This window comes from Neltuma alba, unplaced genomic scaffold, assembly GCF_004799145.2.
Source record: "Neltuma alba isolate B1F8T4 unplaced genomic scaffold, ASM479914v2 tig00012791_pilon, whole genome shotgun sequence".
Classification (NCBI taxonomy): domain Eukaryota; kingdom Viridiplantae; phylum Streptophyta; class Magnoliopsida; order Fabales; family Fabaceae; genus Neltuma; species Neltuma alba.
The window spans coordinates 6,003-78,091 of NW_021637192.1; the positions used below are offsets into that span (position 1 = coordinate 6,003).

General features: G+C 32.6%; 4 protein-coding genes across 4 annotated transcripts; all 4 read right to left on the reverse strand.

Moving 5' to 3' along the window:
• Positions 1-11,168: 11,168 nt before the first annotated feature.
• Positions 11,169-14,754, reverse strand: LOC114730957 (TMV resistance protein N-like). The gene is made up of 5 exons (XM_028918072.1): positions 14,546-14,754; positions 13,962-14,444; positions 12,741-13,824; positions 11,216-11,310; positions 11,169-11,187 (listed from the first exon to the last, which is right to left on the reverse strand). Exons 1-5 carry the CDS (start codon positions 14,650-14,652, stop codon positions 11,169-11,171), a joined length of 1,788 nt encoding a protein of 595 aa, XP_028773905.1. The 5' UTR covers positions 14,653-14,754.
• A 12,750-nt stretch (positions 14,755-27,504) lies between these two features.
• Positions 27,505-36,635, reverse strand: LOC114730958 (TMV resistance protein N-like; the record flags this gene model as incomplete). The annotated part of the gene is made up of 5 exons (XM_028918073.1): positions 36,405-36,635; positions 29,461-29,549; positions 29,121-29,171; positions 28,525-29,019; positions 27,505-28,372 (listed from the first exon to the last, which is right to left on the reverse strand). Coding segments are annotated over exons 1-5 (1,734 nt in total), but the record flags the coding sequence as incomplete, so codon positions are not given.
• A 7,177-nt stretch (positions 36,636-43,812) lies between these two features.
• Positions 43,813-46,797, reverse strand: LOC114730959 (uncharacterized). Its single transcript, XM_028918074.1, has 4 exons — positions 46,566-46,797; positions 46,436-46,484; positions 44,089-45,907; positions 43,813-43,875 (listed from the first exon to the last, which is right to left on the reverse strand). The coding sequence occupies exons 1-4, from the start codon at positions 46,795-46,797 to the stop codon at positions 43,813-43,815; spliced, it is 2,163 nt and encodes a 720-aa protein (XP_028773907.1).
• Positions 46,798-51,903: 5,106 nt separating this feature from the next.
• Positions 51,904-56,039, reverse strand: LOC114730960 (disease resistance-like protein DSC1). Its single transcript, XM_028918075.1, has 3 exons — positions 54,924-56,039; positions 52,911-53,204; positions 51,904-52,167 (listed from the first exon to the last, which is right to left on the reverse strand). Exons 1-3 carry the CDS (start codon positions 56,037-56,039, stop codon positions 51,904-51,906), a joined length of 1,674 nt encoding a protein of 557 aa, XP_028773908.1.
• Between the last annotated feature and the right edge of the window lie 16,050 nt (positions 56,040-72,089).

The window sequence follows — 72,089 nt, forward strand, 5'->3', positions numbered from 1 at the left end:
TCTAAGAGAGTCATAGTATGTCCTTGAAAAAAGTTCGTTATTTTAATGATTGATCAATATAAAAAAGGGCTAATCCATAAAGAAATTAAAAAAATGATAAAGCAAAAACCGATACAGGTAACTATAAAACCTTTCTTCGTGTATAAAATTCTATCATAAGGCTCTCTAAATAGATTATGTTTGGGCTTTGGAAGTTAATAATGAATTAATCACCGTTTGCTATATGGTTGGCCCATTAGCCTATATTCTAAAATTAAGGTGAGCAGACTATGCAAGTAACATATATTTTTGTTTGGGTAAAACTTATTTATTACATAATATAGCTTTTACTTGAACATTTTTTGTGTTTTGCTTGCTTCAGTTAGTCTTATCTCTATTATTTTTCATAAAAAAATGGATAATGATAAAAAATAAAAAAAAAAGCAACATGGGATCCTTACACGACTAAAATTTTTTTTGCTGAGCAAATATTGAAAAATAATGACAAGGAACATCATATACAAGACTTGGCTGGAACAATATTGAAAAGACATTTAAGGAAAGGAGTGGAAAAAATTATGATAAGAAACAACTGAAGAATAGATTTGACATATTGAGAAAAGAATGAAAGTTGTGGGAATCACTAATGTCTGGAGAGATTGGCATAGGTTATAATATAGCCACAAATAGGGTGTTGGCATCCGATAAGTGGTGGCTACAAAAATTATTGGTAACTATTTGCATTGTGCGAGTTTTAATTTTGAATATCAGTTTAGACATCGCTTGATTCTGCCTAATTATATGAATGTAGATGAACCCCAATGTCAAGAAATTTAGGCATCACGGGTTAATGTTTGCATCAGACTTGATGAAAATATTCAAAGATGTTATGGCTTCGAGAGGCTATATGTATGCACCATTAGCCTCACAGCCTCAGTCAGCACCTACTGCGCGGACTGACATAGAAGACGAGGAGAATGTTTGTAGAGTCATGCTGGACCAAGAGGAAAGGTCAGGGGATAGTGAAGACGAAAATTTTGACATTAGGCCAACAGCTAGTGCAGGGCTAACAAATGACTTGGTCGGTTGTAACTAGAACAACCTCTCGAGTAGTGGACCAGGTGGTTTAGGAAGTTACGGAAAGAGGAAGAGGGGTGAGATGTTTGATGTGAACAAGAAAAAAAAAGTTACTGCCTCTACTAAAATTGCTGATAGCCTCAGCGTTATAACAGCTACTTCTAAGCAGTAAGTAGCAATATTGAACGATGATCCCCATTCAATTGACAAGGTTCTGGCACACCTAGCTGACATTGAAGAGCTAAATGATGACAATGAACTATATTATGCATGTGCTAAAATGCTTACGCAGTTGATGTAGGCTAGGCAAGCTTATATGGCACTTATCAATAATAAACGCAAGTTGTTGAGGTGGTTGATACTGGCAGCACAAGACCCAGACACATACAAGAGACCTGCAGTTTAGGACTTACTAATTTTACTGTTGCTATTGTACTTTTTAACTTGAACTAAATTTTGTTTTAATGTAAATTGATATAGCCTGTTGTAGGAACTTAGTTAATGAGTATGTAATATATTTATGATAATTTTGACTTGTCATTTATGTATTTTGTTTATCTATTTACAGTATGAAAAATATTGAGTTACTAGTTATAATGGTTACATTTTCTTCTGACCACAGTTATAGGGTTCAGTATAAAATAACCAATTGAAATGATGACTGATTGTGGAATGAAGATACATTGTCGAATTGGAATAATGATTCATGGTGGAATGAAGGGAATATAGATGACCATTCAACACGGTTATCCATTATAAATAATGAATTAACACAATATGAAGCAACAAGTGCATTGGTGGGTTATTATTGTCAAATGTACATGTTTAAACAGTCCTGCAAAACTAGTAAGCAGACAGGAAATTTATAGGTGCAGGGCATTTTCGCGGGTCACGATGATTGATGTCATGAAATGTTTAAAGTGGATAAATGTGTTTTCTACCTCCTATGTGCTAAATTGGAGGAACATGATTTACGCAAATCTAAGTACATAGAAATTAAAGAAATGGTTGCAATGTTTTTAAACATGGTTGTATATGGACAATGCAATAGAATGATTTAGGAATGATTTCAACATTCAAGGGAAACTGTAAGTGGACAGTTTCATAATATACTGCAAGCTTGGCTTAATCTATCGAGGAAGCTTATTTGACTTGTAGATCCTACATTTTGTGAAACTCATAGAAAAAATGAGAATAATCCATGTTATTGTCAATTTTTTAAAGACGCAATCGAAGCAATTGATGGCATTAATATATTGTGTGTCATCCCTATTGCAAAACGAGACAAATTTATTGGCAGAAAGGGAATTCCAACACAAAATGTCAAGGCTGTATGTGATTGGGATACATGTTTCCCTTTTGTGTTGGCAGGTAGGGGGGATCTGCACATGATGCTCGTGTATTTGACAATGCTATTACAAATTCATATCTAAATTTCCCTCATCCACCTCGAGGTATACATTTATAAGCTTCAATTAAGCTAATTTTTAATTATTTTATATTTTAATTAATTTCACAATGTCACAAATTGTTTCATGAATCATCAGGAAAATATTACTTGGTTGATGCGGGATATCCAACACCAAATGGATATCTAGGTCTATACAGATCTAAGTATTACCGCCTTCCAGACTTCCGACAACAAGTTGGATTCCAAAATAGTAACAAAGCCTTCAATTATTATCATTCCAATTTAAGGTGCACAATAGAAAGAACATTTAGTGTTTAGAAGAATAGATTTCAGATCTTACAAAATATGCATAGTTATGAGTTCCAAACAAAGTGTAGATAGTTTATGCAAAAATGGCCATTCATAACCTTATAAGAAAACATTCAAGTTCCGGCACCCTTTTCGTAGAAGATGAAAATGGTAATATAGTTGGCAAACTTGATCAAGCTAAAACTGGTCAACCATCATCTTGAAATGTAACATCACAATCTTCATCGCAAATGAATCGCGTTCGTGATACAATCAAAGACCCAATTATCCCTAGCCTATTAGTTAATTAATTATGTAATATTATTTCATTTTATCTTGTCACAATACAATGAATTGGAGTTTAAAAAATTTTTATCCATTGAAATTATGTTTGACTTTTTATTCACAATAATTTTTTATGATTTCTCTAATGTTTTAAAATTTAATTCACTCATTAAATTTCACTTCTTCATATTAAATTAATTTAAATTTATTGTATTATGTAAATTTACTTTTTTTTAATCATGTTTCACTTTATATTTACAATAAATTTTTATGATTTCTCTAATGTTTTAAAATTTAATTCACTCATTAAATTTTACTTCTTCATATTAAATTAATTTAAATTCGTTGTATTATGTAAATTTATTTATTTTTTATCATGTTTGATTATTTATTAAAACTCATACCTATTTTGGTAATTTTACAAACAAACTTACTTTTATTTGATCATAATCCAAATAACCTTTTATCTAATCTAACTTTTATAAACTAACTTTTTTAAGTTCCAATCCAAATACAATTCACCTTACCCAATTTAACTATTATCCAATCTTGCTTTTCTAAAACTCAGATCGAAAATAAGTTACTTTTTTCACCGTCAATCTAAATGGACCCTTAGTCTCCTTCTCGGCCATTTCACCTTTTAAATGATCAAGGCACGTTTTATTGAGAATAATTTTGTATATAAAGGACAACTTGATTAGAAAGGTAAACGAGGGCAATCCTTTCAAAGTTCATGCCGGCCGCAACAGCTAACTATAGCGTGGAAATTTCTTAAAAAATACTACTTCCGGTTTTTAATATAAGATCTAGTTGACTAATTTATAGAGATTAAGAAAATTAACTAAATTAGTTATTTGTAATAAATAAGTATTATCTTTTTTAAAATACCCTGACTAATCATATGTATTAGCTAAAAATATCATTTGATGAAACTTTTAACATGTGCAATTACTATAATGATTATTTTAAAAAAATAGATAAATATGAGAGATAGAGTGGATTATGATCTTATATTTAGGATTAAATTAAAAATCAAATTAGTTTTTATATTAAGAACAGTATGTAATACAAGAACAAGGTTTCATACTACTATCTTCTTCTACGAAATATCTATATAACTTCAGCATATATAAACTGCGACTAAGGCACACATGCCATAGCGAACCTACACAATTATTGGTGACATTTAAAGTAATTTATTTATCTATTAAAGTGTAACCTTGTTTGCAGGTTATACAAATATTCACACGTGTTTGCCCTTTCTTTATCGACCAACTCATGTAGTCCAAATAAAGATTATTAATACCGATCTCACTCATCAGCATTGGCAATTGAGTTTTAAGTCTTTCAGATTGATTCCACATGATCTCCTTCTTGACCGTAGAATAAGTCCTTACATTATTATATCGAATAAAGTAATTTATGGCTTACTTAAATGACCAACTTGTATCTTTGTCTTTCTTTAATCATGGACTTAGGCAATGCCAATAATACAGCTTTAATTGTTATCAAGAGACGCGGTTTATATAGTTTATATATAAAGAAACCAGTTAGTTTCCTTCTTCTCTCCCCTTTGTTTTCATCTCGTTGCTGATCGTAATGCTATTTGATTGCTGAATTTGAAGACTGAAGCAGGAAATTTGCATCTATCCCATGGATTTAACCATTTCTTTAACGCTCATGGAAGGTTTCTTGATCTTATTGGCTATAGCAACGAATAAAGTTATCAGATTTATCTCTCCTTCATCACTTCATGTTAACCATCCTGCTGCTGTTAAAGAGAAGTAATTAATTACTGCCTCTAAAAACCCCATATGCTTTATCTTCTTGCTCGATTAACTAATTAATTATCCATTTCTCATTTCTGTATCCGTAGTTTCAAAGGTGATGCTGTTTCAGTTTCAAAGGTTTCTCCTCCTCCTCTTCCTCCTCATATTGCTGCTGCTCTTCCTACCACCAAGTATGATGTATTTCTTAGGTTTAGAGGGGAAGATACTCGTCACAATTTTGCAAGTTATCTCTATGAAGCACTTTGTAAAGCAAACATTCAAACTTTTATGGATCACAAACTCCACAAAGGAGAAGATATCTCACCGGTTCTTCTAAGGACCATAGATGAATCAGAGATGCCTGTCATTATTTTCTCTGCAGATTATGCTTCTTCAACTGGGTGTCTAGATAAGCTTGTTCACACGCTAGAACGCAAGAAAAAATTTGGAAGGATTGTGAGCCTATTTTATACAAAATTGATCCATCAAATGTTCACAATCAAAGTGGGAGATTTGGAGATGGATTTGCTAAACTGAAGCAAAGATTTAAAGACAACCCAAACAAATTATAGAAGTGGAAAAATGCTTTGATCCAATCTGCAAGCCTCTCTAGATGGGATTCCAAGAATATCAGGTACCTTCTAAGGTAGATCATGTGCCTTGAGAGTGCGTGTGTGTGTGTATGCATATGGAAAACAAAAAACAAAAAACAGAGCTTTGTTCATGAACTGACAGTGTTTTAAAATTTGCTCATCCATGCTAATTTCACAAGTCTACCAAATTGCCCTAGCATTTTTGATTTATACTTGATTTTTCTGTCTATTAAACATGCATTTTTCTAAAAAAGAATGAATTTGTGCTAGGCCAGAGACCAAACTCATTAAAAAAATTGTCAAAGGTATCTTGAGCAAACTGAACTACTGTGCATTGACATCATGTCATCTTGAAGGACTTGTGGCCATTAATCATCAAATTGAGAAAATTCAAGAACTCCTGATACATGCTCGGATTGTGGGAATATGGAGCACGGGTGGTATAGGTAAGACTACACTTGCCAAAGTTGTGTTTTGCAATTTGAAAGCACAATTTGAAGCTTCCTCCTTTGTTGGAAATGTAAGAGAACAACTAGCAAGGTTTGGGCTGAACAAATTAATGGAAGAATGCCTTGAAGAATTATTAAAAGAGGAGGGTCTTCACATCTATAACATGAAATCCACTTTTGTGAAATGTAGGCTCCAACGAAAAAAGATTCTTTTGATACTTGATGATGTGGACAATTTATTAACAGCTGGAGATTTAATCAAATTGTGTGATTGGTTTGGAGAAGGAAGTAGAATTGTTGTTACATCAAGGGATATGCACGTTCTTAAGAATGCTTCTGTATCTGTAACATATCATGTTCAGAAATTAGAGTTCTGTCATACTCTAAATCTCTTCAATTTGAAAGCATTTCAGCAAAATGATCCATTTAAAAGTTATTTGGAGTTATCAAATTTGTTTGTTGGTTATTGTCAAGGAAACACGTTAACACTCTTGTAGGGTTGGGTTGCTTTATGTACAATAGAACAAAATAGCAGTGGGAAAATGCATTGGAAAAACTAAAACAAGCTCCACAAAAGGACTTTTTATAGTGCTCAAATTGAGTTTTGATGGTCTTGATGAGAAGTAAAAGAATGTGTTTCTTGACTTGGCACATTTATTGAGTGAAATAAGTTATAAGATTTCTTTAAACTTTATAAGAAGCTTCTATGACTTTTCTATGCATATTAAGATAAGTGTTCTCAAAGAAAGATCTCTATTTTTGATGAATCAATTTGGTGGAATTGAGATGCATGATCTTGTAAGAGAAATAGGTCAAGAAATTTGTAGATAGCAATTAATCATTGATCCTGAAAGACCTATTCGGATGCGGAAACACAACCTTTCATATTACCTCGCTTTTATAATTGAATTTTATATTAAAAATTGCACAAAAAAATACTTATATATTTAATGAAAATTCTTGTGATTTATTTAAAATGGGAAAAATAAATTTTTAAAATAAATATTTTATAAGATTATGTTAGATAATAAAAAAAGTTTCTAAGACTCCAGGTTTAAATGAAATTTATAAAAATTTTCATATATTGACTTTCTCAAATATTAGTATTTTTCTTCTTCTCTGATTTCTAGTTTTATATTTTATATTTTTTTATATATTTCTTAAAAGTAAGAAAGAGAAATATTTTCAACGGTTTTTGTCCGATTGCATTTCAAAGCCTATTAAAACAATGTTGCACGCAGCCACTTAGTTGAGCCACAATGCACGAAGCCCAGGAATCCTATCTGCAGGCGATCTATTATTTATGATGGCTTGTGAAAAGTGACTCAAGTGTGGAGCCAATACAGAGCCATTTTGAGAGTGGCTTGGTGGAAGAGTTTGTGTATATATATATATATTGATGATAGCTATCATTGTGCTTCCACTAATATAGAGAAGTTATAAAAGTAAGAGATAAGAAAATTTGATTGAAATCTTTCAACCCTACTTCATTTCATAAAAAATCAAACTTATTAAAATTTCGACTCTCCCATTATCATTCAACCAGACAAAGTTAATGAATAAAAACATGTGGTTTTTGCTGTAAAAAAAAATAATGACGTTTCATGAAGTGAACAATTTATTGTAATAAAATATGAGTTATGATAATACATTATGTTATAGTTTAATTTAGTACAATTTATTTTATGCAAGCAGACTATACATGTTTTTGAAGTACAAGTTAGAGGATACGTTATGTACGGTAAATAATGAATAATCCCAAGGAAATTGCTTCGTAATAGAAAATCATTTCTCCACTTATTTATAAATAAGTTATACAAGGTACGCTTGCAGAAAGTAACGAATGATAGAACAATTACTGACGCTATAAAAAAACAGCTCGTTACTGATGGAATTAGTGATAGAAAATTATTTCATGGCTAATTTCCAATAGATTATCGACGAAAATTCTGTCACTAAATTTAGCAATGGATTAGTAACGGAATTTTTCTATCACTAATATTAGTTATGGATTAGCAACGGAATTTCTGTTCGTCGCTAAATTCCGTCGCTAAATTCCATCGCTAATCCGTCAAAAAATCCGTCACTAAATATTTAGTGATGGAATTTTTTTCCGTCGGAAATTTTCGTCACTTTGTTTGTTACAAAAGTTTTCCTCACGAATTTTATCGCTAATCAGTCACTAATTTTAAATTTTATTATTTTAGATTGTAATCTTACAACAATTTATATAACAACATAATTAAGAATATAATGATTTAAATATATTTTTAATTATAAAATAATAATTAAAAAATATAATAAGAATGTTAATAACTTTCTTATACAAACTGATATAAAAAAGAAATAATTTTCTTATATGTACAATATATTGAAAGATATAATAAATGATAGAAATTCAAAACCAAACTAATATTGAAGTGAATTTTGAATTTCAATCATTAAATAATAAAATTTAATCGTGATATAATTAATATCCATGATATGGATTGATTTTGGTCTTCTATGCAATATATAAAGAATTTTAAGAAAATAAATCACACAGGATACATATAGAAGTAGGAGAATATTGTTTATCATAATCCATTCAAATCATTTAATTTTTAATATAAAATGATTTATTAGATTTTATTATAGTAGCTATTTTTTGAATAACTAGAATTTTTTTACTAATTATAAATATTTATCATCAAATATATAAAACATATATAGATAATATAATATAATGTAATACAATACATATATAATTAAATCAGATATCTTATCAATGTTAATTAAAATATAAATTTAAAATTTATTTATAAAAAAATTACTTATGATTTAAAATTCAAAATTAGTGTCATTGGAAATTGAAATTATATTAAAAATATTTTTAAAAAAATAAAACATTATAACATAAGTAGTAAAACAAGTGTTTAAAAATTATTTTGTCGTTAAAATAGTTATGATTAAAATTATCATATAGTTTTTTTAAGTTTTTAATAATATATATGTGTATATAATTGTTTGTGTAAAAGAATATTATATAATAAGTCAACAGGTTTATTGCAGTTCAACTGTTAAAGCTGCACATGTGCACAAAAGAGGTTCCGGGTTCCAGCCATAGGGAAGTCACTTTGAAGAGGAATTATGTGGTGGCGACACACATTGCAGGCAGAGTCAGGTGGTAAGCAGAATTAGTAACAGAAAATTCCATCGCTAATCAGTGGCTAATTAGTGACGTCGCTAATTGCATGTTTTTTTTTTTTTGTAGTGTGAAAAGAACCACTAAGACTAATAATTGCTAGAGTATTTTCTAAAGTTGTGAGGAAACACTCAATAAATCACACTTCAAAAAATATATATATCTTTAATGTCATATAATGTGAAGGGAAAATTATCATTATATCTCAAGCGAGAAAACCAAGTATAAATAGATTTTTTTTTGGGAAAAAAAAGTGTAAATAATCACAATGCCAATCAACCACATTGATCAACTTGGAATGATTGCCTGATGGCCGATCAAACAAATATATTTTATTTTAATGTAGTTACAATTTAAATATTATAACATTTTAACATTTACAAGTTGAGCTTAGTAAGGAAATTGTTTGTCGCGCTAGTTATTATACTCACATCACATGGAGAGCAACACACAACGGGTGCAGTTATTGTGAAGCGAAAATAAGATTAACAATTTTTATGTTATCAAGTTATGAGGAAGCCCTCCGTACACGAATTACATATTTAAAAAACAGAAAAATTAATATTTCATAGAAACATAATATTAATATGTAATAAAAAAAATAAATGAGACTGATAATTTTATGACCTGAAAAATTTAAATGATAATTAATATCATCACCAGTACATCTCAAGGGTAAGAACTAAGTCATAATCATAGACATAATTATTTGACTGGCAGTCACTGTTGAAAAGAAGAAAATAAGGATGTTCTGACGTCCTCTTCAAGTAGTTATAAAAGACTTTGAAAGAATGATGAGGTAAAGGGGATAGTGGGGAAGAGAGTTGTACTCCTAAGAGAGGCTGAATCCTCGTTTTGCAATCTTCATTAAGTGATTTGAGGAATATTGAAACTTGAGGGATGCTGCTGCAACCTGCATTATTGTTCCCAATACTATCACCCTCTTTTAATGTCAGTCGAATCAATAGTGACCAGCAAGGGATGGTGTTGGGAATAAGTAGTGTTGTTAATAATGTATCGTCCATCCTACTATCAGCCTCATCAGCCTCTTCTTGTTCATCTTCCATTAATAATAATGTCATCTCTACTGCTTGATCACCTTTACTACTCATTTCTCTTTCATTCTCACTAATCATTTCTCTATCATCCTCATCCTCTTCTTCATCATCTTCCGCACCCCTTTTGCCTCTAGCACCCCTCACTGACACTTCAATATGAGAGTAGTAACTCTCGCAGTAAAAATGATCAACATCATAGGTATGATGCTGGTTGAAATCATGACCAAACTCAACTGGACTCTCTAACCATTCAACTCTCTTTACAAATGGAAGTAAAGTCGTCAAACTTTGTATTCCAATCCCCATGAATTCTGCCATCTCTTTTAATGGCATTGTCACATGCTTAAATCCAACGCCACACATCATCTTGTCGCACACCATCACCTTCATTGTCACTTTATTGAATGACAAATCGTCAAGATCCCAATAATTGTGCATAATCACTAACCCTGATGGACTTCTCCCTTTCATATTGCCCCCAACATTTATTTGCATCGGCCCACAACTACCATCTACAAATAAACTGACTTCTTGTTTCGGGACAGTTGAAGAATGGATTTGACCCAAATTCATGCAATCAAAAAGAACTATATCTTCAATCATAGGGGCTTGAGACAAATCTAGGAATGCCCTGAGATTCTTTGAATTCCGTAGATCTATTTTCTTTAGATTTGGAAATTGCTGGGGGAAAAAACAAGCAGTAGTGTTAAATAAATTACATAACTACGCGCACGTACAATTTACTCAACAATTTTTCTCATGCCCATTACAAGAACAGTTGGACTCCCCGTAGATAGTACAATTACTACTAGCATCAATTTAAAGATAGTAATAAGCAAACATTTGCGTTGTGAATTACTTTAGTCAATGTTTCTTAGAATCACAACAACAAAAAATTATGACATATGAGAAACTATACGTACCTGATCCCAAAGCTGTTGGATATTACTGTCAGGCAAATTAAGTTTAATGAGATTCTCAGCACAAAATTGTAACGGCACAGACGGCAGTGGATATTCTTCCCAACTAAGAAACCTTAATTCTTTAGAAAGATAATCCAACGGTTCACAAATATTCAACTTTGAAGGTTTTCCCTGATCTGACTTGTAAACTTGAAGGGACATTAAATAGCGCATTCTTCGAAAATGACTAGCCATCAATGTGATGCTTTCTATCTTGCTTGCATCCAACGACATGCATCGAATTGCCTCAATGGCCTGGTAATAATATCAAATTGAGGGAAACACAATTATCATTACCTAAAAAAATGACCATAAATACCATAGAACAATTAAATATATCAACTTTTATCCAAATTAACACCGCTATATCCATTTTATTCAAAATTCCTTACAATTCATGTTTTTCCCGTAATATATGAATTTCTCAAGAATCATAAGTATGCAGACACACGGATGCGTATACCTATATGCATGTGCAAATATTTAGAATATAACTATAAAAGCAAAAAATTATTATTTTTATTTTCCCATTGTACTCCAAATAACGGTAAATTATGCTCACAAAAGCGTACGCATGTATCAGTTAATGAAAATTTTTTATACACTAATTTTATCTTTTAAAACAACGCGTCACGAAAGACCCAGCTAATTTTAAATTATAATTCTTCTGAATATTACTAATTGTTATTGCAATCCTGTTTATCTTCTTCATGTCTAATCATGAGCATTGAATTGCCTCAGTCGCCTACTGATGAGATTATGGGGGAAAAATGGGTAATGTGCAAAAGGTGATCAAATAATAAATAGAACAATTAAATATATTTCTTTTAGGAATTTCTTCTTTTTTTTTGATAGCTTCTTTTAGGAATTTCTAAATGAGTATACCTTTGTGCACTTTATTCAAACAACTCATTTATCTTACAATAAATAAATTGGACAAAACAAATACACGCAGGCTCGCGGGGACAACCAAACGAACATGCTTAAATTCTTAAGACTAGAGTATATAGAACCGCCCGGTATATACAAATTATGTTTAAATTTCATAATTTGTACCTTTTTGCAATATTACTAAATTTTTATCAAGAAAATGCGCGAGCATGCATGTGCAGTGTGTAAGTATACACGCAATCACTTTCATACAACATCAATTTTTGCTACTGCTATCAATTAATATAACAAATGTCAATTTTCGTGGATAATTCTATAATTTATCAAGGATCGTTCACGCTCTAAATTTAAAAATACGTCTTACATCATCCTAATCATATTCTATGTCAGAACTAATAGAAAGTTTAAAAGTTTAAGCTTAAAATTACACCTAATATATTTAGGACCAAATTCAATAATATATTTTTATGACCAAATTCAATATAACATCTAGCGTAGTGAATATATTTAATATAAAACCCAATATATTTTGAAATTTTTTTTGAAATTTTTAATTATAAAAAAAATTTGAAGTTTAAAAAATCACACCTAATAAAAAGACTTTGCTTTGCTCTAACGAATTTTAGTCAAAGAAAGAATTTTTTTTTTTAAAAAAAAAGGTCTATTTGGGCAGATATTGAAACTTATCGAAGAATTTAATGCATAAACAAATAAATTTAAGAAAATACATCACAAGGAAAAGAAATATTAACTACTAAGAAAATAAAGAATATAACTAAAACGTAAACTATTACCTGGTCATTGTGGAAAAAGTAATAAATGTCCTCATGCCTCCATAGTCGAACATGTGTTTTACGACCAGAGAGTAATTGTTGGCTTGAAATTTCAAGGCCCATTTCCCTCAGAAGATCATGCATCTCAATGAAATCATTATGATCATTAAATGAAATGAGAGACTTTTCTCTTAGAACACTTATCTCAATATGCATAGAAGAACAATATAATTGTCTCAATAGGTTCAAAGAAATATGAACTCCTTGCCTGATTAAGAATGCCAGGTCAAGAAACATATTTTGCTGTTTGTCATCAAGTCCATCGAAACTCAACCTCAGAACATCAACAATGTCCTTGGGTGGAGCTTGACTTAGTTTTTCCAAAGCACTTTCCCACTCTTCTTTTTGCCTGCCATAAAGGAAGCAACCCAGCACTACTAGGGCTAACGGGTTTCCGTGACAATATTTCACTACTGATTTTGATAACTCCATGTAACCTTTAGATGGCTCATCTCGCTTGAATGCTTTCAAATTGAAGAGATGAAAAGCATCTTCAAAATCCAAATCCGGAACATGATATGTTGAGAATGTCGCAGAAGCATTCTTCAGCACTTGCATGTCCCTTGATGTGATAATAATTCTACTTCCTTCTCCAAACCAATCAAGTACCCTAGTTAAATCTACCGCTACTGTTGAATTGTCCACATCATCAAGTATAAGAAGAATTTTTTTTCTCTGAAGCCTATTTTTCACAAAAGTGGATTTTATGTCATAGATGCTAATATCCTCATCTTTTAATAATTCTTTAAGGCAATTCTTCTGCAGCTCATCCAAACTAATTCTTTTTAATTGCTCTTTGACATTTTCAATAAACGAGAAAGCATCAAATTGAGCTTTTAACTCCTGAAGTATAGCTTTAGCAAGTGTGGTCTTACCAGCACCGCCCATACCCCATATTCCCACAATACGGGTCTCAATTAGAAGCCTTTGAATGTTTCTAACATGTCCAGCAATGCCAATGAGTCCTTCAAGATGAGATGATGACGCATAGTTCAACTTTCTCAAAATATCCTTGACAATCTCTTCAATAAGTTTGAATTCAGGTCTAGCATAAATGTTAAAAAAAAAAACGCATAAATGCCCAAAACCAACAAATAAAAACAACAATAATTTGCTAGAATTCTAAAAATTAATTGAATAAATCCCCAATACCAACAACGAAAGGAACATTTTTGAAGCTACCTGGTACTGTGGGAATCCCATCCGGAGAGATTTGTAGATTGGATTAAAACATTTCTCCACTTTTGCAATTCTTCTGGGTTGTCTTTAAATCTTTGCTTCAATGCATCAAATCCTTTTCCAAAATACCCATTTTGTTTGCGTATGCTTGAAGGATCTACGTTATAGAAAACAGGTATCACAACTCTTCCAAATTTACGCTTGCATTCTAATATGTGAACAAGCTCGTCTAGACACCAAGTTGAAGAAGCATAATTCTCAGAGAAAATAATCACAGATATTTCTGATTCCTCTATTGTTCTTAGAAGAATCGGTGAGATTGATTCTCCTTTTCGAAGTTCATGATCCATAAAAGTGTGAATGCCCGCATTTCGAAGTCCTTTGTAAAGATAACTTGCAAAATTGTGGCGAGTGTCTTCTCCTCTAAAGCTAAGGAACACATCATACTTGGTAGCAGGACGAGTTAAAATAATATCATCTTCAGAGCTACAGAAAGAAACAAACAGTGAACAGATATTGCGTTATGTGTAGGAGCAAATCAAACAATAAAATAAAGAGTGCGAGGTTATTTAGAAGAAGGTAGCTACCTAGTAGCGATAGCAACAGGTTGGTTACCATTACGCGAACGAGAGATGAGTCTGATGGCTTTGGAAATTGATACTCCCAATAGGATCAATAAAGCTTTTTGGAGCATTGAAGCAATGGTTGTGATAGAAGTTTCTAGCTTCAGCCTTCAGCAAGTAAGGTAGCTAGGGACAAGATTATCAACACTAGAAAACAGAAGAAATTAACAAATTTTTTTTTGCAATATTTGGCCTGTGTAAAGAAAACACCGACAATTTTAGGGAAATGCTTGCAAAACGGTATATTTTAACAGGACGAAGCAAGTGAAAGAGAAAAAGAAAAGAATTAATGGACAGTATTAGCCCGGTGGATGTCAGCTTAATTAGCTCACAAGGTCTAAAACATGTTAGTTTCGAGCTTAATTTGCAGACGTTCTCCTCTTCAATCAAGTTCTTCAAACAAATTTAACGAATAATTAATAATTGAATGTAATGAAGTTTTCTAGGATTAACACAGACACTAGGGAAAGCACTGGTAAAGCTGGAGATGGGTGGGATCAAGCAAGTGGATTATAAAAAAAAGAGAATATGCCCTGTTGGTTTATAGTGATGCCTTTTTTAAGCATAACAACAAAATGGAGAGTGATTAGAATGAAAGAAAGAACATGCACTTTGCCTTTAATTTTATAATATAATAAATAAATCAACTGTTTACTTCATTTTAAAAAAATTGAATAAAATAAATGAAGACTTAGGTCAATAGATCTACGACTGCAAAGCAGTTAGGGAGGAGAATCAATCAACAGCTAGTACTGGGAGAAGAAAAAAGAAAATCTTTTGCAGAATTTTTCTGCGAAAATTCCCTCGGGGGTGATGCAGGGAAAACAGTAGAAGGATAATGGATCTATGCGATAAAGTGAGTAAAAGAGAAGAAATGAACCTGGATGGATGTGGAGGGAAGCGAAAGAAATAGCTCTCACAAAATGGCAGCTTCAGAACTCGCAAACTTTGCTTTCTCTTGAAACAAGCTTTTCAGTTCAGATTCAGAGATCACCAAATGCCTCACTCACATGTATTTGTCTCCGTGTTTCAGAGGCTCTTATTCCGGTTTCCGGGAAGCTCGCGTGTTGATGGTTTGGCTCTTGATTAACATGATATAAAGATCAAACAAAACTACTTAGCAAGTGGGAACAAGTTGCGGAACGATCAATATATAGCAACTCGATGAGAGTAACGATTGATGCTAAAATGAAGAGCATATATTTATGGATGGAATAATAGTGCGAAAGAAAGAGTCCATCGTGGGGCCAACTTACCAGTCCAGTCCACACTCCACATAGCAACTTTACTGATTTGTTTTTTTTTTTTTTTACCAACAACTTGATTTATTTTAAAAGAAGCAGAGCCACAGTGAGTAAAAGTACACGCGTTGAAGGCGTATTAGCCAGGCCGTGTGTTAATGGTTTTTTCTTTCAAAGGAAGTTGGACGGAATAAATTCATATGCATTGATATTTTTTGTTTGTTTTCTGTCGGGAAAAAAAAAGGGTAAAAATTCCAGGAAAATACTGGTAAAACTGGAGATCAGTGGGATTAAGAAAATGGATCCCGAGAAAAGAGAATACGCCCTGCTGGTTGCCTTTTTCACGCATAACAATGAAATGGGGAGCGATTAAGGTGAACGAAAGAAGCACTTCGCTTTTTCAAATGAAATAAATAAATCAGTCGTTTACTTCATTAAGAAAAATATGAATAAATAAATGAAGAGCTTAATCAATAGATCAAGTGCGTGCATATCTTTGAAGGTTTTAGGACTTTTTTTTTTTTTTCAGAAGTTGAAGTGCAAAAGAAATTCAAATTTTTAAGTTTTATTAGATGGATGACAGTAAGGGAGCTAAGGAGGAGATTGAATCAGCAGCACTAGGAAAAGAAATAAACAATAGATCTTTTGCAGGCAGAAGAATAGAAGGATGATGGATTCATGGGACAGAGCAATTAAAAGAGAAGAAAGAACCTGAATGTGGAGGGAAGCGCCAAAGAAATAGCTCATAAGCAAAGCTCGGTCTCAAAAATGGCAGCTTTCAGAATTTGCAGATCAGAGTTGCTTTCTCTTCAAACAAGTTGTTCAGATACAGCGATCAACAAATGCCTCGATTCCTACCATATTTATGTCTTGGTTCAGCCTTCCTGGTCAACCAGCCAAGTCATCCCGCGTTTGTCGCTTTTCTCTCTCCCCTTCTTTTTCCCTCCTCTCCTTTTCCAGTCAAGTGGGACGAAGTTGGGACGAAGTTGCGGGGCTTTATGAAATAGGAGGGGAGTATACGAGAGGAGGGAGTTTTTTTGAAGTAGCTTATGGACTGTTGGGATAATAGGTCTGTTTGGTTTGGGTTAGTAGTAGAAAAAATAATTTATTTTTAATCTGATTTTTAAAAAAAGTAAGATTGAGTAAAAGTTAAATTGAGTAAGATAAATTGTGTTTGGAATAGAGTTTTAAAAAGTTAGTTTGCAAAAATTAGATTGAGTAAAAGATTATTTAGATTATGAATGAATAAAAATAAGTTTGTTTATAAAATTATCAAAATAGGTATGAGTTTTAATAAATAATAAAACAAATTTACATAATATAATAAATTTAAATTAATTTAATATAAAAAAGTAAAATTTAATGGGGGAAGGCTGAGTCAGCAAGCCAAGTCGTGTCGCGTTTGTCATTTTTGCGGATTGCGGTGTTGCTTCCTTGTATCATCCTTTGGCCATTTGCTTGTTCGGCGGGTGAGCGTGTGTCTCCTTTTCTCTTTTCTTTTCTTTTTCTCTTTATAACTACTTCGAAACTGGGACGAAGTAGCGAGAAAACTAAACTTTACTTATTTATTTCATGTTTTTTTTTAATCAACAACAACTTTATTTATTTTACAACTAGTTATAGGAAATGAAAGTAAGCGCGTTAAAGTTGCTTTAATGGTTTTGGTGCTTTAATTTCTTTATTATTTCTTCTACAAAGAAATTTCCAAGCTCTTGCTCTTGGGGCCGACATAGCGTTACGTTCTTTATGCGCACAGCACTGTTTGACAATCATACAAATGCATATTTTCGAGGTTCTGATATCCCACCGCCTTCCAATTTTTATTGTAATACCCCAACCTTCTTATTCTCTGTCCCGTATTAAATGTAAGGAGTACATATCTAATTTTAATTTTAACAGATTAAAAAAAATTAGTTCAGATAATTATTTGTGAAAAAATATTCTTAATATATGCAATCCACATGTAAATTTTTCTAAAATAGCTTTTATACAATTGTAGTAATTTCGTATTCCACACCTTAGAATAAGAACATGTGGAATGCTTATATTGTTTCTCTTATTTTTGCTATGTTTTAACATATTAATAGAGTTATAATTCTTCTGTTGCAAACTAGTATTGCCATGTAACACCCAAAAAGAAAAAAGAAAAAAAAACTGCGCACACAAAAATCACTTCAAAAGAAAGAAGTAGAGATAGAATTGTAGCAAATTTTCTTCTTTTTTTGTGTGTGTAAAGAAGTTAAAAGGATTTACACAAAACAGAGGGAGCATTATTTACTAACATCTCTTTCTTCTTTGAGAGCTCTCGAGGTACTGGGGATGATTGTTTCCTTTGGTGCTTAATTTAATGGTGTTCTTTGAAAATGTATCTTTTTGGCAAAAAAGTTCCTTTTTTGTCGCATATTTATGGGCTTTGATATGGCCAAGAAACAGAGTAAACCACACTCATTGATGATTTTGCCGGTTGAGTTAAAACAAAGCCTTTGTGCTTTGGATTTGAAGTAGCTTATTTTTAGAATAGATTTTGGATTAGTACTAGAAAAAATAGCTTATTTTTAATATGATTTTTTTAAAAAAATAAGATTGAATAAAAGTTAAATTGAATAAGGTGAATTGTGTTTGAAATGGAGTTTTTAAAAATTAGTTTGTAAAAATTAGATTAGGTAAAAGATTATTTGGATTATGATTGAATAAAAATAAGTTTGTTTGTAAAATTACCAAAATAGACATGAGTTTTAATAAATAATAAAACATGATAAAAAAAATTTACATAATACAATAAATTTAAATTAATTTAACATAAAAAAGTAAAATTTAATGGTGGAAGGCTGAGTCAACACGCCAAGTCGTGTCCCGTTTGTCACTTTTGCGGATTGCGGTGTTGCTTCCTTGTATCATCATTTGGCCATTTGCTTGTTCGGAGGGTGAGGGTGTGTCTCCTTTTCTCTTTCGTTTTTTTTTTTTTTTGCCCCTCTTTATAAATATTTCGAAACTGGGACGAAGTTGCGAGACAACTAAACTTTGCTTATTTATTTCATGTTTTTTTTATCAACAACAACTTTTATAAAAATGCATATTTTGGAGGCTCTAATATCCCACCTCCTTCCAATTTTTATTGTAATACCCCAACCTTCTTAGTCTCTGTCCCGTATTAAATGTAAGGAGTACATATCTAATTTTAATTTTAAGAGATTAAAAAAAATTAGCTCAGATAATTATTTGTGAAAAAATATTCTTAATATATGCAATCCATATGTAAACTTTTCTAAAATAGCTTTCATATAATTGTAGTAATTTCGTATTCCACACCTTAGAATAAGAACATGTGGAATGCTTATATTGTTTCTCTTATTTTTGCTCTGTTTTAACGTATTAATAGAGTTATAATTCTTCTGTTGCAAACTACTATTGCCATGTAACACCCCAAAAAACAAAAGAAAAAAAAACTGCGCGCACAAAAATCACTTCAAAAGAAAGAAGTAGAGATGGAATTGCAGCAAATTTTCTTTCTTTTTTTTTTTCTTTTTTTTTTGTCTTAAAGACGTCAAAAGGATTTACACAAAACAGAGGGAGCATTATTTACCAACATCCTTTTCTTCTTTGAGAGCTCTCGAGGTACTGGGGATGATTGTTTGCTTTGGTGCTTTAATGGTGTTCTTTGAAAATGTATCTTTTTGGCAAAAAGATTTCTTTTTGTCGCATAATTATGGGCTTTGATATGGCCAAGAAACAGAGTAAACCACACTCTTTGATGATTTTGCTAGGTGAGTGATAAAGCCCAATTTTTATATATTTTATCCCACAATAATTTAGGATTTAAATGATAATTTTGAGTTTAAATGAACTTTTTGTGCATTATCGGATTAATCGGTTGATTTTTGGATTTTGCATAAAAATTGAGATTTTGGACTAAAAATATAAATATTTTGTGATTTCCTATTTTTGACTTGGAATTAATTTTTCTATTTCTTTAGAAACAAGTCTCATATTTTTAAAAAGATTATTTTTAGAAAGCTTTGCAATTTCTTGTCTAATTTTTATGCATATGTGATATTTAATTTTTGATTATATTTGGATATAATCTACATTAATGGATGCACTTAAATTCTTGTAGGTCAAGAAAGAGTATATAGGAAATCCAATGGTGCAAGATTGTTTCTTGGAATCTAAGCACAATCTAATAGCTAATATCAAGTGAGTCAATTAATTACTAATGGACTTGAGTTTTGGATCCAAGAGAATTTCCTTTTCTCTCATTAAAATAATCCCTCCAGCCTATGCCTAGATTACTCTTTCCTTCTCCATTCACACGGACGGAAGAACTCAACGCCTACTCCATCTCTTACCCATAAAATATTCATTGTTCTCCATCCCTCCAGTCACGCCACTTCTCAGTTATCCACCCAACATCACTATCACTTTCACCATTCATTGCGTCACACAACCATGAATTGCACTAAGGAGCCTGGAGGAGGAGACAGTTAATGGAAGCTTAAGCTTATTAAGGAGGCAACTTGGGAGGAGCATGGAGGAGACTTGAGCCTTGGGCTAACACTTGAAGACCACAAGGGAGTGATGTTCCATTTATCTTTTTAATTCAAGGACTTGAGATTATTTAGTTTTAAATAATTTTGAGTTATATTTTTGTGAGACAATTTAGTTCTAGATTGTCATTTTTATCCTTGGATTGGATTAATATTTGGATTTTGTTTGTATTGAGACACTTGTTGGAATTTATGTTTAGAACCTTTGCATTGTTAATTGAGTTTTCATTATGAGTTTAATTATCAATGTGGTTTGAATTGCAAAATTTGAGTTCTTTTGCCTCTTAATTGTTTAATTAAGTTGGTTAATTGTCTAATTGTTTAATTGGATAATTTCAAACATAATTTTCAGAATTAATTGAATTATCTTCATTGGTTTTAATAGGCTTAATTAACCAACCTTATACTGTTATGAGTTCTCTAATGGTTTAAGGGTTTTTGAAGTTAAGGGTTTTCTTTATTTCAAGTAGGTAGTTAAGTTTATTAATTCCACTCTCTTATCATCTCCTTTCGGTCTAATTACCTGATTAAGGTTATGAAGGTTGAATTCATGCGAATCCTAAGTTGTCCCCTCTACCTCACCGAAGAGAAACTTCTTAACTTTTACTTGCTAATTCTCTTTGCTTTCTGATTAATTTTCTTTATTCATTATTTTTATTTTCCTTCAAAAAACCCCCCAAAAATTGCATTGCATTCATTTAGTTTGATTTAATTTTCATATAGATTTTAGGACATTTGCATTTTACATTTAGAATTAGAATTTTGCATTTTAGTTTAGGTCCAATTTATTGCATTTTTTTTATCACCTGAATTTTTACCTAAAGAAACCCATAAATTGCTCATTGGAAGTAATAACCTAGGTCGATCCTAAATTACAAATTAATTGGGACCTAGTTTAATTGAGTGCTTTTACGACAGAGGCATCATCAAAGGGGTACCTTTGTGTTTTTCTCCATGTTGAATCGTGTAGACAAAAGCAAGTCATTTTGGTATGTACCATGTGATATTTTAAAAGGAAGCCATTCAAGTGTTTTCATCATGGATTTTAAGTCTTCATACTCTCAATGCTTGGCATTTTGTTATCAATTATTATTTCAATATCCTTTTTACCTGTTCTGTTTGTTTGTGCTTAGCAACATAGAGAAATATTTATTTCTAACATGACGGTTATGAATTCGAATTTGTTCAGGAAACTCATATTGATAGCGATCTCGAACTTCTTGATGACTTAGAATTTTGTCAACAATTACTAAAAGAGTTTTTCGAGACAATCCTACATCATCTGACAAGTAATAATTGTCTTGTTTTTGGCTGAACAAGCATTATTTATATATTGTATTTATATTTTTACTTCTGATGATGTCGTTGGAATATTAGACAGGTCAGGACATCATCTTTTGTTTAACTTATAATGTATTTTGGCAAGTATGAGCAAATTACACTTGATATTTAGCATGAAAGGTTTCCTAGAACGATTAAAGAATTAGTAGTGATTTATTATTTTTTTCCGTCTAAATAGTTTTGATCAAATTTTTTGACCCTAGAATTAGCGCGAGCTCCTTTCCTAGAAATCATAGCGTTAACCTTATGCCATGCAAGCCGAAGTCACATTTTTATTTTCCACTGTTGTGAATCATACAGAGAAAGCACTTTATGCTTTGAAGAAGATGCAACCAAAGAAAAGGAAACTTGTCAATCGTCGGGCCTCAAAAAGTCACAAGATAAGGTTAGTTGATGAAGATGGCATTTCCTTGTTTATATACATATATATTGCTAAATTCTCCAAAACTGAAAAGAGATTTTTGACTAATTTGCTGTTTATATTGTGTAATGCAACATTGAAGGTATAATGTTCATGAAAATGTCGTAAACTTCATGGCTCCTAAGTTCATGAATCTTCCACCTATGGTTCCTAAACTTTTTGGAGATTTGTTCGGGTTAAAGTCACAGGAATTATCTAGTGGGACAGCATAATCATGCACTTGGAAAACAGATAATGACATCAAGTGTTGTGTAGTAACTTGTCATAATATATTTGTACTCATCTAATCAACATTATATTGTTTATTGAGGAACTTTATTTTTCTCCTTAAAAGGCAAAAATTTAGTGTAGTGGTGAGGATTGGTAGTTTACAGAAGGTTTTAGTTTCAAATCTTCTATGTTCTTAACGTATTTAGCTTTCGTGGACAACATATATTTCCATGAGCAATCTGTCCAAGTGCGGCATAGTTATCCATTACGTTCATATTGAATAGCAATTCCATTATGTGGGATGATGCAGACTTAGATAAATCTTATTTAAGTTGCATACATTAATAGCAAGTGATTATTTTCCCCCACTTTTTTACATGCTTTATACTTTAAGTTTACATCAAATTTTATTTTAATTTCTTGAGTTTTTAAAGTGTACTTTTATTTTCTTAATTTTAACATCTTAAATTTAAGATCAAACTAAAATTTGATGCAGATTTAAAGGACTACGCATATATGTTATACTTTTTTTTATTAAATCTCTATGTAACTAGGATAAATTCAGTAATTTAGTGAAGAGATTGGTGTTATTACCTATGCCATGAACTTGGAAAGATTTATCAACCTTGTAAGTAAAATCAATGTAAACAGGAACTTTCGTCAATTAACTGCTAGTCCTAGTGCTACTTGTACCACATTTCCAAAACTTAATAACTATTTCAAATATGATTAATAAATCACACCTAACATATATGCATGCCCCAAACAATTTTAGTCATATTTAAAGAAAGGATTTTTTTTTTATGGTCGAGTCTAACTAAAAAAATTTCAACATGCAAACAAATAAAACTAAGGAACTTCAAGTTAAATATTGAGACTAACTGAAAATTTTAACGAATAAACAAATATTAAGGGCATAAAATATAGAATAATTTTTTTTAAAAAAAACTATTACCTTGTCGTTGTCAAAAAATGATAGGTATCACTGTGCGTCCATTAACAGAGAGAAGTTATAAGAGTAAGAGATAAGAAGCATTAATTAAAATCTTTCAACCCTACTTCATTTTCATAAAAAATCAAGCTTATTAAATTTTTCACTCTCCCATTATCATTCAACCAGACAAATTAATGAATAAAGACACGTGGTTTTGCTGGAAAAAAATAATGACGTTTCATTAAGTAAACAACTTATTGTAATAAAATATGAGTTATGGTAATACTTTATGTTATAGTTTAATTTAGTAAAATATATGTTATGCAAGCAGGCTATACATGTTTTTGAAGTACAAGTTGGAGGATACTCTATGTATAGTAAATAATGAATAATCCCAACGAAATTGCTTTGCAATAGAAAATTATTTCTCCACTTGTTTTTAAATAAGTTATACAATGTACACGAGCACAAAGTAACAAATGATAGAACAATTATTGAAAAGAAACGTTAAGATTAATAATTTCTCGAGTGTTTTCTAAAGTTGTGAGGAAGGGCTCAATAAATCACAATTCAATATATATATTTATATATATCTTTGATTTCATATAATATGAAGGGAAAATTATGAAGGGAAAATTACTGCTAGATCTCAAGTGAGAAAACCAAGTATAAATAAATTCTTTTTTGAAAAAAATTGTAAATGACCACAATGGCAATTAACCACGTTGATCAACTTGGAATGATTGACGGTGGCTGATCAAACAAATATCTTTTATTTTATTGTAGTTTACAATTTAAATATCATAACATTTTAACATTTACAAGTTGAGCTAATTCATAAGTAATCGTTCTACTTTCTCATAATAAAATTGCTTAGTAAGGAAATTGTTTGTCACGCTAGTTATTATACTCACATCACATGGAGAATAACACACACAACAGGTGCAGTTATTGTGAAGCGAAAATAAGATTAACAAGTTTTATGTGATTAAGTTATGAGGAAGCCCTCCGTACATGAATTACATATTAAAAAAACAGAAAAATTAATATTTCATAAAAAAATAATATTAATATGTAATTAAAAAAATGAGACTGATAATTTTATGACCTGAAAAATTTAAATGATAATTAATATCATCACTAGTCCTTCATAAAGCGAACAACTAAGTCATTACCACAAAAATAATTATTTAACCCGTATTCACTGCTGAAAAGAAGAAAATGAGGATGTTGGGGCATCAGCGTCTTCTCCAAGTAGTTATAAAAGACTGTGAAAGAATGATGAGACAAAGGGGATAGTGGGGAAGAGAGTTGTACTGCTAAGAGAGGCTGAATCCTCCTTCCGCAATCTTCATTAAGTGATTTGAGGAATATTGAAACTTGAGGGATGCTACTGCAACCTGCATTATTATTTCCAATACTATCACCCTCTTTTAATGTCAGTCGAATCAATAGTGACCAGCGAGAGATGGTGTTGGGAATAAGTAGTGTTGTTAAGAATGTATCGTCCATCCTACTATCATCCTCATTGGCCTCTTCTTGTTCATCTTCCATTAATAATAATGTCATCTCTACTACTTGATCACCTTTACTACTTATTTCTCTTTCATTCTCACTAATCATTTCTCTATCATCCTCATCCTCTTCTTTATCATCTTCCACACACCCTTTGCCTCTATCACCCCTCACCCTCACAGTAATACTAAAGTAGTCTTTTTGTTGTAATGATGATCAACATGATAGGTATGATGTTGGTTGAAATCATGCCCAAACTCAATTAGACCCTCCAACCATTCAACTATCCTCACAAATGGAAGTAAAGTCGCCAAACTTTGTATTCCCATTCTCATGAATTCTGTCGTCTCTTTCAATGGCATTGTCACATGCTCAAATCCAACACCACACATCATCTTGCCACATACTATCATCTTCATTGTCACTTTATTGAATGTCAAATCGACAAGATCTAAATAATTGTGCATAATCACTAAACCTGATGAACTTCTCCCTTTCATACTGCCCCCGACATTTATTTGCATCGGCCCACGATCTTCTATAAATAAATTGACATTCTGTTTCGGGACAGTCGAAGAATGGATTTGACCCAAATTGATGCAACCATTAAGATATATAGTTTCAATATTAGGGGCTTGAGACAAATCTGGGAGTACCTTGAGATTTTTTGAATCCCATAGATTTATTTTCTTTAGATTTGGAAATTGCTGGGGGAAAAAAAACAAAGTAATAGTGTTAAATAAATTACATAACTACACGCATGTACAATTTACTCAACAATTTTTTTCATGCCCATTACAAGAACAGTTGGACTCTCCGCAGATAGTACAATTACTACTACCATCAATTTAAAGATAGTAATAAAGCAAACATTTGCATTGTGAATTACTTTAGTCAATGTTTCTTAGAATCACAACAAAAAAAAATTATGACATATGAGAAACTATACGTACCTGATCCCAAAGCTGTTGGATATTACTGTTAGGCAAATTAAGTTCAATGAGATTTTTAGCACAAAATTGTAATGGCACAGATGGTAGTGGATATTCTTCCCAACTAAGAAACCTTAATTCTTTAGAAAGATAATCCAATGGCTCACAAATATTCAACTTTGAAGGCTTTCCTCGATCTGACTTGCAAACTTGAAGGGACATTAAATAATGCATTCTTCGAAAATGGCTAGCCATCAATGTGATGCTTTCTATCTTGCTTGCATCCAACAACATGCATCGAATTGCCTCAATCGCCTGGTGATAATATCAAATTGAGGGAAACAAAATTATCATTACCTAAAAAAATGACCATAAATACTATAGAACAATTAAATATATCAACTGTTATCCAAATTAACACCTCTATATTCATTTTATTCAAAATTCCTTACAATTCATGTTTTTCCCTTAATATATGAATTTCTCAACAATAATAAATAAACAGACACACTGTTGCATATACCTATATGCATGTGCAGATATTTAGAATATAACTATAAAAGCGAAATTTTTTTTTTTTAATTTTCCCATTGAACATCAAATAAGGGTAAATTATGCTCAACACGCGTATGCATATATCACTTAGTGAAAGTTCTTTGTACACTAATTTTATCTTTTAAAATAACGCATCACGAAAGTCCTAAAAAATTTTAAATTATAATTCTTCTGAATATTACTAATTGTTATTGCAATCCTGTTTATCTTCTTCATGTCTAATGATGAGCATTGAATTCCTTCAGCCGCCTACTGATGAAATTATGGGAAAAAAATCGGTAATATGTAAAAGGTGATCAAATAATAAATAGGACAATTAAATATATTTCTTTTAGGAATTTCTAAATGTATATAAAACCGCCTGGCATATATAAAACTCTTTAAAAAAAATTTACGTTTAAATTTCATAATTTGTCCCTTTTTGCAATATTACTGAATTTTTATCAAGAAAATGCGTGAGTATGCATGTGCAGTGCGTAAGTATACACGCAATCACTTTCATACTACATCAATCTTTGCTACTGCTATTAATTAATATAAAAAATGTCAATCTTCGTGGATAATTTTATAATTTATTGAAGATCATTCATGCTCTAAATTTAAAAATACGTCTTACATCATCCTAATCATATTTTATCTAAGAACTAATAGAAAGTTTAAAAGTTTAAGCTTAAAATTACACCTAATATATTTAGGACCAAATTCAATATAACACCTAGCGTAGTTAATATATTTAATATAAGACCCAATATATTTTTAAAATTTTTAAATATAAAACTAAAACTTTAAGCTTAAAAAAATCACACCTAATAAAAAGACTTTGCTTTGCTCCAACCAATTTTAGTCAAAGAAAGGAGTTTTCTTTTAGAAAAAAAAGGGGTCTATTTGGGCAAATATTAAAACTTATCGAAGAATTTAATGAATAAACAAATAACTTTAAGAAAATACATCACAAGAAAAAGAAATATTAACTATTAAGAGAATAAAGAATATAACTAAAAAATGAAGTATTACCTGGTCATTGTGGAAAAAGTGATAAATGTCCTCGTGCCTCCATAGTCGAACAGGGGTTTTACGACCAGAGAATAATTGTTGGCTTGAAATTTCAAGGCCTATTTCCCTCACAAGATCATGCATTCCAATGACATCATTATGATTATTAAATGAAATGAGGGACTTTTCTCTTAGAACACTTATCTCAATATGCATAGAAGAGCAATATAATTGTCTCATTAGGTTCATAGAAATACGAACTCCTTGCTTGATTAAGAATGCTAGGTCAAGAAACACATTCTGCTGTTTGTCATCAAGTCCATCGAAACTCAACTTCAGAACATCAACAATGTCCTTGGGTGGAGCTTGATTTAGTTTTTCCAAAGCACTTTCCCACTCTTCTTTTTGTCTGCCATAGAGGAAGCAACCCAGCACTACTAGGGCTAATGGGTTTCCGTGACAATATTCCACTACTGATTTTGATAACTCCATGTAACCTTTAGATGGCTCATCTCGCTTGAATGCTTTCAAATTGAAGAGATGAAAAGCATCTTCAAAATCCAAATCCGGAACATGATATGTTGAAAATGCCGCAGAAGCATTCTTCAGCACTTGCATGTCCCTTGATGTGATAATAATTCTACTTCCTTCTCCAAACCAATCAAGTACCTTGGTTAAATCTACCGCTACTATTGAATTGTCCACATCATCAAGTATAAGAAGAATTTTTTTGTTCTGAAGCCTATTTTTCACAAAAGTGGATTTTATTTCATAGATGCTAATATCCTCATCTTTTAATAATTCTTTGAGGCAATTCTTCTGCAACTCATCCAAACTAATTCTTTTTAATTGCTCTTTGACATTTTCAATAAAGGAGAAAGCATCAAATTGAGCTTTCAACTCTTGAAATATGGCTTTAGCAATTGTGGTCTTACCAGCACCGCCCATACCCCATATTCCCACAATGCGAGCCTCACTCAGAAGCCTTTGAATGTTTTTAATATGTCGAGCAATGCCAATGAGTCCTTCAAGATGAGATGATGACGCATAGCTCAACTTCCTCAAAATATCCTTGACAATCTCTTCAATAAGTTTGAATTCAGGTCTAGCACAAATGTCAATCAAAAGAAAATGCATATTTAATAGGAGAAAATAGGAATAGAGAAATAAAAATAACAACAATAATTTGCTGGGATTCTAAAAATTAATTAAATAAATCCCCCGAACCAACAACAAAAGGAACATTTTTGAAGCTACCTGGTGCTGTGAGAATCCCATCCAGAGAGACCTGTGGATTGGAATAAAGCATTTCTCCACTTTTGCAATTTTTGTTGGTTGTCTTTAAATCTTTGCTTCAATACATCAAATCCTCTTCCAAAATTCCCATTTTGTTTGCGTACGTCTGAGGGATCTACATCATAGAAAATAGGTATTGCAACCCTTCCAAATTTACGCTTGCATTCTAATATATGAACAAGCTCATCCACACACCAAGTTGAAGAAGCATAATTCTCAGAGAAAATAATTACAGATATTTCTGATTCCTCTATAGTTCTTAGAAGAACCGGTGAGATTGGTTCTCCTTTTCGAAGTTCATGATCCATAAAAGTGTGAATGCCCGCATTTCGAAGTCCTTTGTAAAGATTACTTGCAAAATTGTGGCGAGTGTCTTCTCCTCTAAAGCTAAGGAACACATCATAGTTGGTAGCACGAGGAGAAACCGTTTGAGTTAAAATAATATCGTCTTCAAAGCTACAGGAAGAAACAAACAGTGAACAGATATTGCGTTATGTGTTGGAGAAAATCAAACAATCAAATAAAGAGTGCGAGGTTATTTAGAAGAAGGTAGCTACCTGGCATCAATAGCAACAGGTTGGTTACCATTACGCGAACAAGAGATGAGTCTGATAGTTTTGGAAATTAATACTCCCAATAGGATCAATAAAGCTTTTTGGAGCATTGAAGCAATGGTTGTGATAGCAGTTTCTAGCTTCAGCTTTCAGCAAGAGAGGTAGCTAGGGACGATATTATAAACACTAGAAGAAAGAAGAAATTAACAAATTTTTTTTTGCAGTATTTGTCCCGTGAGAAGAAAACACCGAAAATTTTAGGGAAATGCTTGCAAAACAGTATATTTTAATAGGATGAAGCAAGTGGAAGAGAAAAAGAAAAGAATTAATGGACCGTACTAACCTGGCGGATGTCAGCTTAATTAGCTCACAGCATCTAAAACATCTCAGTTTCGAGCTTAATTTGCAGACGTCTTCCTCTTCAATCAAGTTCTTCAAACAAATTTAATGAATAATTAATAATTGAATATAATGAATTTTTTTAGGATTAACACAGACACAAGGGAAAGTACTAGTAAAACTGGATATCGGGTGGGATTAAGCAAATGGATCATGAGAAAAGAGAATACGCCCTGCTGATTGCCTTTTTCACGCATAACAACGAAATGGAGAGTGATTAAGGTGAATGAAAGAAACACTTCACTTTTTCAAATAAAATAAATAAATCAGTCACTTACTTCATTAAGAAAAATATGAATAAATAAATGAAGAGCTAGATCAATAGATCAAGTGCGTCCATATCTTTGAAGGTTTTAGGACTTTGTTTTTCCAGAAGTTGAAGTATAAAGGAAATTCAAATGTTAGTTTTATTAGATGTACGACAGTAAGGGAGCTAAGGAGGAGATCGAATCAACAGCACTAGGAGAAGAAATAAAACAACAAATCTTTTGCCGGCAGAAGAATAGAAGGATGATGGATTCATGGGACAAACCAACTCAAAGAGAAGAAAGAACCTGGATGTGGAGGGAAGCGCCAAAGAAATAGCTCATAAGCAAAGCTTGGTCTCAAAAATGGCAGCTTCAGAATTTGTAGATCAGAATTTATCTCAGCCTTCCTAGTCAACAAGTCAAGTTGTGCCGTGTTTGTCACTCCTATGGATTGCGGTGTTGCTTCTTTGTATCATCATTCGGCCATTTGCTTGTTCGTGGGTTTCCTTTCTTTTTCTCTTTATAAATATTTCGAAAGTGGGACGAAGTTGCGAGACAACTAAACTTTACTTATTTATTTTATGTTTTTTTTAATCACCAACAACTTTATTTATTTTCAAACTAGTTATAGGGAAAAGTATTAAAGTTGTTTTAATGGTTTTGGTGCTTTAATTTCTTTATTATTTCGTTTACAAAGAAATTTCCAAGCTTTTTCTCTTGTACGATGCACGGGAAAAATTTACTTCAATTAGTATAATTAATAATAGCAATTTATTGTAATCTATATTATCCCCAAAAACATCAACACAATATAAACCACTTCATCTATAGATGATGATATTGAAATTGGCTTATATTTAATCCTTAGAGTCAGATATTGTTGACGAAAAATAGTAGCATTGTTTCACTAAAAAAAAAATATAATAGCATTGTGACAAGTTAATTAACCATTTGAACTATACAAAAATAGTTATTTAAAAACAAAAATAATCAGGATTACATTTTGACTCAATATAATTGCTATCTCTTTTCCAATCTCATATATCATTATAGATATATAAATTGGCGCAAGGTCTACTTTTTTTTTTTTTAAAAAAAAACGTTATAATTTCATTTTTTTTGTGGGAAAATTGCAAATAAAGACCTTCAAAAATATAAAATTGCAATTTAGGTACTTCAATTCACAAAATTACTGAGAGATCGGGTCTCAAATATGAATTATGAAATGTAAGAAAAAAGACTAAATTGCCCTTCTTCTCTTTCTTCCATCACCTTATCTTCTTCTCTTTCCCACTGTGGTCCAATCCAGGAGTTCTCTCTTCCCCCTCCTTTTCTTTCTTCCATCATCTCATTTCTTTCTCTTTTCTAGTGACCTCAAGGCTCTATGTGGGGTATGTGTGAGTTAGTGGGGATTTAGTTTAGGGAGCATGGTGGAGCGATTTTATCGACTAATGAAAGAGATTTTTTAACTGGGAAGATTAATGGAAGGGCAGTGCTCAATGGGGACTAGAGTTATGGGGATTTATGGATGAGAAATTCTGGTAAAAATTGGATCGATGACAAAGTATAGATCCCCATTGCTCTGTCACTACATCCAACTATTTGTTCGCTCTAAGTTCCACTGTGACAAGCAAAGCGAAGATGAACTCAAGGGGTAGGTGGAACTATCAATTTCATGCGTGTGTTGAAGAGCTTGGACACAAGCCTTCTCCCATTGCACAAAATATTGACATGGAACAAAAAGAATCGAAAGCACATGTGCAGTTTGGTTGGGAGAATTGGATTGGCCCCTTCACAGTGTTGCTCAATCACAGAAGCTCGAATGGGGTTTTGATTGCATGATTGGGCCCGCCCTTCGATGGATGCCGCTAGGTTGGGAAGAATGATATAAGATTGGGGCATCCTAGATCTGCGACCATGAAGATGATGATGAGCAATATTTTTTTAGCAACCATGGGGAAAGAATCAAAGCGGAGGAGCTTGGGCACCCAAGATGGTGTTTTTTTTCCCCCCTTGGTTTTGGTTTCCTTCATTTTAGTTTTGCTTCTTTCTCCCCCCTCACATTACAGGATCTCTTCTTTTTCTATTTACTCATTTCAACAGAGAAATTAAAGTTATATGAAACCTTATCGAAACTTGTTATTAGTCTTACTTAACTTGTATTGCCTAATTGAACTTGTCATGAATCCTATCTCAGAAGTGCTTACTATCAAGGAAATCTGCAAATTCTGATTTCAACAGAGAAATTTAAAATTGTGTCAAAATCTTATAAGAACTTGTCATTGGCCTTACTTAACTTGTCATTGGCCCAACTGAACTTGTCATTTTATAAATAAATGTGGAAATTTAGCTATTTTAATAGAAAATCTCAAATTTGTATGAGTAGCTTATCAGAAGTTGTCATTGGCCTTACTTACTTGTCATTTCATAAATAAATATGAAAATTCAATCATTCTAACAAAGAAACTCAAATTTGTATGAAAACCTTATCAGAAGTTGTCATTTGACTAACTGAACTTGTCATTTCGTAAAGAAATATGAAAATTTTGTCATTTTAACAGTTTAAACTCAAATTTGTATGAGTAGATTATCATAAGTTGTCATTCGAATTATTAAAGCTGTCATTAGCCTTACTGAAGTTGTCACTCATCCAAGAATGTGAAAATTGTCATTTTAATGCACAAACTTAAATTTCTATCAAATGCTTATCAGAACTTGTCACTTGTGTTACTAAACTTGTTATTCATCTTAATAAACTTGTCATTGGCATCTCATTAGCATTAAATCAACACTTGTTATTAAAGTTTGCAATAGGAAATGACAAGTTTGTAATAGAAAATTACAACTCTACAATAAGAAATAACAAGTTTGTAATAAGAATTACAAGTCTGCAATATGGAATTATAAATCCGCAATAAAAAATAACAAGTCTGCAATAGGAAATAACAAGTCTATAATAGAAAATAACAAGTTTATAATAAAAAATAATAAGCCTGAAATGAAAAATCACAACTCTGATATAGGAAATTACAAGTCTACAACAGAAAATAATAAGTCCGAAATAGAGAATTATAAGTCTAAAATAGAAAATTACAGGTCTAGAATAGGAAATTATAAGTCTCTAATAGAAAATAACAAGTCCAAATAACCATCTAACATCGATGACATCAAAGCTAATTTTGAACATTTCTTGACAATATCAAGTCCATGCAATCATTTGATAACTGCATTCATAGATAAAGTAACATATAATTATCATTTGATAACATATAATCATCTGAATGAGGGCGTGTTATTGGTAGGCTAGGCTTCACTCACCTGTTTCTCAAAATGCATCCTCTTCAAACCCTATGACAAAGATGTTAAGAGTTGTTAGCTTATACTTGAAAAGCTTGGATTTCAATTTTTGTGCTTCTTGTTGGGCTGATTGATTATTTGTTCATCCCTTTCTAACTTCAAAGATAAAAGACATTGGGACCCAGGCGGGTGCTTTGCTTGCTTGGTTGAAAGAGCTTAAAAAAAAAAAAAATCCTACCCGCCCACAACTCAACACAAACACAAATGTAATCTATTCAATGTATTGCCTCAAATGCTTAGTTGAAATGCTTAGTTGAAAGAGAAGGACGAAGTGGGAGAGAGGAGAGAAGGATATGAGTTTGTGAGGACAGAGCAGAGAAGGATATCCGAAACCGGTGGGTATTTTTGTCTTTTAATCAACATTACATAATTGCAAATTGAGACCAGGTCGTCTATAGTAATTTTTTAAATTCAAGGTTCTTGATTGTCATTTTATATATTAGCGGTCTTTATTTGTAATTTTTTCTTTTTTTTCCAAAAATTTTATTTTACAATAACATTTTACTAAGCGATTGTACTTTATGCAAAAGCTTAACATTTATTTGCCAATATGCTTTTTGTATTTGCATAAAAAGTAAATTAATCTTGCACACAGGATAATATGCTATGTATAGAAGTTAGAAATAATCTTTCCTTATGAAAAACCCGTAAAAGCTTTTTTCTTAAAAGATTATTAGTGCCATTCTCCAAAAGGACAAAATAAAGCCCAATGATCAAAGATCTTATACACAATTCAATAGGCCAGACGCCTCCAAATCACTTGAACACCATATATGGTGTTTATGAAAGCGACAAAATTAAGCCCAATGATCAAAGATCTTTTACACAATTCAATCGGCCAGACGCCTCTAAACTCACTTGAACACCATATATGTCTTTAATCTGACCTGTGATTATGTTTTGCATAACTCTTGAACGGATTCTTCCAAGCCAATACCATGGTTATTATTCCTACCTGCAGAGGAAAATAAGCAAACTTTGACCACGTAATATCTGACAACCATCCCCATCTTGTTTTGCACAGTACAGCAACATGTACCACAACTCCGAGAACTATGCGAACATTCTAGAATAAGCTTTTTTTCTCTTGGTAAGTCTATCAGCAACTTGTAACCAAAGTTATCATTAAACCGATATCATTAAGCTAACATTGTATCAAACAAACAATACATGAATAAACAGGCAAGGAAATGAAAAAAAATATAATAACTGAACCTTTTCCTTGCAGTTGCAAGCTCTCTTAATTCCTCCTACGAATAGAGAAGGGTTTGACGTCAAATTTACCAGAAATACCATAGATGTGGTTCATGTTGCAATATTTAAGTTAGCTATCCAAGAGTAACGGTCTACTGATTTGTTTTACCTTTATATCTGTTTACTTTGCTATAGAATATGAAGAACTCAAACAACCACCACCTACCATCAAGATTTACATTTTATTTTATTTCGTATATTTTGTTCCTTTTTGCAGACTTTTTTTTTGTTTTACTTTTTTCCCTGGAAGGAATGAACAGACAGACATCCACTACATATTTGCGATCTTTGATCTTTTAAGATGCTAAAGTTTCAACATATTGGTGCCCAAACTAACAAATACTTTGTCATAACATAGCTCAGGTTGTTAATTCACTTCTTGCTTTAGAACGTACTCAAGGAGACCAGGAATATTTTCAAAAGGTAAAAATATTTCTCCTCTAGTCCTTAATATAAAGTCTCAGCAAATAATGATAGAGGTATGATCCAATCACATTCTTTTTGAGATGGTATTTACAGAACTGTCGGTAAAAATTTGAAATCAGTCTTCTTAAAGCAATGCTCTTCTCTGGGAGTTCAGAAATAAAAGAACTGTGAATTCTAAAGCGCTATAAAGTAATGCTCTTCCATATTTTTAAAATGTGTCATCTTCTATTCACTAACCAACGGAAAAGCAACAAATATGCATCTATCAAAACAATCTTCATTCACTCAATAATTTTATTCTAACTATCAAAGATTACAAATTGTTGCACCATTTTTCCAAGCCATGCGGAAAAACAAATAGAGACGATATACCCAAAAAAAAAAAAAAGCACCACCCAAACAAAATTTCATACGTGCATTTTAACAAAACCCCTATCACAAACGTATTTTGCAGCATGCTATAATTTTAGCGTTCCCCATTTTTCAATCTAGACGAACCAAACATTGGGCAGCCTAAAAATAAGTTAGCCGAATATAGCAAAGTGATAATAGCATTTAAAACAATAGAAGAACTAACCTATGGATTCAAGCATCATAATACTTACAGACCAGCATTAGGTTTTTTTTTTTTGAGGGGGGGAGTGGAGGACAAAATGTCGGAAGAACTCAAGGTCGGAGGCAAATAATGCACTGAAAGCAGTAGAAGCCCCAGAAGAAAAATATCAGAATCGACGATTTCAGCGGTGAGTTCTTTAGGCACATCTTAGAAGTGATAATGAGGAATCAATTGCGTTCGCCAAGAACCTGTCAAATTATAGAAAATACATATATTATAAGTAACGATTTCAAACTAAGCATACAATACTGGAATAAAGGGCCATCAAGAAAGCTTAAGCAATGGAGTTAAATTATATCTAAACCTTCAAAAAATTGCCGGAACGTATCAGGAAGGAGAAAAATTAACCGTTTCATGACATTAGCATAGAGCCTTTGTTGTCTAATAAATGCTCTTGTAAGCTGCTTACTCACTACGATGAAATAGAAGATGAAGAAAGCCGGAATTAAAAAAAAAAATGAGAAGGTGGGCAGAAAATCCCACCTTGAACTTAGCGTACGATATTCTAGGTTAGATAGATGAGGAGTTTCCAACAGCAATGGCAAGCTCAGAAAGCAGAGAAGAGTGTATGAAAAGAAAAGCAAACTTGAAAAGAAGGGGTATAGAGAGAGAAGAAGGGATAAATGGGAGGGGGATTTTCAAAATTTAAAACTTAAATCTGTCGCTCAAGAGAAAGGGCCACGAAGCACATACAAGCCGGTACTATTCATAGAGTTGATCGTTACTGTTCATAGAACGGTGAAAACAGAGTGGAGCCATTGAATTTGTAAATGGCTTGGCTGCTTTGATTTTGATTTAATACTTATATTGATAGTTATAGGGAATAAAATTAGGGGAAATTGCAAATAAAGACCCCCCAATATATAAAATGGCAATCAGGGACCCCCAATTTGAGAAATTGCTGCAGAGGACCCGGTCCCAATTTGCAATTATGAAATGTAAGGAAAATGGCTGAAATGCCCCTCACTCATTTGAAAAGAAAAAAACCTGTCCGCGCTCTCCTCCCCCCCAAAACGCGCGGTAACTTCCTTTGTATATCCCGTCGGCCATTCTTTGCGGTGTGCTCTGTTTATTTGTGCGCAAGAGTTTGTTTCCATTTTGCGGCGATAGGAGTATTGTGTGAGAGAAGAGTGTATTTGCTGTGGGAGAGGAGAACGGAGTCGTGCTGGAATAGTGATCTATCGACATCATCAAAGGCAAGGGAGGAGGTAGAGGCATCGTGACAGTCGTGTGTGGCTATCAAAGTTAACAGCGGCATTTGGCGACAAAATCTGGTGGTAAGTTTCAAGCTTTAGTTTGTTTGTGTTCGTTGCTGCCTGTGTGATACATTAACGAGAGGGAAGGGAATGCGTTTAGGGCAGGAACGTATATATATGTTTTTTCTGTTGAATATGCTGTGACTGATTGGCGAAAAATGGTTATCTGTGGAAGAAGATGGGCGAATGGGTTTGGGTGGGAAGGGAATTAGAAGATCAGTTAGGAGGATGACAAGATTAGTTTGGGAAATGACGACACTTGAATGGGTAAAGGGCAAATTGAATTGGTTAACTATTAATTGATCTGAAGAGATGTTGAAGTGATAGTGTCGTTTAAAATGACAAAATTGAAGTAGGGGGATTGACAAGTTGATAATGCAAAATAAGAATGTGTAATTGACAAGTTGGTAATAGAAAATAACAAGTTGAATATAATGAATAACAAGTTATTGAGCAGTTGGGAATAAGAAGGTTGCCATGGGTTCCTAACAAGTTAACAATAGGAAATGACAAGTTTAAAAATGACAATAAGAAGTTGGGAATAAGAAAGGCGATTATGACAAATGGAGAACTTTATAATGTAAAATAACTAGTTGATAATTATAAATGACAAGTTAATGATGAGAAATAACAAGCATGAGAAGTAGTTGAGACTAACAAGTTTACTTTGAGAAATTAACAACTTGCTTATATGAAATTACAAGTTCATGTTTCGAAATAAGAAGTAAATGGTGGTGATGTAAGAAGGCTGTTGGTTACAGAATAGGTTGTTAACAGAGGTGATAGTTAGTTAGTAAATGTGGTTGTGAAGGATTGTATGTTGAATATTTTGCAGGAAGAGGAAGATGGCATCAGAAGGAGCCTCTGGATCAAAAAAGGCACACAACGGTTGGGTGTTATTCAGAAGTGAGTTTATGGCCACAATAGCTGACCCTGACATGACAGCCAAACAAAAAAGAGATGCTGCGTCAAATGCATGGAAAGCTCTGGCCGCTGAAGAGAAGATGAGGTACACCGAGGAGGTGAAGAAAAGAAGGGCACAAAAGGGAGAAGAGGAGAAAAAGAAACATGTCCCATCATTTCTAACCCGGGTGTCCCTGAAGGGATTAAGAAAATTACTGCACTTTGTGAACAATAATGAAGACTTAAGGGAGAGGGTTGAGAGGATGGGCTTCGGGAGGCTGTTGAAGGTTGGATTAAAGAGACTACCCCGTGATCTCATTGTGACCATGCTGAGATCATATGACCCGCCAACGCATCAATTTACAATCAGGGGCAAATCAGAGGAAATAGGAGCAGAAGATGTTGAGCAACTGCTAGGAATCCGTCACGGTGGGGAGGAGGTGAAAACTAAAGTTGATGAGAGTGATGCTACGTATCAGGAGTTGAGAAATGAATATCGGAAAGTGTCATTCAGCAAAATACTAAACGACATTGTTTCAGGGGAGGAGGATCACAGATTCGAGTTTTTATTTGTGCTATACACCCTGGGTACTTTTCTATGTCCGAATTCAAGCTCAGAAGTGAGTGAGAAGTTGGTTAGAGTCATGCGCTGCACAATGGATGACTTTGGAAAGTATGATTGGGCTACCTATATTATAAAGGACCTCTGGAAAGAAATGGGAGACTATGTCAAAGGGTACAGGCGGGGCAATGAAGGGCAGGGGAGTAGCACTGTTGGTGGCTGCATATACTTACTTCTGGTATGACTATTTTATTTGTCATTGTGTTTGCATTTGATTACCGATGTGCATAACGTTAATGTTGTATATATGTGGCTGGCTTGCAGCTTTTTTTTGGTGAGAATTTTAACCTAAACACGCCTGTTGGCCGAGAGTCCACTACTGCAATTGAATACTGGACTGATGAGAAGATAAAAGAATTGGCCAGCAAGGAGAGGAAGAGTGTTAGGGGAATTATGTATGGAGGAAAAGGCAGTGAAGCTGTGACAGGGAAAGAAGAGAGGATAATTGTAGAGTTTTTGGACCCGGTATGTGGTATAATTGGTAAACTAAAGTTTTTATTTCGTAACCTGAACTTGTTATCTGCCATAGTATTGTTGTCATTTCCTATACTGAAGTTCTGATTTGCTATAGTGACATAGAGCTTTGTCATTGTTAAGTTGTAATTTGGCAAACTTAAGTTGTTATTCGCAATACTTATGCTGTGATTGGCCATATTGAACTTATCAATAGGTAGACTGACTTGTGATTTTGTATATTGAACTTGTCATTCGGTATAATGAACTTGTCATCTGCGATACGTGAGTTGTGATATGGTTTACTGAACTTGTCATTCGGTATAATGAACTTGTCATTTGCCATACGTGAGTTGTGATATGATTTACTGAACTTGTAATTCTGTATAATGAACTTGTGATCTACCATACCTTAATTGTAATTTGGTTTACTGATGTTGTCATTCGGTATGATCAACTTGTCATCTGCCATACACGAGTTGTGATATGGTTTACTGAACTTGTCATTTGGTATAATGAACTTGTCATCTGCCATACGTGAGTTGTGATTTTGTTTACTTAACTTGTCATTCGGTATAATGAACTTGTCATTTGCCATACGTGAGTTGTGATATGATTTACTGAACTTGTAATTCTGTATAATGAACTTGTGATCTACCATACCTTAATTGTAATTTGGTTTACTGATGTTGTCATTCGGTATGATAACTTGTCATCTGCCATACACGAGTTGTGATATGGTTTACTGAACTTGTCATTCGGTATAATGAACTTGTCATCTGCCATACGTGAGTTGTGATATGGTTTACTGAACTTGTCATTCGTATAATGAACTTGTCATCTGCCATACGTGAGTTGTGATTTGATTTACTGAACTTGTAATTCTGTATAATGAACTTGTGATCTGCCATACCTGAATTGTAATCTGGTTTACTGAGGTTGTCATTCGGTATAATAAACTTGTGATCTGCCATACCTAAGTTGTTATTTTGTTTATTGAACTTGTAATTCTGTATAATGAACTTGTGATCTGCCATACCTGAATTGTAATCTGGTTTACTGAGGTTGTCATTCGGTACAATAAACTTGTGATCTGCCATACCTAAGTTGTGATTTTGTTTACTAAACTTGTAATTCTATATAATGAACTTGTATATATAATGAACTTGTGATCTGCCATACCTGAATTGTAATCTGGTTTACTGAACTTGTCAATATGTCATAGTGAAGGTGTCATTTTCCATAGTGAACTTGTTGTTGTATATACTTACTTGATTAATGTCTTTTACATGCAGGAGCTGAAGAAGTTACGTGAGCGCCTAATGAAGAGGATAGAGGAAGGGCAAAAGATGCTAATGAAAATGGTGGATGAGGAGTTGGTGAAGGTGCAAATCCCAAGACAGGGAGATGGTGGGAAGGGTAAATCAAGAGGAAAGGCTCGGGTTGAGACAGTGCCTACAAATAGAAGTGACTCTGAAGATGATGAGGAGGAGAGGCGCAACAATGATGACACAACTGAGGAAAAGGAGAAGGATGAAGTAAGCAGTGAAGATGGAGACAGTCATGGGAAGGGCGACACAGAGAATGACAGCGACAATGAAGAGATGGAGGAAGAGGGTCAAGGGGATGGTGATGACAGGAGCGAAGGGGAGAGGGAATACAAGGGTGATGCAGAGGGTGACATACCTGCAGCCAGTCCCCCTAGGGAAGTGTCACCCACCATTGAAGGTGATGAGGGTGACATACCTGCAGCCAGTCCCCCTAGGGAAGTGTCACCCACCATTGAAGGTGATGAGGCAGAAGGTCACTCACCGATGGAGGTATCCCCCCTGGCCATTGTTGAATATGTTGGGCCTGATCCAGAACCTGTATCTGTGGAGGCACAACAACTAAGGAGATCTACTAGGGTTCGGTTCAGCAAGATCAAGTCTCCTTGGTTGGAGTTGAAGGCACAATCAAGAGTGAAGAGGCCTATGGAGCCCAAGGATATTTTGTTCAACTTAGTCAGCCGAGCTGTCAAAGGTGATGAGGGTGAGATGTAAGTGAAAATCTTTGCTTATGTGATCTTATTTGTTGACTACATGTTAACATAACACATCTAGTAACTCACTTGAATATGTTTCAGTCCTTTGATCAGAATGTTTGATGAAGACATCCCCCGACGATTGCTGCATTCGCTTGGTGGAAATAACAGGGTGAGTAACCGAGTGATGTCGTTGGTCTGTAAGGCTTTGGTGCAAGAGCAGCAGGCAGTTGAAGGCCGAGTTAAGAGGCATATATTTGATGCAGACTTCATGGTGAGGTTTCTGTATTACTAATAGGCTTTGTTGATTTACAAGATTGGAAATGAAAATGACAGAATAAAGTGTGTTACAGTGAATAAGAACTTGGTTTTCTGCATTTCACAGGCCATAATGACCCGTGATCCAGCTCGTTGGGATCCTAACCAGCATGCACGACAAATACTTCCGCATTATGTTGGCTACAACATAGGTGACTGTGACTTGATTCTGGGTCCTGCTCTAGTTGGGGAGCATTGGTTCTGTTTTGCATTCGAACCAAAGACCCAGAAGTTTAATGTCCTTGATTCCATGCGAGCAAGTTTACAGCGTAAGAAGACCACCTCCAAGCAGAAGAAGGCAGCCACATATGACCCCCAAGAAATGGCCATCACCGGATGTGTAAGATGTTACTGACCTGTGCATGTTAGATAGGGAAATGACAGTTTTATATTGTTATCCTTTTGATGAATATGGCATATGTGCAGAGGGATCGGTTTGAAGACATACTTCACATGGTCAGACCAGATTTTAGTGATAACTTGGAAATTGTCTGGCCTGATGTACCACAGCAGAAAAATTTGTGAGTGTATACACCCTACTCATGTGATATGTTATTTGGCTGTGTTGGTTTGAGGAGCTGAAACTGTTAGGGTGGTGTTGTGGGCAGGAGGGACTGTGGTGTGCATGTGCTCATATGGCTCAAGAAATGGGAGCCTGATGTTTCCCTTGAATATACCGAGGTATTGACATTACCTTATTTATTGTGCAATCAAGAGTGACCACGTGTGACTTGTTTGGTGGTAAACTTGCTGTGCAGGCTGATGTGTCCTCTTTTCGGCGCGAGCTGATGTGGTGGCTGGTGAACCATGATGACAATGAATGCCGTCAGAATGTGTATGATCTTATCTCACAACCAGAGAAGGGCCGAATGACCAAGAAGAGGAGAACGTCTTTATAGAGAGCATTTAAATTAGGCTGTGACTTTTACTAACTTTGTCAATTGATTCATTTGTTGAAATTGTATGCCAATTATTGTAATGGTTATGATATGCTTGGATTGATGGTATAACAGCACTTATATTTGGAATGACAAATTTCCCTTTAGTCAGGCCAAATGGCCAATGACAAGTTTAGTACAGGTAACGACAAGTTCATTATGGCCAATGACAACTTGTGAAAAGGTTTCATACAAATTTGTGATTCTGTATTAAAGGTGGCTAAATTTGCACATTGATTCACGGAATGAGAGGTTGACAAAGGAAAATGACAAGTTGACAATGCCAAATCACTGGTTCCCAAGATGTTTTCATGTAAGGGAAAATTTCTATTCCAATTAGTGGAATTCCACTTATGACAATCACAGAATGACAGGTTCACTAACGAAATTGACAAGTTGACTAGTGAAACTTACAAGTTCCCATAAGGTTTTCGTGAAACCGAGATTTTCCGTTGAGATGAGTGGATTCCCACTTATGATAATCACGGAATGACAAGTTCACTAAGGAAAGTGACAAGTTCACCAGCGAAAGTTACAAGTTCGAATAATGTTTTCATGAAACGACTGGATTTTCACTACTGGTAAACACAAGGTTACAACTTCAGAAAGGGAAATGACAAGTTTATTATGGAAAATGACAATTTCCCAGAAGGTTTTAATACATTTTCATACTTTTGAAGACAATGATTACATTGCACATTTCTGACAGCAACCACTTCTGATAAACACGGAATGACAACTTCATATTGCCAAATGACAACTTTACTATGGCACATGACAAGTTCCTATATGGTTTTGACACATTTCATTTTCTAACAGCAACCACTTCTGATAAACACGGAATGACAACTTCATATTGCCAAATGACAACTTTACTATGGCACATGACAAGTTCCTATATGGTTTTGACACATTTCGTTTTCTGACAGCAACCACTTCTGATAAACACGGAATGACAACTTCATATTGCCAAATGACAACTTTACTATGGCACATGACAAGTTCCTATATGGTTTTGACACATTTCGTTTTCTGACAGCAACCACTTCTGATAAACACGGAATGACAACTTCATATTGCCAAATGACAACTTTACTATGGCACATGACAAGTTCCTATAAGGTTTTGACACATTTCGTTTTCTGACAGCAACCACTTCTGATAAACACGGAATGACAACTTCATATTGCCAAATGACAACTTTACTATGGCACATGACAAGTTCCTATATGGTTTTGACACATTTCGTTTTCTGACAGCAACCACTTCTGATAAACACGGAATGACAACTTCATATTGCCAAATGACAACTTTACTATGGCACATGACAAGTTCCTATATGGTTTTGACACATTTCGTTTTCTGACAGCAACCACTTCTGATAAACACGGAATGACAACTTCATATTGCCAAATGACAACTTTACTATGGCACATGACAAGTTCCTATATGGTTTTGACACATTTCGTTTTCTGACAGCAACCACTTCTGATAAACACGGAATGACAACTTCATATTGCCAAATGACAACTTTACTATGGCACATGACAAGTTCCTATATGGTTTTGACACATTTCGTTTTCTGACAGCAACCACTTCTGATAAACACGGAATGACAACTTCATATTGCCAAATGACAAGTTCCTATAAGGTTTTGACACATTTCGTTTTCTGACAGCAACCACTTCTGATAAACACGGAATTACACTTTGCACATTTCTGACAGCAACCACTTCTGATGAACATGAAATTACAAGTGCACAAAAGCAAATGACAACTTAACTATGCAAAATAACAAGAAGTGACAAGTTCTGATTTCTTTGACAGCAACAAGTTCTTTACAACATTCAATGACAAGTGCACATTAACTTACATCTTCCACTTAATGTCCCTTTGTCCCAAACATAGAAGTAACAAAAAATATATGTGCACATCTACTAACATCCTGCTCCCAAAAAAATTAAGAAGGATGAACCCTATATGTGCCAAAAAAATTAGTTGTCCCATTTGTAAGTGGAAGTCAACTTGGGTTAGGATTTTTGCATGTCCTCTTTGTATGTCCAGGATGAAGACATCTAGTGCAATGATATATTTTTTTGTTGTGGAATTGTGATTCCTTTCTATTTCTTCTTGGTCTTCCAGAAGGCCTAGCAGTGACTGGGGGTAAAAGCAAGGGTTGAGCAGTAAGATTCTCAAACGTATAGTCATTCAGGTGAGGCATATCAATTGTCACCACTGGAACCATGCTCCGGGCATAGATTTTTTCTTGGGATGAACGTTTGTAACACTCTTCAACATAATCATAAACGTTTCCCCCTATGGTCTTAATGGCTGCACAAGCATGTGAGCATGGAATCCCTAACATTTGCCAAGTTCCACAGCTACATTTGTGTAGGCCAAGGTCCACTCTTTGGTCTCCACGTGATGTGTGCACGCATATTCTTCCCCCTCCATAATTCTCACAGTGCATGTACCTACCGAAATACACATGCTCCAATACTTTTGCCTCTATTTTTGGCCCAACGCAATTACTCCACTTAGTCATTGCTGCATATGATGCATGCATCTTTCTTGCTACTTTCTCCCGGTGCTCATGGATCATTTGGGCCACGTTATGCTTCCTCTCCCTTACCATCCAAGCATTAAAAGATTCAGCTAAATTAGTTGTTATGTTGTCCCACCTTCTATATGGGAACTTGCTCAATGCCCACCTATCCACATCACCTTGATTGATAACCCACTCATATAACTCATGAGACATGGTTCTGAGATCATCCAGCGCATGATCAAACTCATCCGCAAGTCTTGCATAAGCCACTTTATCCAGTACCTTTAATGCATCTTCCTTTGAATTTTCACTTGTCCTTCTCCGACCTCTGTTTAATTTCATATATTCAGAGCTAAAGTTCTCCTTCACATGCCTATAACAGTATGCATGCCTTTCACCCCCAAATATTGCTTGCACAGCACCAATTATAGAATTATGTCTATCTGACACAATAGTCAGTTGCATTGAACCAACAATTTGTTTAATCTTGTGAAAAAACCACGTCCAGTCATCAAGATTCTCTCCCTTCACCACTGCTATTGCAAACGGCAACATCTCATTATCCGCATCATATGCCGAAGCTGACAGTAATGTCCCCTTATATGGACCACTTAAATGAGTACCATCAACATATAATATAGGCCTTGCACCGTTCAAAAAACCCTCAACACATGCACCGTATGCAATGAACACACGCTCAAATCTATTACCAATGGAGGCCCATTCAGCAACCGTTTTGTCATCAGTTTCCTTCAACCTTTCACATAACCATGGTATTAACATATAGGACTGTTCCGGTTTCCCATGTATTTCTTCCATTGCCTTTTCCTTTGCTCTATATGCCTGACAATATGTAAGCCTCACACCATACTCCCTCTCCAACATCTTCCTTATCTCAGTGGGCCGTTTTTCAGCATGGTCCCTTATCTCTTCAACTATTACTGATGATGTCAACGCAGCACTCCCACCATAAGTCACAATCAAATTGTCTTGGGCTGAATGAATGTGCTTATTGCAAAATGTAGTCACACGTAATAGATGACTGTTCTTTCCAACAGCATTTGCACATATCTTCCAAGGACACCCTTCTACTTTACACCTCACATTCATCTTCTCCTTACTATTCCTGATATATCTTGCTGCAAACTTCTCTGCAATACTGAACCTGTACACAGCTTCCCTAAAAGCAACAGCATGTGGAACATATTGGCCCACTCCTACAAACACTCCTGCCCATTTCGTACAATTCATCTCGCCCGTCAGTCTTCCCTGACTCTCTGAACCACTACACTTGCTTCTCTGACTTGATCCGCCTCCTTCAAAAGTTAGGCATTCAACTCCATTCTCAACATTCACTGGCTCATGTTCATCACCAATGGTCGTTTCAAATGTATTCATATCTTGTGAAAGTCCAAATAAATTCTCACTCCTGCCACCATAATACCAAGTTAGGACAGCTATATTCAAACGACAGGTTTGAATAAAATAACATGTCTACATATCTAAATAACAAGTCCGCATATGGTTATTACAACTTTACTAACTAAAATAACAAGTCTACATCTACAAACAATTCCTTGCTCAATTAACAAGTCCGTAAGAGGTAATTACAACTTGAGTTACTCATATAACAAGTTTCCATATAGAAACTACTGGTTAGTAAAATAACATCTACAGATCTAAATAACAAGTCCGTATATGATAATTATAACTTCAATACGTTGAATTACAAGTCTACATATGGAAATCTCTGCTTATGTCTAATAACAAGTCTGCATTTCTAAAACACAAGTTTACAAATGGAAATGACATGTCCACTATGTTCAATAACATGCTTGCATTTACTAATTACAATTTAGGACTGCAGCACCATTAGCTTCATTACAATATTTCTATACGAATTACCAACAATATATTAGTAAATAACAAGATTCAATTGGAAAACATAACCACTTACACGTCTGGATCATTCCTTGCTCTACGTTCCCTATCATTCCCTTTCCCTCCTACATACACATGACCACTGCTGTCATTATATCTAAACAAGTTGCTGATATCACCATCATCACAAAGATCAATCAATGTACTCTCATCAAATTTAACTTTATACTTAATCTCATATCCACCACCATCATTGCCTATCCACTGTGAAATTATTCCACACAACTCGTCTACTGTTATCCATTCTTTTATACTGGTTACCCTTACACTCCCTCCAATATATTTAACTATCCCTTCACCATTTGCTTCAAAATGTCCACCAATGTGCACGTAACAGAACAACTCCTTCCCACAGCTTCTTCGGTTATTGAAATCCATTTTTCATACTAATCTGCAGCAAAAATTTACGTTTAGTCAGTACGTTAGCTTCACTAATAAATATTTACTCATTTATTCCATCGACTCAACCATTTACATACCAAATTAAAAACCCGTGACCTCCTGTCTTCCCAACATCACTTTAGGCCTTCACAACTTCACTTTAGGGCTTCACAACTTCACTTTAGGGCTTGACGACTTCAACACCGAAAATCATGGTATCGTCATTCCCTCATTCCGCGGCAACACCTCAACGTTCACGGTCAAACTAACGGCCATTATCCAACCTACACTCTGCCAAACCACTACACTCTGACCCCTTCCCCATCGCAACCAGCACCGTGCACTACAAATGACAGATGACCGTTCAGACTACGAAAACAAAAATATCCCACCTCCAACTAACCACAACCTCCTACATTGTCATATCTTTCATCTTCAACTACACCTCCCATTCCCTCCCTTCCTCCAGCCTACTCACCCACACAGCAGAGATGAAGATGGAGAATGTGACGATGTGTAACTCTTACAGGGAACAATACAAGAAGGGTTTACTCAGTAAGTTAGTCGCATTATTGCCAATGTTCGAAGATCCCAATATCGCACATATTCGTTCGGCTCATCCTACTCCACCAGCTCTCCCGCCACCCAAATCCTGGTCTCTGCCTTCATTAACAGTCATGATGAGTGAGGGGCATTTCAGCCATTTTCCTTACATTTCATAATTGCAAATTGGGACCGGGTCCTCTGCAGCAATTTCTCAAATTGGAGGTCCCTGATTGCCATTTTATATATTGGGGGGTCTTTATTTGCAATTTTCCCATAAAAGTACGCGTGTTAAAGTTGTTTTAATGGTTTTGGTGCTTTAATTTTTTTATTATTTCGTTTACAAAGAAATTTCCAAGCTTTTTTTTCTTATAGCCGACATAGCGTTATGTTCTTTATGCGCACTGTACTGTCTGAAGATTATATGAATGCATATTTTGGAGGCTCTAATATCCCACCCCTTCCAATTTTTATTGTAATATCCCAACCTTCTTATTCTCTGTCCCGTATTAAATGTAAGGACCACATATCTAATTTTAATTTTAAGAGATTAAAAAAATTATTTCAGATAATTATTTGTGAAAAAATATTCTTAATATATGCAATCAATATGTAAATTTTTCTAAAATAGCTTTTATATAATTGTAGTAATTTCGTATTTCACATCTTAGAATGAGAACATGTGGAATTCTTATATTGTTTCTCTCATTTTTGCTCTGTTTTAACATGTTAATAGAGTTATAATTCTTCTGTTACAAACTACTATTGCCATGCAACACCCCAAAAAACAAAAAAAAAAACCGCACACACAAAAATCACTTCAAAAGAAAGAAGTAGAGATAGAATTGTAGCAAATTTTCTTTTTTGTTTTTTTTTTGTGTGTAAAGAAGTTAAAAGGATTTGCACAAAACAGAGGGAGCATTATTTACCAACATCTCTTTCTTCTTTGAGAGCTCTTAAGGTATTGGGAATGATTATTTGCTTTGGTGCTTTAATAGTGTTCTTTGAAAATGTATCTTTTTGACAAAAAGTTTTTTTTTGTCACATAATTATGGGCTTTGATATGGCCAAGAAACAGAGCAAACCACACTCATTGATGATTTTGCTAATTGAGTTAAAACAAAACCTTTATGTTTTTCTCTATGTTGAATCGTGTAGACAAAAGCAAGTCATTTTGGTATTTAGTATGTGATATTTTTAAAGGAAGCCATTCAAGTGTTTCGATCATGGATTTTTAAGTCTTCATACTCTCAATACTTGGCATTTTGTTATCAATTATTATTTCAATATCATTTTTACCTATTCTGTTTGTTTGTGCTTAGCAACATAGAGAAATATTTATTTCCAACATGACGGTTATGAATTCGAATTTGTTCAGGAAACTCATATTGATGGTGATCTCAAACTTCTAGATGACTCTGAATTTTATCAGCAATTACTAAAAAAGTTTTTTGAGACAGTCGATTCTACATCATTCGGTAAGCAATAATTGTCTTGTTTTTGACTGAATAGGCATTTTTTAAATATTGTATTTTTACTTCTGATGATGTCGTTGGAATATTGGACTGGTTAGGACATGCTCTTTTGTTTAACTTATGATGTATTTGGGCAATTATGAGCAAATTACACTTGATATTTAGCATGAAAGGTTTCCTAGAAAGATTGTAGAATTAGTAGTGATTTATTAATTTTTTCCATCTAAATAGTTTTGATCAAATCTTTTGAGCCTAGAATTAGCATGAGCTGCTTTCCTATAAATCATAGTGTAAACCTTATGCCATGCAAGCAGAAGTCATGTCCTTATTTTCCGCTATTGTGAATCATACGGAGAACGCGCTTTATGCTTTGAAGAAGATGCAACCAAGAAAAGGAAACTTGTTGATCATCAGGCCTCAAAAAGTCGCAAGATAAGGTTAGTTGATGAAGATGGCATTTTCTTGTTTTGTTTCATTACTTTTTGTCACATGTATATACATATATATATATATTGCTATATTCTCTAGAACTGAAAAGAGATTTTTGACTAATTTACTGTTTATATTGTGTAATGTGGCATTAAAAGTATAATGTTCATGAAAATGTCGTAAACTTCATGGCTCCTGAGTCCATGAATCTTCCACCTATGGTTCCTAAACTTTTCGGAGATTAGTTTGGGTTAAAGTCACAGAAATTATCTACTAGGATAGCATAATCATGCGCTTGGAAAACAAATAATGACATCAAGTGTTGTGTAGTAACTTGTCATAATATATTTGTACTTATTTAGCCAACATTATATTGTTTATTGAGGAATTTTATTTTTCCCTTTAAATGACAAAAATTTAGTATAGTAGTGAGGATTGTTAGTTTACAGAAGGTTTTGGTTTCAAATCTTCTATGTTCTTAATATATTTATCTTTCGTGGACATCATATATTTCCATGAGCAATCTATCCAACTCAGGCATAGTTATCCATTACGTTCATATTGAATAGCAATTGCATTATGTGAGATGATGCAGTGACATAGATAAATCTTATTTTAGATGCACACATTAATAACAAGTGATTATTTTCCCCCTTTTTTTTACATGCTTGATACTTTAAGTTGACATCAAATTTCATTTTAATTTCTTAAGTTTTTAAAGCATACTTTTAATTAGTTTCTTAATTTTAACATCTTAAATTTAAGATTAAACTAAAATCTGATGCAGATTTAAAGGACTAAGCATATATGTTATACCTTTTGTGATTAAATATATATATGTAAATAGGATAAATTCAGTAATTTAGTGAAAAGATAGGTGTTATTACCTGTGTCACGAACTTGGAAAGATTGATCAACCCTGTAAATAAAATCAATGTAAACAGGAACTCTTGTCAATCAACTGCTAGTCTTAGAGCTACTTGTACCACATTTCCAAAACTTAATAACTATTTCAAAGTTGATTAATAAATCACGCCTAAGATAAATGCATGCCTCAAACAATTTTTTAGTCATATTTAAAGAAAGGATTTTTTTTTTAAATGGTCGAGTCTAACTAAAAAAATTTTGACATGCAAACAAATAAAACAGAGGAACTTCAAGTTAAATATTGAGATTAACTAAAAATTTTAACAAATAAATAAATATTATTAAGAGCATAAAATATAGAATAATTTTTTAAAAAAAAACTATTACCTTGTCATTGTCGAAAAATGATAGGTATCATTGTACCTCCATTAACAGAAAAAAGTTATAAGAGTTAGAGATAAGAAAAATTAATTAAAATCTTTCAACCCTACTTTATTTTCATAAAAAATCAAGCTTATTAAATTTTTCACTCTCCCATTATCATTCAACCAGACAAAGTTAATGAATAAAGACATGTGGTTTTTGCTGTAAAAAATAATGACGTTTCATGAAGTGAACAACTTATTGTAATAAAATATGATGTATGGTAATACTTCCTGTTATAGTTTAATTTGGTAAAATATATCTTATGCAAGCAGGCTATACATGTTTTTGAAGTACAAGTTAGAGGATACTCTATGCATGGTAAATAATGAACAATGCCAAGGAAATTGCTTTGCATAGAAAATTATTTTCCACTTATTTTTAAATAAGGTATATAATGTACACACGCAGAAAGTAACGAACGATAGAACAATTATTGAAAAGAAACATTAAGATTAATAATTCCTCGAGTGTTTTCTGAAGTTGTGAGGAAGCGCCCGATAAATCACAATTCAAAAAATATATATATCATTGATATCGCATAATATGAAGGGAAAATTACTACTAGATCTGAAGTGAGAAAACCAAGTATAAATAGATTTTTTTTTTTTTGGAAAAAAAGTGAAAATGACGACAATGCCAATTAACCACGTTGATCAACTTGGAATGATCGAAGGTGGCCGATCAAACAAATATCTTTTATTTTAATGTAGTTTACAATTTAAATATTATTACATTTTAACATTTACAAGTTGAGCTAATTCATAAGTAATCATTCTACTTTCTTATAATAAAATTGCTTAGTAAGGAAATAGTTTGTCATGCTAGTTATTATACTCACATCACATGGAGAGTAACACACACAACTGGTGCAGTTATTGTGAAGCCAAAATAAGATTGACAATTTTTATGTTATAAAGTTGTGAGGAGGCCCTTCATACATGAATTACATATTTAAAAAAACAGAAAAATTAATATTTCATAAAAAAATTATATTAATATGTAATAAAAAAAATAAATGAGACTGATAATTTTATGACCTGAAAACCTTAAATGATAATTAATATCAACAGAAGTACTTCATAAAGCGAACAACTAAGTCATGACCATAATATTCACTGTTTTAAAAAAGAAAACCAGGACGTTGTAGCGTCCTCTCCACATAGTTATAATAGACCGTGAAAGAATGACAAGGTAAAGGGAATAATGGGTAAGAGAGTTGTACTCCTAAGAGAGGCTGAATCCTCGTTTTGCAGTCTTCATCAAGCGATTTGAGGAATATTGAAACTTGAGGGATGCTACTGCAACCTGCATTATTATTCCCAATACTATCACCCTCTTTTAATGTCAGTCGAATCAATAGTGACTAGCGAGGGATGGTGTTGGGAATAAGTAGTATTGTTAATAATGTATCGTCCATCCTACTATCATCCTCATCTGCCTCTTCTTGTTCATCTTCCATCAATAATAATGTCATTTCTACTACTTGATTACCTTTACTACTCATTTCTCTTTCATTCTCACTAATCATTTCTCTATCATCCTCATCGTCTTCTTCATCATCTTGCACACCCCTTTTGCCTCTATTACCCATCACCCTCACAATAATATCAAAGTAGACATCTTCGCTCTAATAATGATGAACATCATAGGTATGATATTGGTTGAAATCATGCCCAAACTCAATTGGACCCTCTAACCATTCAACTGTCCTCACAAATGGAAGTAAAGTCGCCAAACTTTGTACTTGCATTCTCATGAATTCTGTCGTCTCTTTCAATGGCATTGTCATGTGGTTAAATCCAACGCCACACATCATCTCGCCGCACTCCATCACCTTTATTGTCATTTTATTGAATGTCAAATCGATAAGATCCAAATAATTGTGCATAATCACTAACCTTAATGAACCTCTCCCTTTCATACTAGCCCCGACATTTATCAGCTTCGGTCCACAATCATCTATCCATAAACCGACATTCTGTTTTGGGATAGTTGAAGAATGGATTTGACCCAAATTCACGCAATCAAAAAGATTCACACGTTCAATCTTAGGGGCTTGAGACAAATCTGGGAGTACCCTGAGATTTTTCGAATACTGTAGATCTATTTTCTTTAGATTTGGAAATTGCTGGGGGAAAAAACAAGCAGTAGTGTTAAATAAATTACATAACTACGCGCACGTACAATTTACTCAACAATTTTTCTCATGCCCATTACAAGAACAGTTGGACTCCCCGTAGATAGTACAATTACTACTAGCATCAATTTAAAGATAGTAATAAGCAAACATTTGCGTTGTGAATTACTTTAGTCAATGTTTCTTAGAATCACAACAACAAAAAATTATGACATATGAGAAACTATACGTACCTGATCCCAAAGCTGTTGGATATTACTGTCAAGCAAATTAAGTCTAATGAGATTCTCAGCACAAAATTGTAATGGCACAAATGGCAATGGATATTCTTCCCAACTAAGAAACCTTAATTCTTTAGAAAGATAATCCAACGGTTCACAAATATTCAACTTTGAAGGCTTTCCCCGATCTGACTTGTAAACTTGAAGGGACATTAAATAATGCATTCTTCGAAAATGACTAGCCATCAATGTAATGCTTTCTATCTTGCTTGCATCCAAGGACATGCATCGAATTGCCTCAATCGCCTGGTCATAAATATCAAATCAAGGGAAACACAATTATCATTACCTAAAAAAATGACCATAAATACCATAGAACAATTAAATATATCAACTTTTATCCAAATTAACACTACTATATCCATTTCATTCAAAATTCGTTACAATTCATGTTTTCCCCGTAATATATGAATTTCACAAGAATCATAAATATGCAAACACGCTGATGCATATACCTATGCATGTGCAGATATTTAGAATATAACTATAAAAGCAAAAAATTGTTATTTTTATTTTCCCATTGTACTTCAAATAATGGTAAATTATGCTCACAAAAGCGTATGCATATATCACTTAATGAAAATTTTTTATAAAATTTTTTATACACTAATTTTATCTTTTAAAACAACGCATCAGGAAAGACCCAGCTAATTTTAAATTATAATTCTTCTGAATATTACTAATTGTTATTGCAATCCTGTTTATCTTCTTCATGTCTAATGATGAGCATTGAATTGCCTCAGTCGCCTACTGATGAGATTATGGGGGAAAAAATGGGTAATATGTAAAAGGTGATCAAATAATAAATAGAACAATTAAATATATTTCTTTTAGAAATTCCTTTTTTTTTATAACTTCTTTTAGGAATTTCTAAATGAATATATCTTTGTGCACTTTATTCAAACAACTCATTTTATCTTACAATAAATAAATTGGACAAAACAAATGCACACAGGCTCGCGGGGACAACCATACAAACATGCTTAAATTCTTAGAACTAGAGTATATGAAACCGGCCGGTATATATAAAATTCTTTTAAAAAAAATATGTTTAAATTTCATAATTTGTACCTTTTTGCAATATTACTAAATTTTTATCAAGAAAACGCGTGAGCATGCATGTGCGGTGCGCGCAGTCACTTCCATACAACATCAATTTTTGCTACTGCTATCAATTAATATAAAAAATGTCAATTTTCATGGATAATTTTATAATTGATCAAGGATCGTTCACGCTCTAAATTTAAAAATACGTCTTACATCATCCTAATCATATTCTATGTCAGAACTAATAGAAAGTTTAAAAGTTTAAGCTTAAAATTACACCTAATATATTTAGGACCAAATTCAATAATATATTTTTATGACCAAATTCAATATAACATCTAGCATAGTGAATATATTTAATATAAGACCCAATATATTTTGAAATTTTTTTTAATTTTTAAATATAAAAATAAAATTTTAAGTTTAAAAAATCACACCTAATAAAAAGACTTTGCTTTGCTCCAACGAATTTTAGTCAAAGAAAGAAGTTTTTTTTTTTAAAAAAAAAGGTCTATTTGGGCAGATATTGAAACTTATCAAAGAATTTAATGCATAAACAAATAACTTTAAAAAAAATACTCCTTCGATCCTTAATATATGACCCATTTAATTAATTTAATTAGATTAAAGAAGTTAAGTAAGTTAGTTAATTATAAGAAAAGTGACATATTTTTCCTAAAACACCATAATTATCTTTCTTAATACCTTCTCTTCCTCTTCTACTTGATTATGGTTGAGGAAGTATCCATAGAGGTAATTTAGAAAAAATTGATAAATATGAGAAATTTGTCTTATATTTAGGACCAAAATTAATTTAAGAATTGGGTCATATATTAAGGACTGGAAGAGTACATCGCAAGGAAAGGAAATATTAACTACTAAGAAAATAAAGAATATAACTAAAACATAAACTATTACCTGGTCATTGTGGAAAAAGTGATAAATGTCCTCATGCCTCCATAGTCGAACATGTGTTTTACGACCAGAGAATAATTGTTGGCTTGAAATTTCAAGGCCCATTTCCCTCAGAAGATCATGCATCTCAATGAAATCATTATGATCATTAAATGAAATGAGGGACTTTTCTCTTAGAACACTTATCTCAATATGCATAGAAGAACAATATAATTGTCTCAATAGGTTCAAAGAAATATGAACTCCTTGCTTGATTAAGAATGCCAGGTCAAGGAACACATTTTGCTGTTTGTCATCAAGTCCATCAAAACTCAACTTCAGAACATCAACAATGTCCTTGGGTGGAGCTTGACTTAGTTTTTCCAAAGCACTTTCCCACTCTTCTTTTTGTCTGCCATAAAGGAAGCAACCCAGCACTACTAGGGCTAATGGGTTTCCGTGACAATATTTCACTACAGATTTTGATAACTCCATGTAACCTTTAGATGGCTCATCTCGCTTGAATGCTTTCAAATTGAAGAGATGAAAAGCATCTTCAAAATCCAAATCCGAAACGTGATATTTTGAAAATGTCGCAGAAGCATTCTTTAGCACTTGCATGTCCCTTGATGTGATAATAATTCTACTTCCTTCTCCAAACCAATCAAGTACCCTGGTTAAATCTGCCGCTACTATTGAATTGTCCACATCATCAAGTATAAGAAGAATTTTTTTTCTTTGAAGCCTATTTTTCACAAAAGTGGATTTTATTTCATAGATGCTAATATCCTCATCTTTTAATAATTCTTTAAGGCAATTCTTCTGCAGCTCATCCAAACTAATTCTTTTTAATTGCTTTTTGACATTTTCAATAAAGGAGAAAGCATCAAATTGAGCTTTCAACTCCTGAAATATAGCTTTAGCAAGTGTGGTCTTACCAGCACCGCCCATACCCCATATTCCCACAATACGGGCCTCAATTAGAAGCCTCTGAATGTTTTTAACATGTCGAGCAATGCCAATGAGTCCTTCAAGATGAGATGATGATGCATAGTTCAACTTCCTCAAAACATCCTTGACAATCTCTTCAATAAGTTTGAATTCAGGCCTGGCATATATGTCAATCAAAAGAAAACGCATAGATCCCCAATACCAACTAAGGGTGAGTATTCGGTTTTTCAGTTTGGTTATCGGTGATAACTGAATTAACTGAATAACCGAATAGAGTAAATTTTAAATACCAAACTGAAACCGATTAACCGAACTAACCGAAACCGAATTAATCAAAAATTTCGGTTCAATTAACCAATTAACCGAAATATATAAATATGAAAAATAATTTTAAATTAAAAAATAATAAAACACAATTACAACTATTAATTAATAAAGGGTTAAGGTGCGCCCAGCACCCCGAACTATTTTCCCAGGTGCACCCAGTGTCCTAAAGTAATTTTCGGTGCATCCAGTGTCCCAAACTAATTAAAACGGTGCATCCATATCCCGGACTAACAGAAAAGTTGAGTTTGACCGTTATTTGCTGACTCAGCAGAAGGTTGACTGACGTGGTGGACACGTAGGCATCTGATGTGTATTATTTTGACGGGCCAAGGTGCGCCCAGCACCTCGAACTATTTTTTTAGGTACGCCCAGCACCCCGAACTATTTTTCCAGGTGCGCCCAGTGTCCTAAAGTAATTTTTTTTATGTATCCAGTCTCCTAAACTAATTAAAACAGTACGTCCACATCCCAGGCTAACAGAAAAGTCTCGTTTGACCATTACCTTACTGACTCAACTGAAGATTGACAAGAAAATCCTACATGGCGGACACACAGATGTCTGATGTATATTATTTTGACTAAAGCTCCCAAGACGAGCCTGGTAGCAACGGGTGTTTTTTCGGATGGCGACGACGATGTCAACGAAGTGACCAGGGAAAAGTTCACTGTGTTCTAGGAGGAGGAAAACAAACGCGAGTCGAATGAGGAGTTGATAGAGACGGAGATGGAAGTGTGTGGTGGAAGAAAGGGGATAAAATCTTAAAGACAAGGATGGGATTGAATGGGTGGTACATCTACCAAGACTTAAGAGGGTGGATCGGTGGTCTTTCTTTTTTTAAGTTTTAAAACTGGCAGAAGATAAATGTTAGAAGAGGAGGAAATAAATTGAATTTTCAGTCAAAATAATACACATTAGATGCCTGTGTGTTCGCCATATAGGATTTTTCAGTCAATCTTCAGCTGAGTTAGTAAGGTAACGGTCAAACGAGACTTTTCTGTTAGCCTGGAATGTGGACACACCGTTTTAATTAGTTTGGGACACTGGATACATAAAAAATTACTTTAGGGCACTGGGCGCACCTGGAAAAATAGTTTGGGGTGCTGGGCGCACCTAAAAAAATAGTTCGGGGTGCTAGACACACCTTGGCCCGTCAAAATTATACACATCAGATGCCTACGTGTCCGCCACGTCAGTCAACCTTCTGCTGAGTCAGCAAATAACGGTCAAACTTAACTTTTCTGTTAGTCCGGGATATGGATGCACCGTTTTAATTAGTTTGGGACACTGGATGCACCGTTTTAATTAGTTTGGGACACTGGATGCACCGAAAATTACTTTAGGACACTGGGTGCACCTGGGAAAATAGTTTGGGGTGCTGAGCGCACCTTAACCCATTAATAAATATTTCATGATTCAATGTGATTTATTATAATAATATTTATTATAACCATATTTATTGAATATAAATATATTTAAAAAGTTCACATATACCCACATATATATTTATTATAATAATATTTATTAAATATAAATATATGATATATTTATTTCCGTTATTCGGTTATAACCGAAATTTTTTTTCCTACTAACTAAACCGAACACCAAAACCGAATTATTTAAAAAATAAAAACCGAATATATAACCGAAAACCGAAATAACCGAACGGAAAAATGGAAATTGAATTCGGTTCTGTTCGGTTTTCAGTTACGGTTTGGTTTTGCTCACCCCTAATACCAACAACAAAAGGAACATTTTTGAAGCTACCTGGTACTATGGGAATCCCATCCAGAGAGATTTGTAGATTGGATTAAAGCATTTCTCCACTTTTGCAATTCTTCTGGGTTGTCTTTAAATCTTTGCTTCAATACATCAAATCCTTTTCCAAAATTCCCATTTTGTTTGCGTATGCTTGAAGGATCTATGTTATAGAAAACAGGTATCACAAGCCTTCCAAATTTATGCTTGCATTCTAATATGTGAACAAGCTCATCTAGACACCAAGTTGAAGAAGCATAATTCTCAAAGAAAATAATAACAGATATTTCTGATTCCTCTATTGTTCTTAGAAGAATTGGTGAGATCAATTCTCCTTTGCAAAGTTCATGATCCATAAAAGTGTGAATGCTTGCATCTCGAAGTCCTTTCTAAAGATAACTTGCAAAATTGTGGCGAGTGTCTTCTCCTCTAAAGCTAAGGAACACATTATAATTGGTAGCAGGAGGAGAATCCGTTTGAGTCAAAATAACATCATCTTCAGACTACAAATGGAAATAAACCGTGAAGAAATTATATGTAAGAGCAAATCAAACAAGAAAATAAAGAGTGTGAGGTTATTTAGAAGAAGCTAGCTACCTAGCATCAATAGCAACTGGTTGGTTACCATTACGCGAATGAGATATGAGTCTGATAGCTTTGGAAATTGATACTCCCAATACGATCAATAAAGCTTTTTGGAGCATTGAAGCAATGGTTCTGATAGCAGTTTCTAGCTTTAGCCTTCAACAAGTAAGGTAGCTAGGGATGAGATTATCAACACTAAAAGAAAGAAGACATTAACAAATTTACAGAATTTGTCCCGTGAGAAGAAAACACTGAAAATTTTAGGGAAATGCTTGCAAAACAGTATATTTTAATAGGATAAAGCAAGTGGAAGAGAAAAAGAAAAGAATTAATGGATAGTCTGGTGAAGAATGTAGAAGATATTATGAACTCAATGTAGGCTCAGTGACTTGAGACACATTGAGGCCCTTGCTCTGTATGTATAGGCTCACTGGTCAATATACAAGTGGTGATTAAGTTGCAATTAACTCATAAATGACAGCTGTAATTACTTATAGAATCTGTTACAGAAACTAACATGTGCTAATGCTTAATCTATCCTAACAAGTATTAACCTGCCAAATGTCAGCTCAGATCTCAAGGTCTCAAAAATGTCAACTTCGAGCTTTGTAGACGTCCTCCTCTTCAAACAAATTTAACGAATAATTAATAATTTAGTACTCCCTTCGGTCCTAAATATAAGACCTATTTTGCAGTGTAATTTACACTACAAATGGGTCTTATATTACACTGCAAAATAGGTCTTATATTTAGGACCGAAGGAGTATAATGAAGTTTTCTAGGATTAACACAAATACTAGGAAAAAACTGGTAAAACCGAAGATCGGTGGGATCAAGTAAGTGGATTATGGGGGGGGGAAAAACAGAGAAAGAGAGAATATGCCCTGTTGGTTTATATCGATGCTTTTTTACGCATAATAGCACTTTGCTTTTATAATATTATCATAAAAATTGATTGAGTAATTTTTAAAAAAATTACTAAATTACTTAGTTATAATATATATTATATAATGTCTAAAATAGTTCAATATATTATTAAATTATATAATAATTTGTAAGTGAAATAAATTAACTAAAAAATTATAAATATAAATAATTTAATAATTTTTTAATGTGTAATAAATAAATCAACCTTATACTTCATTTACAAAAATTGAATAAAATAAACGAAGATGCTGGTCGATAGATCAAGGTTAAAAAAAAAAAAAATCCACCGATATCTTAGAAAGTTTTGGGACTTCGTTTTCCAGAAGTATAAAAAAAAAAAATTCCAAATGTTGAAGTTTTATTAGATCTACGACTGTAAGGTAGTTATGGAGGAGACTGATACAATCAACAGCCAGCACAAGGAGAAGAAAACAGCAAATCTAATGCAGAATTTTTCTATGAAAATTTTGGGAAAAAAGATTGCAATACAATGGATGGAGCAATGGATCCATGGGATAAAGCAAGTAAAAGAGAGGAAATGAACCTGGATCGATGTGGAGGGAGGCGAAAGAAAACGGACTTAGATTCTCTCAACTACCTTCCCATCCTCTTCCTTTCCACTACCCTTCTTTTCTCTTCATAACCATTGGATCAAAATTCCAATGGTCTAAATTTAACATCTTATAAAAATAATATTATTAAAAAAAAAATTTAAACTGTTAAAATCTGGTCTGAACAGTTTACAATTGTAATAAAAAAAATTTAAAAAAATTTGTTCTATAATAATAGTCTATAGTTATGAACTGTTCAGATTATATTTTAACAGTTTAAATTTATTTATCTATTTTTTATCATAATATTTATTTTTATAAAATGTTATAAAATATTAAATTTGAATCATTGGAGTTTTGATCTAATGATTGTGAAGAGAAAAGGAAGGTGGTGGAGGAGAAGAGGATGGGAAGGGTAGTGGAGAGGATTCAATTCCAAAGAAAACAGCTCTAACAAACTAAGGTCTCAAAAATAGCACCTTCAGAACTTGCAAGCTTGCTTTCTCTTGAAACAAGTTCTTCAGATTCAGAGATCACCAAATGCCTCACTCGCGTGTGTTTATCTGTGTTTTAGAGGCTCTTATTCTAGTTTGAAGCTTGTGCGTTGATGGTGTTGCCGTGTTGCATTCCTGCTTCACGTGCGACTTGAACAGCTTTATCAAGAGTTGATAAAAACTATTCCCTTGAATTTTTAATATAAAAATTAAATGGGTTAATATAATTTTTTTGTCCTTAAAATTTATATCTATTTTGATTTAGATCTCTCAAATTTCAAACATATGATTTTGGTCCCTAAAATTTAGTCCTCTTAAAATGTTAGTCCCAAGAAATATAATGGTGTTAAAATTTACAAAATTATCGTAAATGGCATTAAAATGGTGATGTAAACTCACGAAGAAATATTTATTTAAATTGTGTATAAATAACAAGGGATTAAAAAAAAAAAAGAACATCTTTTCAAAACACAGTTGTTTACCCTCTTTTTTCCCTCATTATTCGTTTGAAAAGTTATTTGCTATGCTGTATTTTAATCGAGAACTCATCCCTTTCTGCACAGTCATTCTTTGAGTTACATTTTGAGGACCTGCTCTGTTTTTTTTTTTTTTTCCCTGTTATCCATGCATGCAATATCCAATTAGATACTATCTGATGGTTTTATTTTATCACTTTGACACTGTTTAAAACGCTTCAGAAGATTTTAACACGGTTATACTTTGTAGGACTGACGTTCTAAGACAAAATAAATTTCAAGGATTAAAATTATATATTTAAAATTTGAGAGACCAAAATCAAAATAAACCCAAATTTTAAGAAGAAAAAATTATATTAACCCAAATTAAATTTATAAATATTTCAAAAAATTGTATACGTTAATTTTTTATAAAAGAATATGTTGTTTCTCTAAATGAATTATTTATTAGTCATTTGCACAGGATATTACTTAAGTGATAGAAAATTCTTTTAATATGTATCATTATCCAAAAAAAATATAAATTTAGGAAATAAAAACAAATGAGATTTTATATTCAAGCTCAAATCACTGAAATAGAATAATTTAACCAAACAATGATTTCATTTTTTCAAAGAAGTACCATCCAGAAGGCAATCATATGGTTTGTCTTTCGCCAAGAAATAACCCACTTTGCTGATATTTATATATATTTTCGGTTTTAATTAGGTGTCTATTTTTTTTTGAAAAAAAGTGGTAAGAGGCATTTGTTTGAAAATTTTTCTTTTTGTTTCTTTTTTCAACTTTTCTCTGTTAATTCCATTACCCAGATTGGAAAATGCATTGAAAGACCAAAGAGGAGATAACATACCTTAAAATCGAAAAGGATGGGTTTTCTATTGGTGAATAAAAATAAAAAAAATATTTAAGCATAAGATTATTTTTTACCAAAAACGTTAAAAGAATTGATGAAATGAAAATGCAAATAATGACATTAATGTTTTTAAAAAATAGGATATGGGTCTTAAATTATAAAGAGCATAAAATTTTTCATCTTTTAGAAGTTCAAAAAAAAAATGTAAGCCTTTTGTAAAAATAAGAAGTCATGAATTTGATCTCAGCTATAATAATATCAAGTTATTAAGTATATTTAACTAATTTAAGTATATTAAAAAAGTTTACTAAGTTAGTTATGTATAATAAATATGTATTTTCTTTCTTAAGATATCATTTACTAATCATATATATTAACTAGAACTATTATTTGATGAGATCTTTAACATAAGCAATTACTATAATGACTACTTTAAAAAAAATTAATAAATATTAGTGACAAAGTATATTAAAATTTAATATTTAAGATCAAATTGAATATCAAACTAATTTTTATATTAAATATAAGAACTAGCATATGTATTTTTTTAATTGAAAAAATAAATTGACTATTTTTAGTGGAAAGCTTTTTGATGGCCCTTGCCTCCCCTTTCATTCTTGCCTTTGGGTTTCACAAGTCAAGCCAAGTCGTCCCGCTTCAGTTTTGTCTTTTGTGAATTGCCGGGTGCTTCATTGAATATCCTGTAGTGGCATCTCTAGACATTCAGCCGGGCCTTCCGGAAACAAGATAGTCTCCATGTGCTGTCTTGGATTGAATATTTATATTCGTACCACACCGCCCTTTCGCTTTTGTTAAAAATGACTCCCTAGACCATAGACTCATCTCGCCGACCCCTCAAAAAATAGGGAAAATCACTAACAGGTCTCACAGAAGGCAATTTATTACTCTGAGGTTCCACAAAATGTCAAAATCATTGACAGGTCCCAAGGGACCTCAGAGTAATATTTTCGTTTTGTAAAATGACATTACTGCCCCTCATATTTCAGATTCACATTTGTTCTGTCATTACGATTTACAACCTCAGCAGCGACTATTAACAACCTAATGAGAGGGCATTAACAACCCTAGCAGTATCCGTTAACAATTTACTTTATAGAATTATATAACCTCTACATAAGAGTAAATTATAACCAAATAATATAATACAACAACTTTAACACTAAAATGGGAAGCTTTTTGATATCATTAAGAATTTTAACTAGATCCAATAGGATTATAGTAATATTTTAATGCGAATATCCATTTACAACCTCAACAGTGACTATTAACAACCGAATGAGAAGGCATTAACAACCTAAGCAGTATCAGTTAACAACTTACTTTATAGAATATATAACCTCCGCATAAGAGTAAATTATAACCAAATAGTATAATACAACAACTTTAAGACTAAAATGGGAAGCTTTTTGATATCATTAAGAATTTTAACTAAACCCAATAGGATTATAGCAACATTTTAATGCGAAGATCCATTTACAACCTCAATGGTGAGTATTAATAACCCAAAGAGAGCTGTTGACAATCTAGGCAGTATCTATTAACAATTGACTTTATAGGATAATATAACCTCTAACAACTATATAAGATTAACTTTAAGACTATTTAGTTATAGTTTAGTTAGTTATAGTTAGAAGTTATATTATCCGATAAAGTTAGTTGTTAACAGACACTGCTAAGGTTGTTAACAATTCTCCTTAGGTTATTAATACTTACTGTTGAGGTTGTAAATAGATTTTCGCATTAAAATGTTGCTATAATCCTATTGGATTTGGTTAAAATTCTTAATGATATCAAAAAGCTTCCCATTTTAGTGTTAAAGTTGTTGTATTATACTATTTGGTTATAATTTACTCTTACGCGAAGGTTATATAATTCTATAAAGTAAGTTGTTAACGGATACTGCTTAGGTTGTTAATGCCTTCTCATTCGGTTGTTAATAGTCGCTATTGAGGTTGTAAATGGATCTTCGCATTAAAATATTACTATAATTCTATTGGATTTAGTTAAAATTCTTAATGATATCAAAAAGCTTCTCATTTTAGTGTTAAAGTTGTTGTATTATACTATTTGGTTATAATTTACTCTTATGCAGAGGTTATATAATTTTATAAAGTAAGTTGTTAACGGCTACTGCTTAGGTTGTTAATGCCCTCTCATTCGGTTGTTAATAATCGCTGTTGAGATTGTAAATGGATATTCGCATTAAAATATTACTATAATCCTATTGGATCTAGTTAAAATTCTTAATGATATCAAAAAGCTTCCCATTTTAGTGTTAAAGTTGTTGTATTATATTATTTGGTTATAATTTACTCTTATGTAGAGGTTATATAATTCTATAAAGTAAGTTGTTAACGGATACTGCTAGGATTGTTAACGCCCTCTCATTAGGTTGTTAATAGTCGCTGCTGAGGTTGTAAATCGTAATGACAGAGCAAATGTGAATCTGGAATATGAGGGGCAGTAATGTCATTTTACAAAACGAAAATATTACTCTGAGGTCCCTTGGGACCTGTCAGTGATTTTGACATTTCGTGAGACCTCAGAGCAATAAATTTCCTTCTGTAGGACCTGTTAGTGATTTTCCCCAAAAAATAATGAGTTTGGGTGATGAAAATAGTACTCGTTTTACAACAGATCTTTTAAATTTAGAACCGTCAAAATTGAATCCGCAGCAGGCTAATCTACGGAGTCAAAGAGCCAGCCTTTTTTTTATTTTTTTATTTTTCTCTCCTTTCAAATATAATTATGTTTATTCATTAGTTTTTTATCTCATTTTTATTATTTAAAATTATTATAATATAATATATTTTCACTCTGTATTATGAATTTTATTTGTAATAGAGTTACTTGAGCAAAAGGAAGGTGGTTGTACTTCTCAAGCTCAACCAAATAATTTCACATCTTCAAACTATGCTTTAAATCCTATCAATACTAAATGGTGGCAGATGGTTGAGCACTTGATAGTGATTTGTGTGATTGTATTTGTGTTATTGTTTATTTGGATTTGTTATGTTTTAATTTGAGATGTATGTTTAATCATTTAGGATGATGTATCATGCATGTTTAATATTTTGGGATGTTTGAAATTTCAGATTGAATGTTTTATTTATGATAATTTCTATTTGGATGTTTTATTTTAGATATTTAGAAATTGTAATAGATTTTATTAAAAGAAAACAAAATACAAAAAAATTTAAGGAAAAAAAGTGGCAGGCTCGTCAGGGTTGATAAAATATCAGCTTGAAAGAAGTCAGTTTTTTTAGGATTAGTCTTGAGCTTGTCACACAGGCCAACCCATAAATGACAGGGTGGCTATCTTACCGACTCTACACTGTGGTCTGGAGGGTTCACTTTCGGCGTATCATTATTTGGGCATTTGTGTCTTTTTATTGGGGGGGCAAAAAAAGCCTTAAAGTTTAAATTCATGAAAAGGCAAAAGCAAATCGGTTGACGAGACAATAGTTTAAGGGTTTTTAACTGAGATCAATATGAAATCGGCCCAATCATTTAAAATAATACAATTTAGTAAAAAATATATAAAAATATTTTTATATAACTTTGAAAAATAATAATACTTAAATAAAAAGCATTAATTTGCAAGTAATTCGAACATTCATATATAAACCATAAACCATACATAATCCAACAAAAAAATTTAATGAAGCATAAATATGATTGACTTCTTTTTTTTTCCAACTCCAATGTCGTTTTAAATTAAATAATAGAAGTATATATATAATCTTCTATGTTAATCGATCCAAAATTTTTAACTATACTGGCCAAACAATTGGCTTGTTGATTTATTGGCGTAATTCGCCAAACCAAGTTGGGCCAGGCAAAACCGCAAAAGCAATTAGAAATAAGTAATGAGAATTAAAAAAAAAAGTAGTGAGAATAAAAAAAGAAATAAGAGATTAATCTCTTACTATTCGGGTGGGAGATACTTTGGGCAAAAACCAAAAAAAGTAGTGAGAATAAAAAAAGTACCCTAACTCTTACGAAACTTGCCTCTTGTTTGGGTTTTGGCTATAATGATTTTCATCCCAATGATAGAATTTATCTTAATGGAATAAAAATTGATAATATACATACTTACATAGCACTTAACCACTTTTATTATGTACTCTCTCCCGGATGTTTGGTAATATGGAACTTTTCTGTAAAGCGAGACAAACTCCTCCACATATTTTCTTTGTATACCATAAAAGTATTTTTAAAATCATAGTTTGGTTTCTATCCAAACACTCCCAAAGTGTTTGGAATATTTTCATACATCTTAAAAAAATTTATTATGCTATTAAATTTATTTGAAAAAATCTACACCTTTATTAATAAAAGAAATATAATTTATGGAAGTGGGTTTTCAAGGGGAATAACTACCATAGATTTGTAGTTTGTACCACACTTTGAGATTCTCTCTCCATCTCAAGCAAGAAAATTAAGGAACTACTACTCTCTTTTCAACTATCAAACATGTCCTTGCGTTCAACAGGTCAAGTCATCCCTGGCTTTAAGGGTTATTGTCATTTTATTGTTGTTCTGTGTTTTCTCCCGTTGCCGTTTTATTTCAGGAATTGGAGCCTCTCCACTACCCTTTCCATTCTCTTCCCTTCCACTACCCTCCTTTTCTCTTCACAACCATTTGATCAAAATTCCAATGATCCAGATTTAATATTTTATAACATTTTATAAAAATAAATATTATGATAAAAAATAGATAAATAAATTTAAACTGTTAAAATCTAATCTGAACAGTTCATAACTATAGACTATTTTTATAGAGAAATTTTTTTTAATTTTTTTATTACAATTGTAAACTGTTTAGATCAGATTTTAACAATTTAAATTTATTTATTTATTTTTTAATAACATTATTTTTTATAAGATGTTAAATCTAGACCATTGGAATTTTGATCTAATGGTTGTGAAGAGAAAAGAAGGGTAGTGGAGGGGAAGAGGATGGGAAGGTAGTGGAGAAAATCCAAGTCGATTATTTCATTTGTCCTGTGCCCTCACGCGGCTTTTGGGGGCAAAAAATTAGGATAGGATGGCCTACAACTCTTAAAAAATTTTTATTCATTTTTTTAAAAAAATTATTTACTAGTGAAAACAAGTGCACAAGCTAACAAACTTGAATTCGATCCTCTACTGTCTTTGGCAAATTGTACATATATCCCTCTGTTTTTTAATATAAAATCTATTTAATTAATTTAATTAGATTAAGGAAATTAAATAAGTTAGTTAAGTATAAGAAAAATAACATGTTTTTCCTAAACGTCATAATCATCTTTCTTAATATTATCTCTTTCGTTTCTACTTGATTATAATTGAGGGAGTATCAATAAGAGTAATTTAGAAAAAATTGATAAGTATTAGAAATAGAGCTTATACTACCTCCGATTCTTAATATAAGAGGTAGTTGACTAATTTGAGTAGATTAAGGAAGTTTGTTGAGTTAGTTATTTGTAATAATTAGGTATTATCTTTCATAAAATACCCTTGCTAATCATATATTAGCTAAAACTACTATTTGATTGAACTTTTAACATGTGCAACTTGTAACATCTTAAATTCTACTCCAAGGATTTAAATATTTTTTTTAAAACAAGAGAGAATGGTTCAAACTGTTATTTTCTCCATTTTACCTAGGGTCTTTAACTTCAGTTTACCCCTAGCGTTTTCTTTTAACCCTCCACCGTCTTCCTTTTCTCTTTCTCTCTCTCTCCCCCCGGCGTTTGTTTCGCTTGCTGCGTCGCTCGCCTCTCTCCCTTCTTTCTTCATCGTTTCAGATAGTTTTGGTAAGTAAAACTACTTTTAATTACAAAACTTCCTTCATGAAAATTGTTCTACTCAGTCAGATCTATCTAATGATAGTAATTTTATATTACTTAGAGAAAATTTTTGATATAGAATTTGGAGCAAGTATTTAGTCTTGATGAGTGTTAACCACAGTATTGTAGATCTATTATAGTAGATCATTTCTACTGGTTTAGATTTGTCCATTTGTTGATTTTAGTATTTACAAATTAATTTTTAATAAAAAAATATGTTATTTATGAGATATATCATATTTATACCGATTAAAATTAAGTTAAATAATTTATTTGGGTTGTTTGTTATATTATTGAGATTTTAATTGGTTTAGTTTTATTTATTGGGTGACTGGAGGTTTTAAAATAATTATTATAGTTAAAGTTTATTATTTATGAAAAAATACATATATATGCCATTAAAATTTCGATTAGATTATTTATATATATAAATATTTGAGACACTATTAAATTTTTGATGGTCCGGTTTTGAGGTTTAAATTTCAAATGAGATTTTTAGAATTTAGAATATACTAATTTCATATTTAGAAATTTTAGAAAATTCTTTTTATTAAAGTAAATAAGTTGGAGGATGTAAATAAATAATTTGGCTTGTTAGAAAATTATCAGTTAGTTCTAAAGTACTTAATTTTGGGTTATAAGAGTTGTGAGAATTTAGAATGAAAAATTAAATTAAAGTAGGAATTTAGCTAATATATAAGCTTAATTAATTAGTTTATATTAATATGTGGTTATATTAATTGTGTAGATTAATTATAGGTTGAGCAAAGGATTGACCTCGTGGTAATCCTTCTATTACTTTGGCGAGAGTTAACCACTTTCCACTTGTTATATGTGCTAATATGTTGTTTGTGAGTATTTTGCTGTTTTTAGAATAATATTTAATATTTGGGACTTGAGTAGATATGTTATATCTGTTGAGCTATGAAAATTGTCTCGTGGGATTTTTAGAATTGTGATTGAGAAGTTTGAAAAAGAGATATAATTTATATCTTATGGATTATACTGAGAAAAGATTGAGACATTTTTATTATATTGTAAATGATTGGTTGTTATTTGGATTTTGGATTGAGTCGTATCCTACCACGTGGTAAGGCCGCCATTGATGCACATTGGTTGGCTTCTTCCTTCTTCCCCCAAAGTGAGGGATAAGCCTTTGTGGCTTTTTATTCGTCCTCCAAAGTGAGGAATAGGCCCATATGTTTGATTGATCCCCCATAGTGAGGGATAGACTTATGTGGCTTGTGTGTTGCCCCTATAGTGAGGGTTTGGATGATTGAAATTATATTTCTATGGATATATCTATATTTCTTGAGATTTAATAATTGTCCCACTTGACACCTCACGAGCCCATGTCAGTATGTATGATGAGTTGGAAAGTTGGTTACTGAGGCGTTTATCTCACCCCTGTGGTTTAACATTTTTCAGGTGATGACCTGTCAGAGAAGGCCTCTGAGGCTTAGTGTGCTATCACAGTGTGTATAGCCTCCCTTCGTTTGTTTTATATGCTAAATTATTATATATTGCCACATAAGGCTTATCTATTTTGATGTTGTGAACTAATAAATGTGATTATTGCTAATTGATGAGAGAGCTGTTAGAAAGTTTTGTTTAGGCTAAGGGTGGAATGATATTTCTGGACTTTGGAAGTCTGAGGCCCAAGTTAAGTATCGACGTGCTCGTGATATAAGTTTGTTTCTTTTAACCATGATAGTGATTTTAAAATTTTAAGGTTTCTTCTTTTCTATCATGGTTAACTTTTTGAATAAATTGAAATTTTGATCTAGATGGGTTTTAAAAGAGTGGTCGTCACACAACTATTAGAAGAACTTATTTTTTTAAAAAAAGGATAAATATGCACTACCAAAAAAACATGCAATTAGTGATGGAATTGAATTATTAATGGAATCAAAATTTCGTTGCTAATTAGCCACAGATAGGCGATAAAATTTTCCATCACTAATTACCAATGAAAATTTTCGGTCGCTAATCAGTCTCTAATTATTGACAAAAATTTCTATCACAAATTAGTGACCGAATTTTTCCGTCACTAACCCGATTTTTGGAAAAAAAAATAATAAAATGCCACGTGGCGCCTCTACCAGTCGCCATGTCATCATCGGCAATGACTGTTGACCAACTCTCCAAGTGTCCTTGCCACCCAGTCACTATCGCCACATGTCATTGCCACCTCATCTTTACCTGCCACCTCATATGCCACCTTGTGATGCCACATGTCACTACCACATGTTGCCACCACATAATTCTTCCTCAAAATGAATTCTCTACGGCTCGAACTTGAGACCTCGTCTGTGCACGTATGCAACCTTACTAGTTGAGCTGCGATGAACGTATTGACTTATTATGTAAAATTAAATATATATATATATAATATTCTTTTACACAAATAATATTATATACATATATATTATTAAAACTAAAAATAAACTATATGATAATTTTAATCATAACTATTTTAAGGACAAGATAATTTCTAAATATTTGTTTTACTATTTATGTTATAATGTTTTATTTAAAAATATTTTAATATATTTTTAATTTCTAATTACATTAATTTTGAATTTTCAGTCATAAATAATTTTTTCATAAATATTTTTAAAAAATTTATTTTTTAATTGACATTGATAAGATGTCCAATTTAATTATGTATATTATATTATCTATAATATATGTTATATATATTATATTACATTATATATATGTTTTATATCACGATTAAATTTCATTGTTTAATACTGAAATTCAAAATTCAGTTCATTATTAGTTTGTGTTCTTATAAATTTATTTTTTGGTTTTGAATTTCTATTATATATTATGTCTTTCAATATATTGTACATATGATAAAATTATTTTTTTCTTATATCAGTTTGTATATAAAAAAAAGTTATTAATATTCCTGTTATATTTTTTAATTATTATTAATAATCAAGAGGAATTGATTTTAATGAAATATAAACAAGTTTCTAAGAAATTATCTTCTTATTCTCAATATATGCCTAATGATGACATAAATGAATGACGATACTTTTATTAACACCAACTCCACAAGTATATCAATTTATTTTACAATTAAAAATATATTTAAACCATTATATTCTTAATTATGTTATTATATAAATTGTTGTAAGATTATAATACACTACTACAAAATTAAGAATACTTGACGGTTATTTTTATATATATTTGACGGTTTGAAACTGTCAAATAAGAAGGCGCCAAATATTCACAAAACAAATATTTGACGGTTCTGAATTGTCAAATATTCTAGGAATATTTGACGGTTCTTAGTCAATAACTGTCAAATAATGTGATATTATTTGACAGTTCTTTGCTCATAACTGTCAAATAAGATCACCTTATTTGACAGTTATTCACCAATAACCGTCAAATAAGGTTAAAAAAGTGTCAAATAAAGTGACTTTATTTAATTCTATATAATTATTTTCAACTATTTGTTTCTATTTATTTTTTACTATTAATATTTATTATGATATACAATATAATTATTGAATAATAACAAGAGAATAATATTAAATAAAAATTATATTTATAGAATTTAAAATCCAATACATTATACATAAACATCATACAAATTGAAAGAAATCAATTACTTGAGCACTCCCTATACAAAAGAGCATTCTCTTACAAATTTTTTGAATTCTAAATTAAAATTCTATTAACAAAAAATTTCTATAAATTTGTTCTTGATCAAACATCATAGTCCAACCTCCTCTTTACCCATCGCTGTCAATATAAAAGTAATGAATGCAATGCCCAAAGAAATCTGGCTTCTATTGCCTCAATCTACCTGAAAGAAATAAATTGGATGCATGAGAAATAAAATATATTACAATTAGTTGAGTGAAATACTTGGAAAAGCAATACAACAAAACATGTTTGCATTACTAATAGACAAAGTAATACAACAACACAAAACAACAAAGCATGGTATAAAAGCAAACTGACAATATCAAAGGGATGAGAACAAAATGCTAACATCACAAACAACACCTAGAAGCTACAAATTGAAATCGGCTAACAGGTTGCTTTATTCGGTTGAAAAACCACAAATGAAAACTACTTAAAAAAAACAAGGAATAAATCACAATCTCCGTAGGTTGCTCAATTTTTCAAGACTCTAATGAAGCGGTCCTCCAAGTTGATTATCTTCCAAGACCCTATAAACATAAATATAAAACTTATTTAGCTCCAGTATCAACTTTCTTTTTCTTCAATTTCAAAATGATATTGGCTTTGACTCCAAAACTTACTCCAAAATATATTAGTACATACATGACAAGAAAGCAAGCAATCAGAAAAATTTGATCAAACAGGGAATCAAGCATGACACAAAGGAATTTTCAAACAAAGGAAATAAGAAATTAGAATTGGTG

Excerpts from the sequence above, each read along its gene's own strand:
- LOC114730957 (XM_028918072.1), bottom strand. The coding sequence starts at position 14,652 with ATGCTCCAAAAAGCTTTATTGATCCTATTGGGAGTATCAATTTCCAAA. Across the intron at positions 14,445-14,545 it reads CCTGTTGCTATCGCTACTAG|CTCTGAAGATGATATTATTT; the intron begins GTAGCTACCTTC and ends TTCTTTCTGTAG. Across the intron at positions 13,825-13,961 it reads TGGGATTCCCACAGTACCAG|ACCTGAATTCAAACTTATTG; the intron begins GTAGCTTCAAAA and ends CATTTATGCTAG.
- LOC114730959 (XM_028918074.1), bottom strand. The coding sequence starts at position 46,797 with ATGGATTTCAATAACCGAAGAAGCTGTGGGAAGGAGTTGTTCTGTTAC. Across the intron at positions 45,908-46,435 it reads GCAAGGAATGATCCAGACGT|GAGTGAGAATTTATTTGGAC; the intron begins GTAAGTGGTTAT and ends TTATGGTGGCAG. Across the intron at positions 43,876-44,088 it reads AACCCTTGCTTTTACCCCCA|GATGTTAGTAGATGTGCACA; the intron begins GTCACTGCTAGG and ends TTTTGGGAGCAG.
- LOC114730960 (XM_028918075.1), bottom strand. The coding sequence starts at position 56,039 with ATGCGTTTTCTTTTGATTGACATATATGCCAGGCCTGAATTCAAACTT. Across the intron at positions 53,205-54,923 it reads ACTTTTTCCACAATGACCAG|GCGATTGAGGCAATTCGATG; the intron begins GTAATAGTTTAT and ends ATTTATGACCAG. Across the intron at positions 52,168-52,910 it reads TCCAACAGCTTTGGGATCAG|AGCGAAGATGTCTACTTTGA; the intron begins GTACGTATAGTT and ends CATCATTATTAG.